The sequence below is a fragment of the Ahaetulla prasina genome, chromosome 3 (genome assembly GCF_028640845.1).
Source record: "Ahaetulla prasina isolate Xishuangbanna chromosome 3, ASM2864084v1, whole genome shotgun sequence".
NCBI lineage: Eukaryota > Metazoa > Chordata > Lepidosauria > Squamata > Colubridae > Ahaetulla > Ahaetulla prasina.
The window spans coordinates 84,444,043-84,515,278 of record NC_080541.1 but is presented as its reverse complement, the minus strand read 5'-3'; the positions used below and the strand labels follow the sequence as shown (position 1 = coordinate 84,515,278).

Here is a 71,236-nt window from a genome sequence, read left to right as displayed (position 1 = left end):
TTCGCTCCAGGTAAACCAAAGGGAGAATGAAGGGACTCTTCCGTTGCAGGGAGAGCCACAACTTTCGGGGTGGGGGGGTGCAATCCTAGATGCGGTGCCTCGCGGGTTCGGGACCGAAGTCCCGGCCATAAACGCCTCCTGCGCTGGTTTGCCTAAGTCTGGGAGAGATGGAGAAGCTGGGCGGATGGGGCAGCCATAGAACCAAAGAAGCGAGACGCCATCAAATCGGCCAGGAAAAAGAGCGAAATTGAACTGCAACCCCGCGTGTTTAACACTAAGGAAACCGGCGCCACCAAAAAAAAAAAAAAAAGGAGGGGGGAGCTCGCATTCAGGCTGAGGAGGCGACCGGCGCAAAAGGGATCCCCAGCCCGTCTTTGGAGACTGGACGGTTGGCCACAAAATTCGGTTCCATCGCTTTCTTTTTATTTATTTATTTATTTTTAAAATTTTAAGCGAGGTCTTCATTGCAACTGACCCTCTGCAGCGCTCTGGATCTGCCTATTCTTTTGGTTTGGTTTGGTTTTTTTCTCCCAACCGGTCTCCGGAAACATTGGGGTGTTTTGCTTTGCGGCCAACGGGCAGAGCCGCCCTTTGCTCTGAGTTAGAGCTTGGTGAAGGGCGAGAAGAGCTCACCGGGTCGAGGAGGGGGGGGGGCTCCCAATTGGGACCAGATGTTTCCGCAAGGCTGGCCCCATCTCGCTCTTCCCGCAGGTGTAAAGGAAGGAGAACCGGCAGAACCAGGACTCTACTTCGGCAGGCAAGAGCGAGTAGTTACCCATTACCACCACCACCACCTCTCTGGGCTTGGCAGGGGGATGGGGCTGCCCCTCTGCCAGACCCTTTTGGGGTTTGTCTTCGCCTGCAGACAGGCTCGATGGCTTAAGGATCGCGCGACAAAGGGATCCCTGCAAAATTGAAAGGAGGGTGAGAAGCCGGTCCGGATTTCCCCAAGCGGAGAAAAGAGTCCCCGACACCTTTGTCTTCCGCCCCATCCCCATCCCAGGAGGTCCAGGTCTCCCTTTCGACAGACTGGGCAGGCCCTGCTCTCCTTGCGTCCCGCTTCCTCCTCCTCCTCCTCTTCCTCGGCTCGCTTGCCTCTTGAGTTCCTTCGGCGCCTTCCCCTGGGTCGCCTGGAAGTCGATCCTGCTCGCCAGGGCATCTCAAAGCCCGCAGTTGCCCCAACCCGGAGCAGCTGGCAGGAGGCCGTCGGGGAAAGCCCCTTTGCAGCTTTTGGCCTCTTCCCCGCTTTCCGATCGCCGACAGCGGCCGAAGGGTTTGGGCTTAAAGCAGCGACGGCCCTTCTAAACTCTCCCTCTGGGGCATCTAAACGCCTTGAACTGCAGCCTCCTCTAGTCTTCGCCTCCTGCTGTAGCGGTACCGTAAGGGGCGAATTTCGCTCCAGGTAAACCAAAGGGAGAATGAAGGGACTCTTCGGTTGCGGGGAGAGCCACAACTTTCGGGGTGGGGGGGTGCAATCCTAGATGCGGTGCCTCGCGGGTTCGGGACCGAAGTCCCGGCCGTAAACGCCTCCTGCGCTGGTTTGCCTAAGTCTGGGAGAGATGGAGAAGCTGGGCGGATGGGGCAGCCATAGAACCAAAGAAGCGAGACGCCATCAAATCGGCCAGGAAAAAGAGCGAAATTGAACTGCAACCCCGCGTGTTTAACACTAAGGAAACCGGCGCCACCAAAAAAAAAAAAAGGAGGGGGGAGCTCGCATTCAGGCTGAGGAGGCGACCGGCGCAAAAGGGATCCCCCGCCCGTCTTTGGAGACTGGACGGTTGGCCACAAAATTCGGTTCCATCGCTTTCTTTTTATTTATTTATTTATTTTTAATTTTTCCTATTCGGAGGGCAAATTTTAAGCGAGGTCTTCATTGCAACTGACCCTCTGCAGCGCTCTGGATCTGCCTATTCTTTTGGTTTGGTTTGGTTTTTTTCTCCCAACCGGTCTCCGGAAACATTGGGGTGTTTTGCTTTGCGGCCAACGGGCAGAGCTGCCCTTTGCTCTGAGTTAGAGCTTGGTGAAGGGCGAGAAGGAGCCGCCACCTTCATCCCATCCAAACCGGTCGCTGTCCGAAATGCCCTCGACTTATTCCCTCCCACCCCCCGTTCCTTTCCAGCCTTGGTAAGGGAGCCTCCATAGGGCTGATGCGCCCGACCACCCACCCGGGATGTGTCGGAGGCTCTTGCGTCGCCCGCGGAGGCCACGGAGCTACCAGATGGAGGTTCATATCTGGGAAGGGCTCCAGCTTCGTTCACTCGGCCGCTGCCAGTGCCAAAACGATACACACCACCCCGCCAGACACGACAAAAAACCCCAAATGAACATGCGGGGGAAGAGAGGCTCTGGCCCGGGATTAGCTGGGTGGGGTGCTCCCAGCAGGGTGGGATGCTCCCCCCGCCGGCCCGCCGGCCGAAGGAACAGTTTGTTCCTCGGGTGCTTTTGTGGGCCCGCTCTTCCAAGGCGGAGGATGAGGAAGGCAGCCTTGCGCAATCCAGAAGTCCCATATATGCCCAAGTCTCCTTCCATCCCGCCCCTCTGAACTGCGGCCTTGTCTGGCACGAGGATTCCTCCAATCGCCTCGCCTTCCTTCTCCCCGAAGCGCCTCTCTTCCCTGGCCTAGATAGATCTCTCTCGCTTTCGGGGTTGGAACAATCCCCCGCCTCCCCCTCCGCCGCCCGGGCTTTTAATAAATTTAACAGGAGAAGGCGGAGACGGATGAAAAAGGAAAGGAAAAAAAAAACCCACAAGGACACGCTTCCTGTAGAAGAAAACTCCCCAAGCAGTATTCCTCAACCGGGTATCCTTTCCTTGGACTACAGTCTCCATCCATCGCAGCAAGCGTTGTTAAGGGCGAGTGACAGTTTCCCACATCTCTGGAGCGCCCGGGCGGAGAAGGGGCATAAGATTCCTGGAAACCAAAAGGGGGGGGGGTGGACTAAGTGGCTGCTACTATGACGCCTCCCCCCCCAAAAAAAAAAAACAACCAGAAAAAACAACCCTGGCGCTGTTCGCTTCAGTTAAGTCAAGGCTTCAAAATAACGGAGCAGCCTGGTTTTATCCTTGCTCAGGATGAAAAAGAGACGCGGTGTTGTGACAAATATTGAGTGGCACAAGTGGTGGTTTCCTTTCCACCCCTGCGTTTGCCCGATCTCTCTCTCTCTCACACACACACACACACAAAATACACACGCAATTCTCACACACAAACAAACACAGAGTACGAGCCCGCTCTACTCGTACTTCCCCGCCTTGTCTGCAGAAACTCTTGGTTTTAGCGCTGCCCGGGAGACTTACCGTATCATTTTTAAAGGGTGATATTCGACACCTGCCCGCTCGCCCTCAAACCTAAACTGAAACTAATAGGTGATTAGGAAGGAGTCTGGAGGCCCCCAGGACGGACGGGTGAGACGGATGGATTTTCGGAAGAATGAGATCAACCTTGCCGACCGCTTCCTTCTCCCGGTCGGAAAGGCAAACGAAAGGCAGTCCCGCAGACAAGCGCGGGGGGTTTACTTTTCAAGGCAATCTCTCGAAAATCTCTAAGGTCAGGACTGGAGAGTTTAAGATCCTGAAAAAAGAGAGAAATCGAGTTTCCTGGTGAACGCCTGCCTGCCTGCCTGCCTGCCTGCCTGCCTGCCTGCCTGCCTGCCTGCCTGCCTGCCTGCCTGCCTGCCTGCCTGCCTGCCTTTAGGAATCTGCCAAGGCTCTTTTCCAACAGTCTTGCCCAACAGGCAGTGCCAGAGTCTCCTCACCCCAAGCCGAACTCACACCCTCACTCCGGATTCCGCTCGGGGCCAAGTGTTGGCATCACTGACCGGATTCCGCTCAGCCCCGGGCGCTGCGGGAAAGGCCAGGTCCCTGCCCCTCTCTTAATCTCACCCGCGCTTGTGAGCTAAAACTAATCCGGTTAAAGGGGCAATTAATCCTTGTTACCTTCTCCACGGTCGTGAAAGGGTGAACAAGAGTGGAACCTTCGCGAGGTGGCAGAAATGCCGGCTTCCCAAAACGGGCGGGTCATCGGTTTCCAGACACAACAGAGCCCCAAACAGACCGACGTCGCCGCGTTTTGACTGGGGCGCGGAGAAAGCCAAACCAGAGCAAACTCGAGACCCCGGGGCAGCCATGTGGGAGGGGCAGGGCGCGGCCAGTGGCAAAGGGACGCTTCGCCCTCTGGAAGGGCGAAAAGGGATCAAGAGGTTGTCCTAGTTTGGGTCGGGGCTGTATCGTGACCGGGAAGGAGAAAGAAAGAAAGAAAGAAAGAAAGAAAGAAAGAAAGAAAGAAAGAAAGAAAGAAAGAAAGAAAGAAAGAAAGAAAGGAAGGAAGGAAGGAAGGAAGGAAGGAAGGAAGGAAGGAAGGAAGAAAAGACTTATGTACTTCTGCCGCTGTCTTCTAAGAAGGCGTTTTCAGGCATAGAGGTGTCATAAACGGAGAATTGGTTTATAGTTTAGCAATGGCTGAGAACTCAGCAGAAAGTTCATTTTGAATTCAATGCATTTTTCTCTCTTAAATCGTCCGTGTGTCTACAGCCCTCTTCAGCCTTATATTGCCGCTCACCTCTTCTAATTGGCTAAACAAATTAAACTACAGAAACGGAAAGCAGAATGTCTAAGAGAAGACCGAGATGAGTTTCAGCCAGTTTTGCAGAGTAGAAATTTTGTTTTTGTTTGTTTGTTTAAAAATTCAAACTTGAAACTCCGTGAGATTTATGATTTTCTCTGAAGTAACCTCCTTTTGTCCGTTGGTCCTTCCAGGGCAATTCTCCATGAAATTATCCAGATCAATAAATTTAAGCACAGATTTATTCCCCAATGGGTAAACTCAGGCAGTTTTTTTTTTAATTTAGAGAACTGTCCTCGATTAAACAATATATTTAATATTTCCGCATTGGACCTAATATATACCCCACCAACATTTAAAATAGTTAATATACCCAGGTTTATTTCAACCATGCCATTGACAGTAAATTGCATTGGAATCAGCAGGGAAGTGTGCACAGGACCACAGTCTTCAGGGCAAGAATTTAGAGATACCAGCAAAGTCACGACAGGGGTCTCTACCATGCCATCAAGATCATGCACGTGAGCATGGTAGCCCCCGTTTTAACTGTTTTGACCCTGCAGACACCTATGGACGAATTCATCGTTGCTAGGGGTCCTTCCTGCAACTCCTTTTCAACTGTGTATTTCGGTTAACTTCTTCAGACTGCCACTTACAGATCTATCAAATGAGACTTTATTGGGATTTATTCTCAGCTTCTTGACGAACGTATCTTTTCTTTTATGTACATGAGAGCATATGCACCAAGACAAATTCCTTGTGTGTCCAATCACACTCGGCCAATAAAGAATTCTATTCTGTTCTATGTTAGAAAGTAACAAAGGGCTGTCATTTCGATCCGCTTTGTGTCTGTCTTAAATCCCAGAGGATGCAGATCCAACCCTATGTTCCCAGGGGAGAAAATGTCACTTAGGATGCTTCTGAGTCTCTCCAAATGCCTCTCAAAACTCAGGGTGGTAGTGGGAAATTTAAAGAGGTCCTTGCTCTTTAGCCTCTGCTACCTTGGCAGCCCCTTTTTTTAAAAAAAAAAAATCCATCCAGATCCACATTTAGGCTTCCTTCAGCGCAGGCGCAAGTTCGCTGCCCATCGGAGACTGAATCGTTGCAAAAGGAGAGGGTTTTCCTGGCAGGAGGTGGAAACCGGAAAAGGCAGAATTCTGCCAATTAACAAAAAAACCACCAGTTGAGAGCAAATGGGGCTTTCTTCGGGGCAGTCGCCGCACACATCAAGCGCAGCTCTTGGCCCGCCCCAACTGCCTCCCGCGGAGCCAAAGGTGAAAGGCTCCAGCAGGTAAAGGCTGCTCTGGGCCTCACAAGCGACTCCTTTCTGCCCACCCAAGTTGAAACAAATCTGTTTGTTAAAAAGAGGTGGGGGCGGTGGATGGAGAAGGGGAAGAAATCCTCCATTCCCTAGGAAAGACGCTTGGCAGTCAAAGAAAGGCAGAAAAAACATTAGTTTGCTTGCATTTTTTGCTCGCTCTCTCGCCTCCCACGCAAGGGCTGCAGAGTCCTCCCTTGGCCACTTAACTTTGCAGGCGCAAGAACCCAAGGAAAAAAAGCCTCCCGTCGGCAGAGAATCAAGTTTTCGGAGGAGAGCTGCTTTCTCTCCCTCGCTCTCTGGATCAAGACCGGCTAGAGGCAGAAAGAGAGAGGGGGGGGGGAGGGCGGGAGCAGGAAGAAGCGCGCAGTTGCTTGGAGAGGTCTTCAGCTTCCCTGGAAGCCCAGGTCCAAGCAAGTAAGCTTGAAAGGGTATTCGGGACAGCTCTCGGGCCTTGTCCTGTCCTAAGCCAGTTTCTCGTGTAGCCACTAACTCAATTTGCTAGCAAACAGCTTTTGGGTCTTGGAAAAGACAAAAAGAAAAGAAGGGAGGAGAAGGGAGGAGAAGGGAAGGAAGGAAGAAGGAAAAGAAAGAACGAGAAAGAAGAAAGGAAGGAAAGAAAGAAAGAAAGAAAGAAAGAAAGAAAGAAAGAAAGAAAGAAAGAAAGAAAGAAAGAAAGAAAGAAAGAAAAAGAAACAAAGATTGGGTGGAGCGAGTGTGAAGGGCCTGCTTTGAAAGAAGCGGGGAAGCATTTGGGACAAAGACGTGGGATCAGCTTCGCGACCCACAGTGTAAGAGTGACTAGGGAGTGAGTCGCAGCCGCTAGGTTGGAAATCTAAGGACGTAGGTCCAAAGGAGCCCCCGAAGCAAGTTTTGGGCACTCTATAAGTGGCCAAACTCGTGGGCAGCGGATCGGTATCCTGGAATTGGCTCATGCTTCCAAGGAATTGCCCTGAAATGACTTTGGTGGTGCGCAGCTAATGGAACAATTGTGGGTTTTAGACTTCTGAACGTTCCCCCAACTTTCTTCATCTAGTTATTGAATCTGGATTCCGACTATAGGCTTAGCACACACTTAAGCAAGCTGCTTGGGTTCACACAACGTGGAAGGCTGTGCTGTTCACAGCAGCTGGGCATGTCAGTGACCTGGTTGAGCGCGTGTGATTTGGCCTGTGAAAGGCTTCAATTCCCCTGGCCAAGAAAGCGGCTCAAGGCCTTCAGAGAGGACAGGGCAACCTTCTAGGCTGGCCGGAGCTCTTTTGCCTGCTCTCCCTCTAATTGGGGCTAAAAGTGTAGTCCCGATCGGGAAGGGAACGAGGGAAAAATAACAAAACATTCTCGACAATGAAAACACTCTTTAATAGCAACGTGGTAACTCAAGTTGGCTGCTGTTCGCTTGTTAGCACGTCTGAAGCTGCTTTCGGTTTTCGAACCTCGCAATTAATTCCTGGCTGCGTTTTGCGCACCTTCGCCGGGCAGAAAGACTACCTGGCCCTGAACGCGGGGAGGGGAAGGTGGCGCTTCTTGGGACGCCGGGAGAAGGTTGTGCGGTTCTCCGTCATTAAGGGGCCCCACGATCTTCCTCCCCGCGGCCTTTCTCTCCCACAAGGGGCTCCGCGCCAACCTTCCTCCCGGGATTCTCGCTGGAATTGTGGCGTTTTTTCTCGGGAGGCGGCCGGTAGGTAGGTCTTTTCGCGCGCTTCGTGTGCCTAAGCGGGCGCGGAGCCCACCTCCCTCCCTGCACAGCAAACTACGGGGAACCAACAAGAATAACCGGTTTCGGTCGAAGCAGACCCATTTTTGGAATTTCTTTTCCACGACGCGTGAACCGGCGTACGTGCCTGGGTTCACCGCTCTTCAGAGGTTCTGGAGGAAGGATTGGAGTTTGGGGAGACTTTAAGGAATGCGTTGGCTAAGGGCGCCCCAAGGTCCCTTGTCGCCAGTCTTGCTGGCCAGGAGACTCTGGAGCTTCTGAAACTACCCTTCCAAAGTAGATCCAGCTCGCTCGCTCCCTCCTTTGGGTAGGGAGACTCGCACCTCCCGGGTGTTGGAACCTTCTCCGAGCAAACCCTTGGCAATGTCTGGTTCTGCGGTCTTTTAATGCGGTTGAACTTAGATTCTGCTTTTTATCTGCTGAGCTCTTCTCCCTTTCCTGCCTACCCGCCTAGGTCCTCCTTGCTGAGTTCCTGCGTCCCCGTGACTTCTGAATCTGACAAGCGTGTCAAAGCTGGTGGCTCCGGCCCTGCCGTGGAGGTTGTGGCCGAAGCATGCCTCCTAGCGCACCCTTTCCCCCTCGTAAGTTCCACGCCGCTCTTTCTCCCACCAGAGACCGATTAAGGAAAGAAAGCTATTCTTTTCTTAAATTGCGAGTGGTTGCAGTAAATTGCAAGAAAACCCTGTCTCGTACTCCCCGAGTCGCTCTCTGGTAGGCCGCAGATGGGAACCACCCTGGCCTGGCCTGCCTCTTCTTCTGAGCGGGAGGGTGTCCTTTCTGAGCTGCTTTTAGGGCACGGAAGAAGTCTTTTGTCTCCAGCCACCCCCCACCCCCCCACCCCAACCCTGGCCCAGAAGCCAAATGGAAAGAAAGGGCGGTCGGCCTAGCTCTTCATTCGGATCCCTGGTCCCATTTGGCGGCTAAAGGATCACTCAGAGTAAGCCTCTATATAAGATCTTGTTGCGAGCTTTCCACCAGGAACCAGGTAGGCCTCCAAGCTACAGAAGAACCGATTGGATCGTGACCAAATGCATTTTACAGCGAGATAATTCAAGCTCTCCCGGGGGTCAGCCGTCTTTCTTTCGCTTGACTTAACACCAAAGCCAAACAGGAAGGTGTCAGCTTCTCACACCTTTAAAATTTCCCCTGCCCGCTGGATCCCTCCAAACGTTTGTCCAATTTTGAACGTTTTTCAGAGTGCTTTGTAGAAGAATCACTGAGGTCTCGGAAACACAGAACTGCGCTCCCGCTCTCTGAGTGGAATGGATGGAAAAACAAAAGCGAGAGAAGGAAGGAAGGAGGGAGGGGGAGAAAGAAAGAAAGAAAGCCACAGAGAAGTGTTTGGGAATAGCATCTGTGCTCAAAATTATTAAATTTATCCCTTCAAAGTAAAACCAAGGAATCTGTGATGTTTCTCCAACCCCACTCCACAATGTTAAAAGGAATCAGCCGATTTAAGGACTTAATGTTGAGGAGGGAAGAGAAGAAAGCCTAAAACTTTCTGGCTTCTTTTTTCCTTCACACACACTAAATTTTCTAAACTTGATATTGTTCTCCATCTCCATGTAAGACATGCCTGTGTGTGAACATCTCTCAGGTGCACTTATTGTGAAGAAAAAAAAAATCTTGACAATTGGCCAGTTTGAATGATCCCCAAGTTCAGTCAGATGTGATCTTCTTAGCAATGTTTTTATTTGGGAATAGATTACATTAAACCCGAGGACTCAAATCTGAAGAGAGAAAACGTTGGCCAGAATTACAGTAAAATGATCTAAGAAGTAAATACTTCTGGAAAATACTTGACTTTTTACAGTGTAGGAAATGTGTGAATTCAGCCTTGGCGGCTGGGTGGTGCATACTGAGGGTGGGCTAGAGATGCTATCAGTTTCTCATGTGACAATCCAAAAATAGATTTCTTCCCCCGCAGAAAAGCTATTTATTTTCCATCAGCAACATATGTTTTAGGAAATATAATTAAATGGTATTCCACACGAAATTCTGACCATTCTAGTCTATAAAATCTTTTCTGAGCAACTCTATTTAACTAGGTTTTATCCATTCGATGACTAGTTCTGTTTTCAATGAGTCAAGCATTCCTTATAAAAAATTATTTTTACTCAAGGATGGCACTATTGACTTCCACCAGGCTTATTTTTCCTAAATTTGTTTACAAAAATAGCTTTCATTTACAAAATTACCTTTCCCCCCTTTTCAATTAACAAAAAATGTGAGGTTTGATAAACTGCAAAATTATAGCATTTGGATTTAGGGCATATCAATTCAACTGCTTTACACAGATGTCATTTAGTCTGAATGCACAGATTAAATGCTTGTTTATATAGAAATAGTTCTATATAATAGTTTGAGGTACTGCTTGCTCCCAGGTAAGAATTTTAACCTAAAAAGACTGCAAACTGAACAGGATTCATGATCTCTCTGAAACAGAGCTTCACTCCAAAAAATGGTATATTGATAAGAAAAACCTCCACTATTTTCCCCCCTCCAGAACGATGTCCCAACTCATTGTTTTAATTCATTCTCAACATATAGTTGTGGAGAGAGGAAATTCCTCCCACTTTTGTCATAAAAGGAGAAATAATACTTATTTTTGTGGTGGTGGTTATTACCTAAACTTGTATTTCACCTGACTCTCAACGATTCTGGAAAATGGACCATCACTAGCAGGTCAGAATATTTAGCATAATCTTAATCTTCTTTCCCCCCCCTCTTTTTTTTGGAAGTAACACAAAACCTGAACCAGGGAAGAAGTTCCAGGAGACGCCCTCCAAAGGCACTTCCCAGCTCTAGGGTTATAGGACATTCGGCTGTCAGATCGTCCAATGCAAACCATAGAGAGGTTTTTAAAATCACTACCATAGATTTACTGATTGCAGTGGCACTGCGCTCCCCCCCCCGCCCCCGCCATTGCTAAGGACAGTTCTGGGCACAAACAAAGCCATTTCAGATGCGCACACTTTTCTATACCTTTGCCCCCTATTAATTCTCAGTAAATGTCTTCAAACATTAAAAAAAAAAAAAACCTGGGAAATTTAAATATTTTTTGTCCTTTATCTAGAAGATGTATACATTCCGAAACTGGTTTCAGCCAACATCTGTTTTACATTCCGGTTTGCTATCTGGTCTACTGGGAGTCGCGAATTGCAAAGGAGGCTGACCGGGTGGCAGCCGTGGAAAGTCCATTCCCAGGGAACGTACCTTTTCGTTTCCTCCGCGCGCCGAAGAGCTCCTGTGACCATTAGAACTCACCCAAAAGCCCGATCCCCAAAAATCCAACGAAGCAGAAATATGCACGCGCAAAGTTATTTAAACCTTGCCGTTCGCGGTCAGCGAATCAGCGATCAGTATAGCCTTTCTCATCTGGTTAATTACCTCCCGCCAATAAGTCGATAACTCTAACTAAACCAATCTCAGGGGTGGAAGCGGCCTGGACACAGGCGCGGCGGCCTCAGCTCTCCCCATCAGGGCCGGCCGGAGCCGGTCCTCGCCTAGCGACTAGATAGCCTCTCGGGGTGGTTGGCCACGAGCCAAGTGGAGCGCTCGCCACCGGGCGACCTCGCTTTTCCTTTGGGGTCCCGCGAGGCCAGCTGATGGGAGAGGGGGACAGGTTTGCTCTGCGTCAAGGAGCCCGCCTGCACAAAGGCACTATTCAGCGGCAATCCCAAGCAAGCAAGAGGCGCCCAAGGCAGACTCGCTTGCTCCCCAAGCTCGCCGTTTCCGAGCTAAAGAGGAGAGCCCGCCTGCTCGTTTGGATCAGGGCGCCCGGCATTGGTCTTCCTGCCGCCAGCTGAAAGATACCCGAGCTTTCCCGCTTTCCCTTCTGCGTCCCTTCGCCTCCAGGTTTGCTCAGATCCGTTCCAGGGCCTCCTTCTTGGAGGGCCCAAACGTCACGGGCATAAGGCGGATTTCTGCACTCTCTCTTCCCGCTGCTACGCCCTGGCGAGTGGGGGCGCGTGAAGCGAGGAGGGCTGAGGGACAAGGCCCTGGGGCAGATCCACCTGTGGTTGACCTCCCTCCCTCCCCCCTCCTCTCCTCGCACGTGTGTCATCAAAACAAAAAGAGGGGGGCGGGGAGCAGCCGAGAAGTAAATACTGAGTGATAAACAGCAATCAAGAGGCGAAACTGAAAGAAGCGGCCTAGTTGCTGGACGACCTTGTCAGGGTCCCCCTCCCTCATCCCCCCCCCCCGCGCCAGCTTTTATTGAAAGCAGTCGGGCTGGGTGGGCTGCCGTCTGCAAGCGCACCGAAGTGGAAGGCTTGCTTGCCCGATCTTGTCAATGCCAGCGAAGCTGGAGACGCTGCCGAGAGTTAAACTCTCCGGCTCGACAACAGCCGCGATCTCAAGACGCTTCCCAGCTCCCTGACTGCCAACTTAGAGAGGGATGGTCTTTGCTGGGGCCTTTTCAGGCCAAGCGCATCTGGGAATCAATCCGGGCATGCTGTCCTTTGCTCCAGACCTCTTGAGCCATCTTTTCTCCCTCAGGGGATCCCATTCTACCCAGTGAAGTTTCACCCTGTAGTCTGGCCTCTGTGTGATTTACTTGCCATCCTAGAGGCCTTCCTTCTTCCTTCCTTCTCTAAGATCAAACATTTCAGGGACAGTTGAAACAGCTGGACTCCAGAACAGCCCCCCCCCCGAACTGCGCTGCTTTCCCACGAGAAGCAAGTTGGACTGATTTGGGGGACAGCCACTTCCAGAAAGCCTTGGCACAAAGAGCGAGATTTGCATCAGCCAAGCGGCCTGTGTGCCAGTTCTGTGCCTGCATTGAAGCCATTTTCTTAACCAGATTAGTTGGCCCAATACCGTTCCCTACTCAATGCATCGTTGTAGGTACTTTATGGGGGAAAGTTGGGATAAAACAGAACTCCTATTTCTCCCCCTCTCCCAGCTGTATCTCCCGCCTGTCCCCAAATCTACTGTTTTGTCAAGGAATCTAATCCTCAGAAGAATTGGCTGTGACTGCTTGAAAGACAGGAAGTTACTTGTGCCATTGGAAATCCACTAAATCAGCAAAGGAGCACTCACAGAAAGCCTTCCCCTTTGTCTCTCAGATTTTTCTCATGAAGAAAATATGGGGGGGGGACATTGGTCCAAAAGAATGAATGATCCAAGAGACAGAACTGCCTTAAGCATGGTGCTCTTTTCTGTTATCTTAATGTCAACTGAGGGAGGTCAACAATGCTTTCCATATTCCAGTGGAGTTTTCGTGGTACCTACCCAGAAGTCCAGAAGTATATTGTGAGTGGATTTGAGGAGTGGGCCTATAAGGTTGCCATAAGAATTGTCTCCTACTCCATTCCCTTCCCCCACTTGAACAAAACTGAAACTAAATGGAAAGGCAATAGCTATCCCCCACGCCTTCAGTCCAATTTCCTTCTCTTCTCCTTGATTTCTTATATGTACAACAACAAATACAAGGGATTCAAACTGGCTAAAAACCGAAGTATATAAAAACACTTATTATGGAGATGAACACAAACTTAATTCTCTCACCCCCACTGAACACAAAGGTTCTTTCCAAACCTTTTCTTTCCTAAAAATTATACTTTTATGACCTGCATAGGTTACGATATTTTGTTAACCTTATATTCTATATTCACTGGTTGTATAAAATGAGCAAAGCTGATGTTCGATTTAAAATAATTTTTAGAAGAACCCTAAAGATTCCTGCCTCCAACACCCAGTAATCCAACCATAACATATACTACTACCACCAGCTCTCTAAATCAGTCTAGGTAAGCATATTATTAGAGACCAGCTGAAATCAAAGCTATGTGCACCTAAGAAATCTGTTTCACTCAGTTCAAATAGATACAGGATCCAGTCTTAAAAAGAGACACCAATCAATATCAAGAACCTGTTAAAATCAAACTATTTTTCCATTTAAAGTCTTAAGTAGGTCTATTTTGTTCAAATTATTCCAATATCTTCAGATGAAGTGATTTGGAGAGCTGATTATAGATTAAAATGTTAGTCCATGTTCTTTGGATTGTTATTTAAGAAATTAAAAAGTAACCCATGTCATTTCAAAAGTAAATAAGAATTTATCCAAAATCAAGGATAAGTTCTATAAATTCTAAACTTAAATATCCATGTGGTTCCTTTCTTGAGATTAAATCCCACCTTACTTAATATAGCTCCCTTCAAAATACATACAAAATACATATAAAATACACATAGCCTCAGTGCATTGTCCTTCTGATAATTCAAAACATTTTTAAAAGAAACATTAAAAAAATATTACAATACTGCAATTGCTTGTGATAAATTCCTTAGTGGAAGTAAAAATAAAAATCCAAACAAACTAAACACAGATTTAACATGGTACTATCCTGTGTTTCTGAGCCCTCTTTTCTTATCTCCTTGGAGGCCCAGCTGAGGTGAGAAGGCGCCTGATCGATCAATTCTTAATTAAATTAGTTTGAATTTATTTACTATTTGTGCCCCTTAACAATCCAGGGACAATTACTGCTGAGTGTTGCCTTAGATTAGATCAGCGATAGAAGGTTGCTTTCTCTTGAAAATTTACACCAGGGGCTTACCAATAGAGCTTCTCTTCACTGCTTCTCTGAGGGTAGACCAGTCCCTCTCTGCTAAAAGCACTGGTTGATTGGTTAGTTATTGTGGGAAAGGACTTCCTTGTATCCCTCAAACTCCTCTATTCAGGGATTGACCTGAAGGTGAGCTTCTTCATTTGACAAGACTTAACCTTATGATCCTGCAGCCATCCCTAAAGGCAATTTATTCTATTTAAGAAAGAAAAAAAAGGTAGAGAAATTATGAAAGGAGGTGGGTGGGAGTCCAAATCATTGGTAGGCAAAGGAAGCAGGAGCCAAGGGGGTGAGCTAGTTGCCCTTAAAAATTTCTCCCGCTCACAATCAGCCACCTTAAGAATCAGGTAATGATTTTATGAAATCTTAGAGCTTAATCTGGCATTAGTTTTGGTGAACCAGAAAAGTAGACTAGACCACAACAATATTGGAAATCCTTATGATGGTTCTGACTTCTTCCACTCTTACATTTTGAAAATTAAAACAAACAAAAATAACACACACACAATACTAATAGCCCTTTTGCCTAGAAGGGGAAAAAAGGTAGGAGGGAATAAATGTTTAGGATCCAATCTGGTTGCATCCTGCAACATTATCCTGGAACAGGTAAATTTGCCTTCATTCGTGAAATAAATATTTAGTTCAGAGTGTTTCATATAAATGAATAATCAATAGAGTCCTAAGGCACAAATAATTATTAGAAAATCAAACAGGCTGTAAAATGCTTTACATACTAGGATGAGAGAGAAGGGGAGAGAAACATATATTAAAAATGATGTATATTCAGAAAAGTTCAATGCAATAATATACATGCTTGTTCAGAAGAAAAAGTCCTGCACAAATTAGTTGGGATTTACTTCTGTGTAAAAGTATTCAGACATGAAAGCAGAAAATGTTGCTAAAAATAGCAGGTTTACATACACCCATTATTTGTTTCTGGACCTTTTTATGACTTCTGTAATGCCGCCTTCCTTTATGCGTCATATAGCAATGCCTGTAAGTTCAATTAGCCAAATGTCTCCTGACCTTTAGTTCTAATGCTAGTCAATTGTGATGGCTTGGCTGCTCAGATGTTTGTGAATTTTTCTCCTAGATTCCAAAGATATAATAAACATAAATCTCAAAACTGTAACTATAATACTTCTATTAAGCAAGTGGTTGATTTCAGAGCATTTGTTTTATGTCAATTTTAACTTCATCCAAAAGTCCATCTGACAGTGCATTCCACTGAAATTAGGGTAAAATAAATGGAATAAATGGTGTTTACTTACTGATAAAATAGTTCAACATTGATGCTATTAAATTAAAATTGACTGCCAGCACTCAAAAATTTTGCAGATACAGTTACTCAATAGGGTTTTTTTAAAATACCAAACTATTGTTTTGATTTATCACTAAAATTATTCATGTTTTTGACTGATAGATTTTGAAAAAAATAATTTTAAAAGTGGGATGAATATATCCAGACGTAAATGCTCTTGGTCCAATGGAATGGTAATTTATTAATAAACAAAGTCAGTAACTTCAAGGTATCTTCAACGACAACAACAACAAAAGGAAAAATGATAAAATGATAAAATAAGATTAATACAATCCCCCTTTTTTTCTTATATAATGGAAGAAGAAAAAAATGAGCGTTTCGGGTCATTTTAAAGTCAGTTTTGTTTTTTGTTTTTTTCTGATAAAGGAGAGGGGCAAACATTTTTGGTGTTTGGTCCGAACGATCCAACAACAGATTTAAAAATAAATTACTATGTTCCATTTACACTTTAAAACAAGTCTTTGCGTATAAAACAGCCCTTTACGGGGTGGGGGGGTGGGGGTGGGGAAGGAGGAGAGGGAAGCGAGAGAAAAAGGGAAGAAAAAGGAGAGAAGAAACAACACGTGTACTGCGCAATCCAGGTTGCGTACGAGTCAACGGGCAAAAAAACTTCTTACAGCTTTTTGGAAAAGGCGCAGCGCCTTTTCCAAAGAGGGGCGAGAGGCCCTCACTGAAATCCAACGGCAAAACTCCCACCCGGGTGGGGAGCCACGGGGGTGGGGGGGTGGCTGGGGAGGTCTCGTTTCGCGGCCTGCCTTGCGCGCTCAAGTTGCGGGGATGCGCCTCCTCGGGTCGCCATCCAACCAGTCAAGCGCAAGGCAGGCAGCCACCCAAGCAGTCTGGCGCAGGAAGGGCGCGCAGATGGGAAACTTGAGGGCCGCTTGTTGGGGATGGACGGGAGAGGGAGGCAGTTTTCAAAGGCAAAAGGGAGTGTGGTGGTGGGGGGGGGGGAGAAAAGCATACAAACTTACGTGTTATTTGGTGTAACACTGTCCTTAAAACAAACCACGACTTAATAATTATCTACTGCGCAAATGTTGCCTTTGCACGGAATAAAGTTTTGGGGGTTTTTTTTCCCCCTCTTTGGTTCGGTGGGGGAAGGAAGGCCGGGGAGGGCCCGAATGGGAGTTCTTTATATAAGCCGCTCGGCTCGGCGCCTCCTTTCCCTTCCCCCGCTGCCGGCGGTCAAAACTTGCTGCAGTCGTAGACGAAGGCGCCTGAAGGGCGATAAAGGCTTTGGCTGGCGGGAAAGGCCATTTGGCAGCTGCTCGCCGCGCCGCTGCCATTGCCGCCGGGAGAGTTGTTCAAGCCCAGCCGCTGGGAGGACTCGAACATTTCCCTCACGGCGTGGAAGTTCTGCTGCTGGCCCGGGTAGCCCGCCGACGAGGAGGGGGAGGAGGCCGACGTAGCCGAAGCGGGGCCCAAATGCGTCAGCTCGCCCACCGCCGAGGCTTGGTTGAGGTACCAAGAGGCCAAGCGGCCGCCGCCTTGAGGGTGCCCCTCCTGAGGGCTCAGGCTGAGGGAAGAGGCGCTACTGCTACTGCTGGCCGCCAGGCTGTACTCGGGCAGCGGGTCCGGCTCGACGGGGCTGCTGCCCAAGTGGCCCCCGCCGCTTCGGTCCCCTCCGCTGTTGATCCCCGTCCCTCCCCCTGAGGCCGCGGCAGCGGCGGCGGCGGCGGCCGCGTAGAGACTCATGGCCTGCAAGTTGCAGTGGTAACTGCTGCTAGTATTGGCGGTGACGCCGCCCGCCGGCGAGGCCGCGCTGGTGGTGGTGTTGACGCCCTGACTGCAGGGGGCGCTGTAGAGCGAGCTCTGAGCCGCGGCCGCCGCCGGGGAATAGCAGCCGCCGCTCAAGGCCAGAGCGGCCGTCCTGGAAGTGGAAGCGGTGGACGAGGAGGAGGATGAGGCCGAGGAGGCCGCGGATGAGGCGGCGGACGGTGGCAAAGCCAGGAGCTCGGCGGAGGCGCCCTGAGGGGAGGTGCGCAGGGAAGTCATGATGATGTTGTCCACGCTGAAGCCGCCCCCGCCGCCTGGATGATGGTGCGCCGGGGGGTGATGGAGGGCAGCGTGGTGGTGGGGGTGCGGATGATGGTGGTGGGGGTGCGGGTGAGGATGATGGGGGTGGTGCTGATTCTGCGGCTGGGACTCGGCTGCCCCGCTGGATTCCAAGCCCAGCGCTCGGCCACCTCGCGGGCTGCCTCCTCCTCCTCCTCCTCCCCCGCTGGAGAGGCTGCTGGTGCTGGAGCTCTCCGGGCTTTCGATCTTGGGCACCGGCGCTCCTCCCAGCGGGGACAAGGCTTGCGGGGGAGACGCCGAGCCGTTCTCCGTCTTGATGTCCTGAAGTCTGACGGGGGGAGGCGGCGGTGGCGGCTGCTGCTGCTGCTGGCCTCCCTCTTGCGGCTGGTGCCGCGGCGGCGGCGGCGGCTCCTTCAGCTGGAGGCGCTCCTTCTCCTCCTTGTCCTTGACGGCGTCTTTTTTCTTGAAGCGGCGGCGGCGGCGGAGGAAAGAGCCGTTCTCGAACATGTTGTACGAATCCGGATCGAGGGTCCAATAGCTGCCCTTGCCGGGCTTCTTGTCATCGCGGGGCACCTTGACGAAGCACTCGTTGAGCGAGAGGTTGTGCCGGATGGAGTTCTGCCAGCCCTGCTTGTTGTCCCGGTAGAAGGGGAAGCGCTCCATGATGAACTGGTAGATGCCGTTCAGCGTGATCTTCTTCTCGGGCGCGTTCTGGATGGCCATGGTGATGAGCGCGATGTAGCTGTAGGGCGGCTTGACCAGGTCCTTGGGCTGCGGCTGCGGTGGGTATGGGCCGTACGGCCTGCCTATGCCGCCGGCCCCTCCGCCGCCGCCCCCGCCCGGGTACTGCTCATGAGCAGCCGGGTGAGTCGAGTACATGCTCATGGGGGCAGGCATGGCCGCGTAGCCCCCTCCGGCTGCCGCCCGGTAGTAGCTCTGCTCGCCGCCGAGGTAAGGTACCACTCCCAGCGAGTTGGGGCTGGACACCGAATAGCGAGCCTGCATGGCCTCCCTTCCAGCAGCCCAGCCGGACCAAGCAGCAGCAGACTGGCCGCCTCCTTCTCCTCCTCCGCCGCCTCCTCCTCCTCCTCCCCCGCCGCCGCCTCCTCTGCTTTCCCCCCTCCACCCCTCCGCAAATCCGGAGCCAAAAAAGTATAAACCAGGAGAGGCGACCAGGATTTTTCTTTTTTCCAAAAAGAAGAAGAAGAAGAAAAAAAAAGGGGGGGGGACGAACCGACCCCCCCTTTCTGGATCCTATTCGGTTTTCTCCCTTCCTCGGCTCAAGTGTGCGAAAAGGCAAATGCTCGCAAAACAATAATCAGTAAATAAAACAGCCAGCGAGAAAAGGGAGGAGGGGTGAGAGGGGGGACTCGATCTCTTTCCCTCCCCCCTCCTCCTCCTCCTGGGTTCTTCTTCTTAAACCGAGGCTCCGACACTCCACGGAAGCGGCCGCCGCCGAGAAGAAAAGTTAGTTACTTCCATCGAGCACAAAAATAGAAAGGCGCGCACTCACGGGAGCTCACTCCGTTTCCCGAGTTGTTTTTCCCGCGGAGCTCGCCAACAGGTTGACAAACGCGGTCCCAGCCAGGCGAAGTAAACAGCAGGCAAGAGACGAGAGGGGAAAAAATGTGGAGGGAGAGGCCCCGGTCCGGATATTTCTTCCCTTCTCTCTCCCTCCTTTTCCTCCTCCTTTCTGGTCTAAAGCTCAGCTTAGGACGGAAGATCCACCTTCTCTCCAACGCCTGGAGGGTTTGAAGGGCCGCCCAGGTCTCCGTCTCGGCTTCACTCGCCTTTGCTCAACCGCGAGCTCCTCGGGAAGGCACCGGGAAAAAAACTTCTGAACTTTTGAGCATCCGTCGCGGAGGCAAAGACTTTTTTACGCACTCGCTGGAGGTTTTTTTTTTTCCTCTCCCCCTTTTCTTTCCAGGCCATGAAGCTCCGCCCTACCGCAATGCGCAGCCAATGAAAAGGCGGAGGCGAGTTCTGAATGGGCGTCGGAGAGAAATGTTGGTGCTAGTACTCCAGAAGTCGCTGCCACCGCCGCTCGGAGAATTACAGTTCTGAGACCGGCCACACACACACACACACTTCATCCGTATCCCCCTCCCATCCATATACGGCTTTTCTAGCCTCCTTCCCCGCACAGGACGTTAGGTGGATCGAATAGCAATATCTACTCGTCCTGAATGAAAAACATGCACACCCCAGTCACTCACGAAGAGGCCAACATCGCTTTAACCACAGTAATATCTTTGTTAATACCACTAGATATTTTGGAAGGCTTTGGAGAAGATTAACCGAGCTTGGGATAGGCTCGATGTTAGATTCGGGGTGGGGGTGGGGAAGAGAAATTGAGGGGGGATTGAGGTGGTAGCAGATGAAGCAGGAAAAGGAAATATGTAGCTATGCTGAACATAAGAGAAATCGCCAAACCCGTTTTAATATCTCGATTTGACCCGGTTGCAAACGGTACTGTAACGGGTTTTCAAAGCTTTTCATCAGACTGTAACTATTCTCTCCGCCCTCCCCCCGAAACCCCAAGAAAGAGTTTGGCAAAATGGGGGTCTGATCCATCGTTTGGACATTTTAAGTGGCAATATAAATGGCAACTTCGAGGGGAAATCAATAAACGGGAACCTAAACTCTCCGCGTGTGTCAAACAACAAGCGGCGATTTTTCTATGAATCTTGCAAAAGAAACGCACGGCTGTGAGAATATAGCGCTTCGAATTGTCTCTAGCAACCTCTAAAATGTTTTTGCAAATGTGGATATTTATCGGATGCGAGCGACCTCTTCCCTCATTACGGTTTGTGCAAATCAGAAAGCTCTTACTCGCCTGACATTGCTCACATTTCTGTGATACCCTGATTCTCTCCCCCCACCCCACCCCCACCCCCCGCCTCTCTGCTTTAAACTTGCCGGACTCTGCTCACCACTTCGCCTTGCCTGAATGGCAGCGACTTAAAGCCACCCGGTTGTCCTCACACCTTCCTCTCAAGCGCATGCCTCCCTTGGCAAGGCCTTGAGTTGCCCCGACTCTGATCCAAGGGGCCCTGTCGACTGCCTATATGCACGCTTCCTTCTACAGCCGTCCAGAGTTTCCTTGGAGGTCACTGCTTCTCCTAGAGTCACCAGGGGCTGCGGGAGAAATGGCAAATGGCTTTCCAGTCGTCTCAGAGGGCTGGATCAAGGTGAAAAGGAGAGAGACCGCCGTGTTCCCAGATTCCCATAACCTCACCCTTCCCTGCTCCAGCCAACTGTCTGACCAAACTTCCAGGGACAGATTCCTTTCTTTCTCTAACACTTGACCAGCTTTTGACAAGTATTTAGGGAGGCAGGCAAGCAGGATTTAGGAAGATCTGTGTGTACAACCCCACCCCCCTCTCTTAGTTAACTTTATAAGTGATAAGGTATTAAGCTTGGGGGGGGGGTGGAAGAGAGGAGAATTTAACGGGTGTGGGGTCATTCCCACTCCCCGAACCCATTGACTACTAATTAATTAAATAAACCCAGAGTTGCCAGAGATTTTTCACAAGAACCTCTCTGGCTGGTCTTCTGTGAGGAGAACCAAGAAAGATGGCTGCTGATTTGGGGATGGGGGTGAAGGGAGGGAGATGGAGAAATCTGGTAGACTCCCAATTCTGATTGCCTGGCTCTAAAGCAGTCAGTTTCAGAACAATTTGAAAGAAGATGGGTCAAGGGAAACATCACTCTCGTGCTAGAAATATATCGCTCTAGTCTAGAGCAGTCTAGCACGGAAAGTTACAAGGTTGGGGGAATTGTGTTTAGACTTTACACTGACATTAAATCAGTTCTGTTATGTAGTTATTTTCCTAACCCTTTTCTTTCAGAAGAATTCTGAGAAATCGCCTTTGATAGACATGAGGAAACCCTTTAAGGATATAAGGGAAAATTAACAGGGGATGGACTTAAAGGCCCATGGAGGACACAGCCTGGCCAAAGTGAAGAACCCTAAAAGCCCATTCAGGCTTCCAGACGTCCTCCACCAGATCTGGATTGTCCCCGAAGGTGTTCTGTGCTATGGAGGCCGTTGTTCTGCACAAGGTCTTTCTGAAAGAGTAACAAAAGTAGCCCAAGGAGACACTTCGAAGTGTCCCTTTTGGTGTCCCCATTTGTCTTTCCAATCACAGCCCCAGGCCAGCGCTACTTTCCTGGCCTTTTAGCGAAGATTGGTTGTTCTTACAGCATCACACCTCAGCTGGATGTAACAACAGATGACGTTTTTTCCCTTTCCCTAGCCCCCTATCCATTTTTCTATGCCTCGATAATCAACCCTAATTGTGACTTGATTAATCATTAATAGGAACTATTTTTAAACTTGTCAAGTACTGGAAGGGGGATGGCGGGCATGCGTGAGAGATGATAGCAGCGGCTCACTTCATCCCGAGGGTTAATTTGTCCCTTTACATAAACAGCAAATTCTGTCGCCCATCACATCCCTTTCCAGGAGTCCCTTGGAGGCTGGGCATCCCATATCCTTGAATACTTTCCCTCTTTTGACAGCTGAAGCAATGGGCTGCCAGTTCCTCTGTTACTCCAGCCGCAGCTCCTCCATTACGAAAACCAACTTTGATTCCAAGCCTGCCCAACATCTTTGGCCGGTATTTTCCCCCCATTGATCTTGAGAGCCAATTGTGGGTTTTATCGAGGGAGGGGGTGTTGGGGTGGATAGCTGAAGTGAGCCGTTCCTGCAAACAGGACCCTTAGGCTGAGGTTTATTTGCCAGTGAACATTTGTTTATGTATTGCTATTATTTATTTGTTGGAAAGTAAAGACAGTTAAGTTCAATAGGATAGTCCCCCAATAATTATATTACATTCTCCCTTCTCTCCTCCCACTTTGCCAATATGTTATTTATTTTATTTATTTATATCCTACTTTTATTATTTTTATAAATAACTCAAGGCAGTCAACATACCTAATTAACTTCCCTCCTCCTATTTGCCCCACAACAACCACCCTGTGGGGCTGAGAGAGAGAGAGAGAGAGAGTGACTGGCCCAAGATCATCCAGGTAGCAAAGATGACAGCTATCCTCTCCAAATTTAGTTGGCAGTTAAGCCCTGCCAAGAACCGTGGGTATTGTTCTCCAGAGAGCTTGTAACTGACTAGACCACCAAAATGGCATTGTCCCTTTCAATTCAGCAACATTTCCTTTTGAATTGTCTGTCTAGAATTGGGCTACCACGATTATTGGACAGAGTTAAACTTGACTCCGAATTGGGGCTGTCAGATATTGTGACATCTCAGCTCCCTTGTTTCAAGCTAAAGTTGTTCAAAAGCAAGGCCTGACCGCACACTTTTTTACTGGAACAGGAGCACGTTCTCGCTGATCTAATTAGAATTCACCCTTCAGTAAATGAATCCAGAGTTTCAAGTATATCATTGCCAGTGCAGTTTACGTGGGTCTTGGGGGAAAGACAAACTGGACTCCAGCTTAGCCCCTTGGCTTGCTTCTGGGCAATCTGTGGCGATTTTGGAAGGAACCACTTGTGACTTGGGGGAATCAAAGTCTCTAGTGTGATTATGTCGATCCCTCAGGAAAAAAAGATTGTTTGAATTCTATATTCAGGGATCGAATCCCTGTTTTTCCCCACCTGGTGCTTTCCAGATGCATTGGACTACGTTTTTTTTTAAATGATTTTTTTTTTAAAAAAATCATCTGCATAATTAACAAGATTCTTGCCTAAGCATGATCGGAGTATCCAACACATTTCTAGGGCACCTGGGACGGTTGTCAAATCTGTATTCCATTCCATAGGCGATGCTGGAATCTGAAGATGGAAAGAATGATTTCGTCTTTCTCCCCTCTAGTGAAGCTGAATTCTCAGCGCAATTCTGTCTCCTGTTTTTGAGATTGCAGTTCTACAGATCCCCCTCCTTGATCTATTTGTTCCAAAGAAAGGCCGTTCGATTTGAATAGGTCCTAAACCGAACGTCTTTCGACTCAGAATGACTGCAGCGGACAGCGCATCTTCATTCCAAATATCTGAATTTAAGGATGGCCGGGTCGGGATTTATACTCCTTGGTTTTACGTGCTCCTCTGGGCTTGGGAGCAAGTTAATGGCCGATCCTGAAAGCATCGACTTTGACCGCAAAGAAGACTTGTTTCCAGTTCAATTCCATGAACGGGGCAGATCTGGCTACCGATTCAACCACGTTGAAGCCATAAATAAAATTGACCAAGTGAAGCAGATTGAAATGGTGGTGATTGCAGGAATTAAGGAAGGGAAGCAAATTAATCGAGACCTAAGATTTTACTTTTGCCAGTCAGACCCCCTCCCAAACATATTCCCAGATCAGTTTGGAGGAAGGAGGAGGAGCGGATAGCTGCTGAACGTTCTACTACCAGCCATTCCATATTTCCTTGTCTATAAGTTTTTGTTTGTTCATTTGTTTATTTTGAAGACGTGGGACTACTAAACCGAAGGAATTTGGAGAGGGGGCTTGGCTTACAAAACTACCCGGAATGAATATTCAACGACCTGTAGGAAAAACCTTCCTTTCTCCAAAATCAGTGTTTTTCTGTTTATTTGGAGCGACTTTACGAAGATCCGCTGCGAAGAGACCTTTTCCTCCCACTAATTTCAGCAGAATTTACTTCTGAGAAAGCGTAAGTGCTACGTTAGAAGATCCATTTTTGCGGTGTTTCCTCATACTGCGCAGTCCCAGCTCCGGTCCTTTCTGTTCCTTTAACCTTTAGGACAAATCTTTTCCTCTGGGCTCAAGAGGGATAAGCGATACGTAAAGAGAAGGGACGAACGGAGGAGTGGTGAGGGGGATAGGATTGTACTCTCGCTGGTGGAGCGGGGCGCCGTCCTTTAAGCCATGGGCTGCGAGGATCTAAAACTCAGAATCCTGACTCAGAGGATTAAAGGGCACTGGCGGGGCACAATCGCTTTCCAGAGGAGATCCTACCGGGGATCCGTCTGGCTAGTTTCCAACCCGAACACTGCAGATCTGGAGTATTGGAAGTACCAGAAGTATTTGAGCAGGTGTTCCCAAGGGAAAGTCGTTTTTTTAGATCCTGCGCGTTTTAAAAACCAGCGCATTTAATTCGAAGAACAAAATCCATTAACAACCCTCCCTCCCGGTCCTGATTTCTCTCCCTCCCTTGCCAAATGTTAAGGGGAATCAAAAGAAAACCAGTTTGCACCAGAAAGCTTTATCTCTCTTCAGGGCCTCTGGTTCGTGTTTCCTTTTTTTCCCCTTGGTTCCAGCTTCCTTCCTGTCTGTCTCGGCTTTTCGAAGGCCAGGAAGGGAGGGAGAAGACGCGTTGGAGTAAACCCGTTTGAGATTTCGTTAGCTTTCTCCAACCTAATGCCAGCCTGATATGACAGAACTACAACTTTCATCATCCTAAACTAGCCTCCTGATGGGAGCTATTGCCCTACACTTCTGGAAGGCATTGGGTAAGGGATGTTCATAATTTGTGGTTCTTAGCTTTCTATGATAACCTGTTTTGCTTGTTGGAGCGCTGGCGAGAAACTTAACTGACTTTAATAGAGGAATACAATCTACCCTGACTTAGTGACTTATCAGGAGTAAATCCACTGAGTTCCATTGTGTTTCCTAGGGGGTAAATAACGGACCCACGGGGCTCCTCTTAGCAGGCATTACGCGCTATCTCCTGCCCCCACCCCCATGCCTTTCCCGGAAAGCTCGCCCGTGCAAATCCAATTTTCCATATGTTAAGAACTGAAAAGCAACACCGAACCTCCGTAAGATTATGCAAAATGGACGAAAAGCGTTGGCAGCGGTGGGGGGAAAAACCCCACTGCAAGGGCTGAGGGCGAGTGGGACGGCGACGGGGCAATTCAGTCCCTCGCGCAGGGCTGGGTGTGAGACAGAAACTGGCTCCCTCGCTTCCGTGACTGCCCTAATAAACACAATCTCCAGACTAATCTGGTTCTTTTTCTTTCCTTGCGCATGGATGTAGGAACCGGCTGATGGCGCTGCAAGTCCCCCCTAGAGAATGCAAGAGGTACTAACGTTCGTCAAGTTACCGGAGGGATCCCGCATTCGTACGCCGCGCATATCTTGCAGAGCAGAAAGGAAGCTGGCCGAGCTGCAGCGGGAGAGTGGAAGGAAAACAATTCCTTCTTTCTGCATCCTGATCCCCAATTTGTCGGCTGGGAGAGCAAGCTTTCTCGGCATATAAGCCACAAAGAAGGCGAATCTATTCCCACTATTTACATTGCGCGTCCCGTTTACGGTTCGAGAAAGCTGCGTTGATAAAACGCTAGTTTAAGGTAACCCCGGTAAATGGGGGCGTGTGGCCGGCGGTCCTGCTTGTCTTTGTGCCTTGATCGGACAACTTTTTCTGATTTACAGGGTTCAGAGCGCCCCCTGATGGAGCAGGTTGCAATCATGTCATTTTTTGAGCCCCCGGTTGGGTGCTGTTTAGAGACAGAAAGAGAATGAGAGAGAGAGAGAGAAAGAAAGAGAGAGAAGGAGACAGAATGAAAGAGAGAGAGAAAGAGACAGAGAGGGAATCAGAGAGACAATGAGAGAAAATGAGTGGGAGGGGGGAGAGAGAGAGAATGAGAGAATGAGAGAGAAAGAGTGGGAGTGAGAGAAAGAGAGAGGGGAGAGAGAGAGAAAGAGAGAGGAGGGAGAATACCTGAAGGACCCCATCCCATCACTGGGAGACCAGACGCTTTAGCAAGCGGCACACTGGATTCATATTAGTGGTCCGTGGGATTTAAAATTGTGAACTTGGTGGTCCCTGAGGTCCAAAATGTTGGGGACTCCAGGTTTAGAGGAAAGCAGCCAACAAGACTTGCAAAACCAAATCCCTTTCTGTCCAAATGCCCCCAAAATATCAGAAAGATGAATAGTGAAGGTAAGGAACAGGGCTAGGGGTTTGTTTTCTGTTCAGTAGATGATGATGATGAGGTGCCTTGCACACTTTTGAGATTCAATGAGTCTGCTGGGGCACATCGATCTGTATGCTAGTACAGTTGGTGGCATCAGTGATGTCATATCCCATACATTAAGCTGTCATTGTACAGTGGATGCCCATTATGTCATCCGATGTCCACTGGATGCCTGTATCTGAAGGCCCAGGCTAGAGAAGTCATGTTCAGATTGACCAAATGAAACTTGAAAATGAGACATTTCTATAATTGGAGCAAGAAATTGAGACCCTTTATACGCTAGGAATTTATAACTATTCAGAAGCCCATTGCTGGTCCAGCATAAAGCCCATCTACCAGAAAGATGCAACTGCACAAAGGCAGTTGAATAATATTGTAGATCTGAAGTACGCAAAAGTCTTGTCTTTAACTTTACAAATTGTGCTAAGTCATGAGGGTGGGTGGTGGCTGGTTGCAACTCAGTATGTTATGTGAACATGGTCATCCTCAAGCAGGGACTAATCACTTAGCGCTAGTCTAAACCCAACAATTGTGGCTTAATGTGATCAGTGAGTTCAGCTGATAGGTTACAATCAGAAGACTCATTGGGATTAGAGCAGAGGGTCTCCAAAACAGGATATGGCAGCAACTGTGGTAGAAATCATGTCAGCGCACCAATGATGCAAATGTGCAAATGGCACCATTGTCCTCCTGCAGATGCTCATTAGCATCCCTCTGCTTTTATTCCTATAAACTGGTACTATGAGGCTACTACATCTGATTTCAGACATAAGTAGGTGAATAACTTCACTATCCATCGATTTCTGTGATTTTTCTGTTCAGTTCATCCCGATTGATTTCCCCCCCCCCCCGTGGTAAAAACATATAGGTAGTCCTTGACTTATAACAGTTCATTTAGTGACCATTAAAAATTACAATGGCACTGACTTAAGACTGTTTTTCACACTTATGACCATTGCGGCATCCCCATGGTCACATGGTCAAAATTCAGATGCTTGGCAACTGGTTCATATTAATGATAGCTGCAGCGTCCCACCTGGGGTCATGTAATTCCCCTTTTGCCACCTTCTGACAAGCAAATTCAACGAGGAAGCCAGATTTGACTAACAACTCCAATGATTGATTTAAAAATTATAGCAAGAGAGGTCATAAAACGGAGCAAAACTCACTTAGCAAATGTCTCATTCAGCAACATGAATTTTGGGCCCAATTGTGGTCATAAGTAGACAGCATTCAACCCCAGTGGCTGGTGGATAAATCTCCACAGATAAGGATTACCACTAGTCCACTGCCTTTGCTGAATCTTCATATACAATGCATTCTTTTGGAACATCAGAAGTTCAGGTGAGGCTTTTTCAATCCTTCATGCCCCAACAGGAAGATGTAGCAATGAAGAATACTTTGCTCTCTACACTACTTTCTGCCCTCATTCATTTGAAAGATTTGGGAGGAGCATGGTAGCAGTCCGAATGTGATTGCAATTGCCAGGCATTTCACCTTAATGAAAATTGTGCAAGCAATTTTGATAAGTTACAAATTGCCTCTTCTATCTCAACCTCAAGGCATGCCAAGCCAACACCCACAGAAGAGACACTGAGGTCATCTCCTCATTCATGTCCAGCTAATCTCCCAAGAAAAGATGACTGTGAGGCAGGATGGGGACAGACAGACCAAAGCTCAGCTGTGCAAAGAAAAAAGTAAAGACATACCTTCTAAATATGTAAAACCAAAGATGCAATCTCTAACTCATTTACTTTGGGAGTTAGTCCCACTGAATACAGTTGAACTTACTTCCTGTGGCACCAGCTTGGACAGAATGGCAAAGGATTATTTCGAAACTCTTGGGAGTCCAAGGTATAGTCTGTTGCAATTGCAGGGACAGCTTAAGCTAAGAAACCAGACCATTCAGAATAGATCTAATTGGTGAAAATTACTAGGGTGGTTAGTGATCTTTTCTTATCTGTAGTTTTTGGGTCACCAAAGGTATTATTTGCAATTCATGGCTTTTTAGGCCCACTGTTTACTCTTTTAAAAGCTGATTATGTAAAGAGTCCTTTGAAAAGAAAGAAAACCATAATTGTAAAAATAGTAATTGATCACTACACCTGGGGAAGCGGTTGTCCAGGCTACCATGTATATCAGGAAGAGGCAACCTTTGGGTGGCTCAGACCACTAAATATTTTTGAAGAGGCAAGGACTACCGTACATGCAGCACTGCAGTATATACATATATGATCAGCATTCTTCCCTCCCTTTTTGTTTCGCTAAGGGAATTTTTTAAAAATAATGTATGTTGCATGTATTCTTGGAATCACCAGTAGTAAAAATTCTTGACTCAAGGAAACCTTTTCTAAAACCTGTTTTTGACTCCACACTTTCATGAGCTTATTAGGCTCTGGGATCAGAGTTTGGCCACCGTTGATTTTAACTTAATGTTTTCAAAGTATATTTGGTAGAGAAGCATGCTCATTCACCTATTTTTTTTTAAAGGAATATTTGAAAACCACTTTTGCCTCCATCTGCCTGCTTAAATTAGCGTCTCTTATAAGATAGATGGCTAAGAATGGCAATAAGAGTTTGAAGGAGTCAATTTATCCCTATCAATAAAACTTCACATTGCTGGTAGATTATCATGTGATTGATGGTCTGTCTATGAAAAATGGGTTCCTCTCATCTACTAAAAATTACATTTCTGTTAAACAATTTCTTCCTAAAATCCTCATACAGCAATAATAATTTTTTAAATTCATTTTTGGCACAGAGAATCAAAACAGGCAACTACCCTTCTACAGTGAGAAAGTATTAAATGAGAAACATATGAATCATCATAATGGAATGAACTGAAGATGATGTACTGCAAAGTAAGTAGTATGAGGTTCATGAAACTTCGCCCTTGAAGGGTATTTATTAACAATCAAATTGCAAAGAAAATTAAGAAAAACAATATCACCTTATTTAAATATATTTGGATTAAGAAGCTGACCAGGTAGGCCATTGGACCATTAAATGATAGGTGTTGAAGATGTGCTAGAAGATGATACCCTTGAGAATATTGTCCATAGCCAAGAAAACATACAGAACATTGAATCAACTCAAGAATTCTCTCTGGAGGCACAAAGGGCCAGGCTCAAATAACCTTGCTTTGAAAACATTATGCAAAGTTCCACCTCTCTGGATAAAAGCTCTAATGCTGGGATAGGTGGAAGAAAAGAGAAGACAACAAAGTGGATGAACTCAGTTATTGGAGTGATGAAGGTTTACCATTGAAAAAGATGAAGGACCAGATTTAGGGAGAGATTGTCACAGGGAAAATCTATGTAGTTGCTAAGAGTTGATACCAGGGGTGAAATGCTCCCGGTTTGGACCAGATCGCCTGATCCTTTAGCAATCTTGGCTGGTGGTTCGGAGAACTGGTAGCAATCGCGGTGCGAGGCTCCGCCCATCAGGGCACCCAGCTGTAGTTACTTCCTGGTTTTAACCAGGAAGTAATGTGTTTTGTATCTTCTGTGAATACACAGAAACGTTTTGCGCATGCGAAGGGAGTGTGCGTGCACATGGTGCGTGCACTTCCAAACCTGTAAGGAAGGTAAGTAGATTTCACCCCTGGCTGATACTAATTTGATGGCACAATCAAAGAGGAAGATAAAGAAATGGCAGAGAAACTGTAGGAATTCTTTCACTGCTGGGATATAGGACAGGTGCACTTCCCTGTTTTGGAGGGGAATCAGTTGAACTGTTACAAGAGACAAGTTATAAGCTTCCGTGACATTTTAAAACAAATAAATCCTGGGTCCATCCACCATCCATTTGGGGAGGGGGTTCCTTAAAAACTCAAATGTGAAATTGCTTATCTTTTAATAAAAATATACAACTTCTCTTTAAGATCAACAGCAGCTCCTGAGGACTGGAAAATAGCCAAAGTAGTTCCAGTTTTTTAAAAAAGGAATTGAAGGAGGATATAATGAAGATATAGGCTAATTAGCTTAACATTTGTTCTAGGTAAATTGTGTAATATTATAGTATAAATATATTACTATAATTAAAAAAGAAAATAACCAAACTTCTAGAAGAATTTACTGAGAAATAACCAATACAGCATTTGCTCCAGTAAGTTTTGTCTTCCTAACTTCTAAGGTTTTTTTTTGAGAGAGTCAGTAAATATGTACATTATTTGATATTAACTATTTTTTTCTGTGGACTTTCAAAAATCCTTTTATGAAGCTACTGGCTGAAATGTTTTTTAGGTGCTTTAGTAAATAGTAATGGTGCAAACAAGTTCTAATTCATCTTCCAAATATACAGCCATTGATAAATCATACAGCAATGTTCGTAATTAACATAAACAGCCTGTATACTGTATAAAATAAACCTGAGGGTAATTGGAATAAGAGGACAGCACTAAGATAAAAGAACAGAAAACTGGTTACAAAACAGAAAACTGAAAAAGGGAATAAAATTACAGTTTTAGAGAGTGGTATCAAACCGGGTCCTTCATGGTTGGAATCAGAGTTTTTAAACTTGCTTATACATAATTTGATGTTATACAGGTGAATAGCGAAAGGCTGAAATTTGCAGATGATATAAAAATTTGGGGGTAGAAAAATCCAAAGGGGATGCACTGCTGTTGTTGAAGGCAGCAGGGTAGGATCTGTAAGAGAAATACAGCAGAGGGCTGTTGCGGGGTAACTGAAGTAACTTCACCCTATGGCACAATTCAGGAGGCATTTCAATAACAACAGCAGGAAAGAACCAAGCACATAACCAAAAGTGCTATTAAGAGCCACTAAATCACCTGAAGGTATCTCAATTAAGCAGATTGCAATCTTCATCCTGCTGCAGCAATTGCTATTAAGGATCGTGGGCACTTTGACTGAGCTGTTCTAATTAGACAGATTGCCAGATAAGGCACTTTTTAAATGAAGCAAGCAAGCTGGGCCCATCTCTTCTCTGGCTTCCATTCGCTGCCAGGCGTTGTCTCTGTTTTTGCACGTTTTGTATTTTACCCTTTGGGGTTGCAATGTGTTTATTTGGGTCTTTGTTTCTGCAGAGTGGTAGAAGGAAGGGGACTTGGGTTTTGGTGGACTTCCAGCTGCATAGAGGCAAGAATAGCACCATCTGATTCAAGAAACCATGTTGCATATACAATATCATCTCATAATACAGCTACTGGAGCTCTTTTGCATTTGAAGATTTCATGACTTGCATTAGCTGGTGACCTCATATTATTCCTCTGAATTAAAAACAATACTTTTTTTTAAAAAAAAAAGCCCTTTCCCCACTTTTAGTGAAAAAAGAAAAGAAATATCTGCTGAAAAGTTGTAGATCATAGATTTTCTATCTATAGTTTAAAGCAGGGGTCTCCAACCTTGGCAACTTTAAGCCTGACGGACTTCAACTCCCTCAACTGAGGATTTCTGGGAGTTGAAGTCCGCCAGGCTTAAAGTTGCCAAGGTTGGAGACCCCTGCTTTAAAGTGTTTGCAGACACTTTACAAAACTCTAGCATTGTATGACTACTCTACATTTCCAGTTAAATCCCACTGGACCCTCTCATATTCCTTCACCATTGACCATTCTGGTTAGGACTTGTGGGAATCATGATATTAAAAAATAGCTGCATCATCATCCCTGCTTTACACAAAGTCTTTCTCCGTTATGCACATTTTAAGATAAAACATTTCAAAAACGTAGCTTGGAAACCATATGTCTCCAAGAATTTGTTCTGGAATATATCCATTATTTTAAGTACCATTTTTAGAATAAGTAACCTGAGTGAGGATTGTAGATTTGCAGAACCGATACTGAAAACAGGGATAATATTTCCATTGGAATAATAAAGTCTGGATTTTTTTCCCTTGATCATATTCATAATTTTCATTTCATTTTTTAAAAATAGGACAGTATCTTGACAAAGTGTCATCAAAACCAATTTTGAAATAATTTTGCCCCAGATTTGGTCCTGAGCTTAAGAATATCAGTTGGATTCTCTTTGCTATTTCAACATTGATTCTAAATATCCATATTCAGTCTCTATGACCATCATTTGTGTTGTAAATGTTGTACCTTGATGAAGGTATTTTTTTTCTTTTTCTTTTATGTACACTGAGAGCATATGCACCAAAACAAATTCCTTGTGTGTCCAATCACACTTGGCCAATAAATTCTATTCTATTCTATTCTATTCTATTCTATTCTATTCTATTCTATTCTATTCTATTCTATTCTATTCTATTCTATTCTATTCTATTCTATTCTATTATTTTACTCATCTGCTCAATCTAGTTATAAACCTGATCCAGTCTAACACTGATTAAATCCAGCTACCTACTACTTTGAAGCCAATTCTGCGAGAAGATCTACATTGGAAAGTTGCACAACAACCGGGTTTACCTTGCATTTTCAAACTATGTGGGTTTATGTACAGATTACTCAAAAGTAAGTCCTCTGGATGTTGATGGTTCTTACTTCCAGACCAGATTTAAGGAAGGAAGGACATCCATATGGAGAGAGCCTATTTCTTAGGGGAATTACATTTGACCTCTAGGAAAAATTCTTGTTGCTCTCCATCTAAATTGTGAATGGATGTTGCAGAGTAGACAGTACTATGCAACCTCATGGGATTCCGTAATTTTTTGTAGTCCCTCCATCAGTTGTTGCTAATTTTAATTTTAATGTGACAGACGGAGAAAGTTCTGTCCAACATATGGAGAGTAATTATATTTAATTAACTGAATTTTATATCATAATTGTATGAGACTTATTCCAGTGGGAGTGAGGCCACGAAGCGTATTATGCAAATGCCACAGACAGTCCATAGCCTAAACATGGGTCCAATGTTCTGTGCCAGATGGATCTTGGAACAGGGGTGCTATTCAGCAGGTTCTGGAGAACTGGTAGCAGAAATTTTGTGTAGTTCGGAGAACTGGCAAATACCACCTCTGGCTGGCCCAAGAGTGGGGTGGGAATGGGGATTTTGCAGTATCCTTCCCCTGCCACACCCATCAAGCCACGCCCACACCACACCACACCCACCACACCACTCCCACAGAACCGGTAGTAAAAATTTTTGAATTCCACCACTGTCTTGGAGTCTCATTGATGTTCTTGGCCTTCAACTTCCATCAGCAAAGCTAGGTTGCCTAAAATCATCGGAGATATAGGAGCTAAAAACAAGATCCATTGCAAGTCACGATTATATTAATATTTGTGCATTCCTACATAATCATGCAGATCATGGAATCATGTATTTATGTCAAGACAGCTACCCCATGTACTTATGTAATTTGCATGATGAGAAGATGATGCCTATGTTGTCACTTGTCGTCCCCCCCCAATTGAGCATTCACAGTTGCCACAAATCTTAAAGTTACCCATGCTGGGTTAAAAGAACAGATTAGAGTTAACCTGTTGGGGTTAACTGTAGTAAACCTCTTGTAAAAGACTCCTTACTGACTCTCATGGAAGTTGAATCGTCCATCAGACACAACTACCTTTCACTCCCTTTTTATTTTTATCAGGCATATTTAGCAAAGTCTTGTAAATACTGTTGAGTAGTGACTATCTTGGCCCAGAGAAGCATGTAGCTGTATAAATTGAAACATGATGCTGATAATCAAGACTTGGAGAATGTGTTTAGTCTACTCTTGGATGGATAACGAGAATGTGTATCAGTGAATACTTTTACAGGCAATGATTGTTAATATATTAGGAAAAGTTTTCAACCCCAACTCTTTGATAGCTACTATTTGAATTACATAAAGAAAAGAGGAATGAAGAGCATCCTGCAACTGCTAATAGATTTTTTTCCCCAAAACCCAGTCATTCCACAATGACATAGATCACATAGGCAAATGGGTTTTTGAGAAATAGCTTACAGAAAGGCCTTTTCCTCCTATGCCATAGAAGGCAAAACAAACCTGGGAAGTTTTAGTATTAGAAAATTGTCAGATAAAGGAGTGGACAAATTCTTGGTGAATTTCCATTGGCCATTCAAGGAAGTTATAACATGGAAACAAGCCACAAGGAACAAATTGAAACTTGGTAGCTTTTTGCATATACATTTTTTTCACAGAGGTATCTTTGTTTATCAGACATGAGTAATAAATATTAAATGTAAAAATAACAAAATGAGTTTTGATATCTGCTTTGTTTAAGATGAAAAGAAGGCTATAACAAGCGTCATCAGTCTCCCTAGATCCTGGAAATCCTACGTCAAAGAGGCAAAATGATAGTAGTGGTCAACATTATTAGAGAGGTCCCACAAAGGTATCAGCTAAAGTCCCACTTCCTGCAGTGACTGGGTGATTTGGCAAGATAGTCTCTCTCAACTCAGCCTACTTCAGAAGGTTGTTGCTGTGGGAAAAAATGGGAAGAGGTAGTGCTATTTATGGAACTTCATATTCCTAAACAAAAAGTGGAATATAAATCTAACTAGATAAAGGTAAAGATTTCCCCTGTCCAATCATGTCAGACTCTAGGGGCAATGCTCATCTCCGTTTCTTAGAGGGAGCCATTGTTGTCCAAAGATACTTCCGTGGTCATGTGGCCAGCATGACTATATGCCGAGACACATGGAACGCTGTTATCTTCCCACCAAAGTGGTACCTATTTATCTATTTGCATGCTTTCGAACTGCTAGATGTTTAGGAGCTGGGGCAAGTAACGGGAGCTCACCAGTGGTGGGTTGCCCCTGGTTCAGTCCGGTTCTATAGAACTGGTAGTAAAACCGGCGGGAGGCTCTGCCACCTGCCACGATGTCATCACGGGTGATCTGCGCATGCACAAAAGCACATGTGTGTGCACATGTGAGCGAAGCAAGCGCACACATGTGCTCCTGTTGCGAACCAGTAGTAAAGGTAAGTAGAACCCACCCCTGGAGCTCACCTTGTCACACAATACTTGGGTCTTGAACTGCCAACTTTTTCTAACTACACAGTAAAAAAACAACAACCCTAAATATCAGCCAAGAAATTAATGCTGAGCTGCAGGCCATTTTCCCACCATTAATCATTTGCCCTTCTATCCCATCTATATCACTCTGTATTTTGATCCTGAATTTATGCTGCAGGTGATTTAGTGAAAGGTTGCTTCCACATTTTACTTACCTTCCCCCTCCTTCCAATCCTACAAGTGCTAATTACAAGTATGGATAAATTCATGCATAAATCCAGTAGCCCAAATCTAAAGAACCACATTTGACATGATCGATAACTTGAAACTACTCAGTGGAATTTTTTGCTTTGAACTATAAATTTCCTAGCTGGGTCTCAAAAGGTCGTAGTCTTTTTTTAAAAAAAATTGACATTATATTGTGTTTTTTTTTAAATGAAAAACTTATGATACAAAGGCGAATTGTCTTTAGAATAAAACCAAACCTCCCCCTGCACAAATGAATGTATTTGGATCTTCTTGCCTTCAGAGTTGGGAGGATACCATTTCACATTATCTACTCATCTTTCAGAAAGGGAATATCTAATTCTGAAGCTTTTATCTGCAAATCTCAATGAACATAGTTTAAGAGTTCTGCACCTTTTGTGGGGTTTGCTAATATAAATGTTAAATAGAGAAGCTCCAATTGAGGTTGCAAGAGCAGAGACACACTGTATGTCAGATGTCTTTCTGTGCAGGATGTAATCTTAGATGGCTATGATGCAAACTAATAGTAACTATGATGTTGGTCCAGAAACCACTTATTACTTTAATAAAAGGAGACATGTTGAAGATGACCTAAGAGCGTAAGAAAAATGATGAACACTAATTGTATTGGGGCAAATGTTAATGGCTCTGTAGGTGTTTTGCTTCTAGACAAAGTCTACCATCGATATTAAAAACTTAATGAGTTTGTCTGCAAACTTCTCCGTGCTTCCTCCTACATCACTTCTCTTTGTTTGCAATAGTCTTGGCTCTTGGGTTATGTGGCTTCTCATTTCCTCTTGCTCACTCATTTCAGATTGCCTCATTTGCCAGTTTATTAACAAGCAGAAATTACTTTGTGGATATTCTCCAAAAAGGCTGCAGCCAGCCATCTTCCTTCACCCTATCTAAGCAGGGCTTCAGAGAGATGAGAAGAAACCTCTTATCAAGAAGCATATCTAACCCTCTCCCTAATGCATACCAACTGCTAACGTCAGAAGAAGAAGAAAAATGAATTGTTTGAGGAAAATCTTTCAAGATTTGACAATGAACCAGTTTCCTAAAAGAGTGAAGGAGCTTCTTGATGTTTTTAAAAAAATCAAATACTAAATAACATGAGAATCCTCTGGCTCTTAGTTCTCCAAAGAGGATTGAATCAAAAGGCATACATGTCCCTTATCTGGATTTAAAATCATGTGGATTTTTTTTTAAAAAAGTGTACCTAATGTCTAACAAACATGTTCTTAATAAGTAACACAATTATTCTGTGTCCTCCTAGAACAGAGGTCTTCAAACTTGACAGCTTTAAGACTTGTGGACTTCAACTCCCAGAATTCTCCAGCCAACTATGAATTCTGGGAGTTGAAGTCCACAAATCTTAAAGCTGCCAAGTTTGAAGGACAATTCAGCAGCATCTGAATTAAGGATTCTTCACCTCTAGGCCTGCTGGGAGCTGCTGAGGTACATCTGTGGGGAAATGGGTTCCTTACATTTTTTAAAAAAAGTAAATCTACAGTAAAACATAAACCCTTAAATTTATTTTATTTAGCGAAATAAGGAAATCCATTGGAACCCAAAACAGTTGCAGATGCAAAGAGCAGCTTCAATAAAATGTTTAATGGAGCAGAGTAGGAGGACCTGGGAGGACAAGTTGGTTGTTTATTTGCACTTTTTATACAGTACCAATGGCCCTTATGATTGGCATTCTCATTATTTGTGATTTTCTGCATCTGCCAGTGATAAGAGGAGTTTCAACCTTTCGATATACTTCAGCTTTTTATTTTATTTTATGCATGTGCAAAGCAGATCAAAAACACAGTATGTTTTTGAAGTAAAAGGTTAGGTCACCTGTGCAATATGTTCCTGTATTTTTACCTCCTTTCCTTGTTTGGTTATGACATACCTATCTTGCTGGCTCAGCCCAGTTTCAAGGCTTCTTTGTATGACCTGCCATCGCATTTGGATTTCACAGCATGCGAGTGCTCACAACAGGCCTCTGACTGTTGTGAACAATCTGCAGGTAGCAAAGTTAGCCTCCACTGAAACAATTGAGACCCCCCCACACACATCTGTAAATCAGCTTCATGCAGCAGACAAGTATAAGCTGTGGACCATGAGGTGCAGTTGGGAGTGACTCTTGTGGAACAGGCCATTCCAAAGAAGAAGGGCAACTGCTTGCAAGGAATCCACACGGAGCCTAGTGGTTGGATTGCTTCACTGAGATCTCCCATGACCAAGTCAAAGGAAGGAGAAACAGAGGAGGGCATATTGTGTAGAAGATTGCAATGAGAAGTCAAGTATTGTGGAAGAAAAGAACCAAATTGTGCAATTTCTATAGATGCAACATTCCAAAGTCACATGTTGACATTGGTGGTTATCGATATCCAATAAATAAACAAACACAAATCTTGTTTATAATTTCATTACCTGTGGTTTTACACTGGAGCAGGGCCCCCACAGATACTGTAGCAAGGATCACCGGTGATCGTCCTAAAGTCAACTCTACTTTGCTCTAACACTTAATGTTCTCTTCCCAAGCACATCAAGTCAAAGATCAGGGTTTGCCCAAGATATTTTGCTATCCTAGATTCAGTGCTAACAAAATAGCAGTAGGGGAACTGGACAAGGCATCTCCTCCATACCATATTCAGCAAGTTTTGACAGGTTCTGGAGAACCGGTAGCGGAAATTTTGAGTAGTTCAGAGAACTGGCAAATACCATCTCTGGCTGGCCCCAGAGTGGAGTGGGAATGGAGATTTTGCAATATCCTTCCCCCAGGAGTGAGGAGGGAATAGGGATTTTGCAGTATCCTTCCCCTGCAATGGAGTGGGAATGGAGATTTTGCAGTATCCTTCCCCTGCCACGCCCACTAAGCCACAGAACACCCACCAAGCCACGCCCACAGAACCAGTAGTAAAAAAAATGAATTCCATCACTGCTCCATACTATGAGTTTACTTCTGTAATCTGTTTTCTTCTCGGTTATGGTAACAAACAAGAACCAAAGAGCTAACATCTGTATGTACGTAGTCTAGGCCCCAATATGCATTTTATTAAAATAAAAACAAGTACATGCACATAGTGCTTAATCTGGGAGCCTTCAAGAGTGTTGCCTTTTTGATCTGCATATGAGAATCTTGTCCTTGTGGCATCATTGAACACATTTTATCTCTCCATCCATCACCGAGTTCACAGCATATAATTAGCTATATTTACTTGCCCCATGAGATTGAAAATCTGAAGATTTCCCCCCATTGTTACAAGCAAACTATATTAGCAACTAATTAAGGAAATGACTCTTCGTTGCCATTTGGTCACACTTCCAATGTGCTGCTTGAAGTGGGTGGCTCACTCTGACTTCTATTAGGGCTGGTTCTGACCCCCCCTGTTCAATTTATTAAAATTGGTCAGTGTAACTTTAGTTTTATGATGTCATAGACCCCCAAAAAAGCCCTCTGCGTGCTATTTTTGAATTTTGTTAAATCATTTTTTAAGCATTCTCATCAATCATTATGAAGTATGGGAATGATAAACAAGCTACCAGACATGTTTAACCTTAGTTTTTGTGATCCAAGTCTGTATTTATAGGAAGCTTAGGGACTTTCTCTCTTCTTCTTGTTTTAATTTACCATCATCGGTCATTGAAAGTTTTGATTTTGTTGTAACATTATATACGTATATACTTCCTATTTGGTTTAAAAGCTTTTTATGTGAATTTGTGGTATAACATTTCCAAAACTTTTGTTCTCCCCTCTTCTTAACTACTATATTTTATTTGATACTATTAATAAGGAATTGTATCCCCTCTTTTCTTTGCATTGGGGTTCCTTGGTCCGTAGGTGGCGGCCTATGGGAATTATTGTATGGATTCTAAAATGAGAACTAGTCAAGAGATTGAAAGGCTGCTGATCCCACCTCCTGTCCACTAATAGATTGAGAGATATAGGACTGAAGAAGAAGCAGGTGAAATCCTCCAGATGTTCAACTTGTTATAAAGATTCCACAGGTTTTTCTTATCAGGGCTAATGGGGTTAATATACAAAAGATTCAGAGCAGGGGTGTCAAACTCAAGGCCCGCAGGCCAGATCCGGCCTGCATGGTATTTAGATCTGGCCCGCGGGGCTGCCCTGGGAACAGTGAAGGGCCAACCCATGGTGCTTCTGCCAGTGAAAAGGGATCTCAGGATTCAGCTGCAATGGCTTCCTGCAATCCTCTGCCAGCAAAAACGGAGGTCAGGAGAGCCGTGCATGGCCCTCCCAAGCTCCGTTTTCGCTGGCAGAGCACTCAGGCCTCCACAGGCCTCCCCCTGACATGAGTAAGGTTGAGCTGGCCACACCCACCTGGCCCTGGCCATCCCGGCCCCCCAAAGTCAAACACAACCCTGATGCGGCCCTCAATGAAATCCAGTTTGACTCCTCTGATTTAGAGGATCCCAACTTGTGTAATCTTGTTCTACTCTATCTATCTGTTCTGTTCCCTGTGGTGATGTTGATGGTAGTAGGGATAAGGGTATCTACATCTAGTTACCCTTATACATATAAGGTAAAAGGTAAAGCTTCCCCTCGCACATACGTGCTAGTCATTGCCGATTCTAGGGGGCGGTGCTCATCTTTGTTTCAAAGCCGAAGAGCCAGAGCTGTCCAAAGACGTCTCCGTGGTCATGTGGCCGGCATGACTCAACGCCAAAGGCGCACAGAACGCTGTCACCTTCCCACTAAAGGTGGTCCCTATTTTTTCTACTTGCATTTTTACGTGCTTTCGAAACTGTTAGGTTGGCAGAAGCTGGGACAAGTAACGGGAACTCACCCCGTTACACGGCAGCACTAGGGATTCAAACCTCTGAGCTGCTGAACTTTCGATCAACAAGCTCAACGTCCTAGCCCCTGAGCCACCACGTCCCTTTTTATACATATAAATCAGTCATAAAAATAAGATTCTTTGCAGACCTCTTTCCACCCAGCAAGCAGAGAACAGCCATGAGGGATTGCTAATTTGGAGGGTATGGGAGAAAAAGTGAGTGAAATCCTATTGCTCACGTCCTAAAAACATGCAAAACCATTGCTGGGAAAAAACGTTTTTGGTGTACCAAAAAGGAACACGAGCCAAACTGCAGGACGAAACACCCAAAACTATGAGTTGATAATTACTTGGCGATTGAGTTGGCTATACATTTATTTGTATTGTTATGTTAATGACCATCAGACAAAGAAAGATTGAATTTTAAATGAAATGGAAAGGAAGTCCCTTGATGTTTGCAACTTGGTAATATTAAACACTCTTACATTCCCATATGTTCAGATTCAAATTGTCGGTCTATACAAAATCAGGAGGAATCTGGTAATGTTCTGATGTTTTATGAAAAGGCTGTAGCAGACTTTATCAGTGATATGTCTGATTTTTACCACTATAGATTAAGATGGTTCTCCAATCGTTGCTGCCTTGTTTGGGTCTGGATAATATATGACCCATAATATATAAGGGATATATATTATCCCATATATATATGTATATGTATATGTGTGTGTGTGTGTGTATATATATATATATATATGCAGGTCTTTGGTTGTTCAGGTTTTCTCCCGTGTAAAATTGGAAGTGTCTTGGCGACGTTTCAATGAAATTTCATTCGTCATCTTCAGGCTGGTGTTTACTGCTTCATGCTTCTAGGAGCAATATGCAATCACTTATTCGGCTAAATAGGTTGTAAAAAAATGCTTTTAAAAGTAAAAAAAAGACTCTGATGATCAGGCAGCTCAGCTGGGATTGTCAGAGTCTTTTTTTAACCTTTTAAAAGCATTTTTTAAAAGAAGTGGCAAGTGGGGAAGCAGGTGACTGGGCATTGGGTGAGCATGGGTGGGGGTGGGGGGTCAGGGATTTTTGCTACCAGTTCTACGAACCATCCGCCACCATCGCTACCAGATCGGGAGATCCGGTTCGAACCGGGAGCATTTAACCCCTGATATAAGGGATAATATATAAAGGATGCAGCGGCTCAGTGGCTAAGACGCTGAGCTTGTTGATCAAAAGGTCGGCAGTTCAGTGGTTCAAATCCCTAGTGCCGTGTAATGAGGTGAGTTCTCATTACTTGTCCCAGCTTCTGCCAACCTAGCAGTTCAAAAGCATGTAAAAAATGCATGTAGAAAAATAGGGACTACCTTTGGTGGGAAGGTAACAGTGTTCAGTGCACTTTTGGTGTTTAGTCATGCTGGCCGAGATGTCTTTGGACAACACTGGCTCTTCGGCTTTGAAACAGAGATGAACACCGCCCCCTAGAGTTAGGAATGAGGGGAACCTTTACCTTTTTAATATAGAATAGAATAGAATAGAATTTTATTGGCCAAGTGTGATTGGACACACAAGGAATTTGTCTTGGTGCATATGCTCTCAGTGTACATAAAAGAAAAGATACGTTCATCAAGGTACAACATTTACAACACAATTGATGGTCAATATATCAATATAAATCATAAGGATTGCCAGCAACAAGTTATAGTCATACAGTCATAAGTGGAAAGAGATTGGTGATGGGAACTATGAAACGATTAATAGTAGTGCAGATTCAGTAAATAGTCTGACAGTGTTGAGGGAATTATTTGTTTAGCAGAGTGATGGCCTTCAGGAAAAAACTGTTCTTGTGTCTAGTTGTTCTGGTGTGCAGTGCTCTATAGCGTCGTTTTGAGGGTAGGAGTTGAAACAGTTTATGTCCAGGATGCGAGGGGTCTGTAAATATTTTCACGGCCCTCTTTTTGACTCGTGCAGTATACAGGTCCTCAATGGAAGGCAGGTTGGTCGCAATTGTTTTTTCTGCAGTTCTAATTATCCTCTGAAGTCTGTGTTTTTCTTGTTGGGTTGCAGAACCGAACCAGACAGTTATAGAGGTGCAAATGACAGACTCAATAATTCCTCTGTAGAATTGGATCAGCAGCTCCTTGGGCAGTTTGAGCTTACTGAGTTGGCGCAGAAAGAACATTCTTTGTTGTCCTTTTTTAATGATGTTTTTAATATTAGCTGTCCATTTGAGATCTTGCGATATGATAGAAACTAGAAATTTGAATATATGACCCATGTGATCTTGATCTTGCCTGCCTGGGTAAGTTGCTAAGACTTACCCAGTCTTAGCAACTTACCCAGTACATAAGGAGTGATGTGTGGAGTATTTCTGCATTTTTCCCAACTCTTCTGTCCTCAGTCTAAGAGGATTTAAAAACAAAAAACCTTAAAGAAAAAGAAACGTTCAGGGAAATGTCCATAGTTTTGAAGAAATCTTTGCACTTCCCTTAGTTACAAGGTTATTTTAGAGTGTGTGAACGTCCTGCCTTCCACCAAACAATCATCGCTCCAACAGTGTTTAACCTGTCTGGCCTCCTCTCAACCCCAAGGGAAAACATCAGGAAACAGAGCGATGACGAGATCTATAAGAGGAAAAAAAAACCCTCAACAAAAGAGCTCCATGCAACGATACAACAAGCTGAAACAAATCACCCCAAAGAAATTCTGAACTAATTTTAAAGCTCCCTGAGAATGAGGCTGAGAATCAGAAAGCTCTTTTTCCCCTCTCTTGCTGGATTTCCATCTCTTCTGTAGGTTAAATTGGGAAGTACATGAGGAAGCTGAAAGAAGCTGGGGGTTTACCAGGGGTGAAATGCTACCGGTTCGGTCTGGTTCGTCTGAACCGGTAGTAAAAAAGGCTACTGGTTCGCTGAACCGATGATCAGCTGAGTGACGCGCGATCTTCGGAGCCGGTTTTTTTTTACTTTTTTAAAGCATATTTTTAGTACTTATTTGCCCCAATAGATAATAAAAAAATGCTTTAAAAAAAGTTTAAAAAATGGCTCCGATGATCGCGCGCAATAGCTGATCACACCCTCTCCCCATGCTGTTCTACTTACCTTCCTTCCCATGCCTCCTTTTGGGGTGCACTGCGCGTGCATACGCACACCTCATATTTGGTGCGTGGTGTGCACTGTGCATGCGCAGCCACCAAACCGGTAGTAAACCGGGTCAGATTTCACCACTGGTGTTTATCCCAAAAAGGCTGTGGATGTGTCCCCAATGTCATCAAGATTCAACATTAAGACATTACGTTGATGCCAGGATCATATAAATACGATCAGTGACCAAAAAAGACCCTTGTAATTTGAAGAGCCATCTGCATTTCACAATTTCCATGTATGATTCGTATGGGATGAATACATAATTTCAATTGAATCGATATTGATTGCTTTAGGGCAGGGGTGTCAAACTCAAGGCCCAGAAGCCAGATCCGGCCTGCAGGGTGCTTAGATCTGGCCCACAGGGCCACCCTGGAAATAACGAAGGACCTGCCTGCAGGGGCTCTGCTAGTGAAAATGGAGCTCATGAGCCCCCCCGGCTCCGTTTTCACTGGCAGAGGGTTGCAGGAGGCTGTCGCAGCTGAAAACGGAACTCAGGAATCTATTTTTGTTGGCAGAGCGCTGGCTACCATGTCACCCCGACACAAGTGACATCATGCTGACCACGCCCGCCCTGGCCACACCACACCATATACCCCTGCCCCTCCCGAGGTCAAACACCACCCTGATGTGGCCCTCAGTGAAACAGAGTTTGACACCCCTGCTTTAGAGAATTTGGGGCACAGAGAAGGCTATAATTGGGAGCTTTGTAGTTGGAAAACAGAACAGGGGTGGTGAGAATTTGATCAATTTTTAAAATTATGGATGGAGAAGAAGGAAACAGTTTTATCTTCCATAGCTCTTGGATGTTTCAGGGTTTGTCTTCTCTCTAATCTGGGGAGCAATTGCTGCCAAACATTTTTGAGTCTCTTTTGCTGGTATTTTTTTTTTTAACAAATGATGACTGCCAATAAATTGACATTGTATCTGATAAAACAAACAGAATAGCTAAGGCTATTCTCAGCATTCTACCCTACCCCTTCCCAACTTTATTTAGTAATTTTTAAAGGCATAGAAGTAGGGTCAGTGGGAGAAAAAACCAGCAACCAGATTAATACATAGTCCTGCAGTGCTAACGAGAAAAGATGTGCATGAAATGTATATTTTTAGATGTATTTTGGCTCCAGTCCTATGCATGTATAACTCAATTGCATATATTTCCAAGAAAATACACGAATGCTTGGGTTATTAATTGCTTTCTTCTTGTTTTGTGCCTCTTTGCTCTAGGCTCCAGCCTGTTAGCTGGGAAAGACCACACACAAGTCAATGCTGATTCTTGGCTACTAAGTGGACACATAATCCATGCAGTTTTCTTGGCAACGAACTGAGAATAGTGTGTCACAACCTTCTCCCAAGACGTTTCTTCACAACTACCAACACAAACCTAAAACTTGGATTCCTTGATATCCGCTCCACTCCGCTTGGCTTTCAGAACCAGACAAAGTCTTGACAGCATGGTTTTATACAATTAACTAGAAGTAAGACCAATTTAAGACAGAGATACTCACTTCTCTGATGAGTATTAGAATGTATTATGAAATCGTCCAGCTATATGCACATTTTCCTGTAAGTTTCACTATTTGAATGGGCTTTGTTAATAAGTAGCTGTGAATGTAGGCTGCTTTATTTTCATTTGTATGGTACATTAGAACAAATGGAATTATTAAAAATAAGAGTAAAGAAAAGTGTCGCAGGCTACAATCCTCCTGAGAAGAAACTCATTCTTGAGCAATGTCAGGAAGAACACTGGGTGGAGGAAGCATCTTTTCAGATGTTAACCTGGATTAGAGTGGCCAGATAATGTTGATTTTGAGGGTGGTCATGTTTAATTTTCAAGGGGTTGTGAAATGGACAGGCTGACCAATATGTTATTGCATACCTAAATCTGTTGTGGAAGTTTCAAAGATATTGTCCTGGAAGATTTACATTGCTTGCGTTAACAACTTCCTGTCCTACTTCTAGTGTTAATTAGTTGAGCTAATCAAGGATGATTATCTTATCTCACCAATTACTGCTGTTTTAAGTGAATGGTCACAGTGTTGTTTTACAAGCTTCAATTGGATTCACAGGCTGGGCGTACTTTATTTTGAATTCTTTTATGGTTACTGAGCCTCATCTTTCCATATAAGCGAATATACCTCATCCCGTTGTCCAAAACAACATTGGGCCAACAATCTCAGCCTCACCAATTACTTTATTAAATGTGAATGCTTACTTCCTAAAGACTTTAGCTACCAGAAATTAAAGATACATGTATAATGGTTGTAATTGTTATTATTTTTAATTTGTATCTAAAATATTTGAAAAGAGATTTATTCTACTCAAGGGGACTTTTCAGAGCTTTCCATCCCTTCTGAAAGCATTTTTGGAATGCATTTATGGTTTCTTCCTGGCCTTCTCTGAATTATATTCTATAGCTTTAGATTCTGATTTACTTATAAGATTGCCTGAATACCATCTGCACATTGTATGACATAATTGGACTTCTGTTGAATTGTTTTGCAGTGATTAAAAATGGAGATAGGAACTGCTTCTGAGGAGCCCATGCTCAGAATAAATTAATATCCCAACTTTTGAGCATGTGCTTTGTGTGTGTGATTATATTCAGAAATGCTGAGTGTCCACAACTTCAGAATAATGATTTAAATTCCAAAGGAAGCGTTGGAATTTAGATCCATGCTGCTTCAAGTGTTTCGCTAACTCAAATGGATGGTGTGGTCTCCAAAGAAAGTCAAAATATTGGCAGGCAGTTCAAATAATAACCACTTTCAAGAATAAAGAAACACTATGCCCAATTTAAGTCAAACATTATTGCTAATGAGTATCATTTTCTTGCCCACATGCCCAATTCTTTTGTCATTCTGGCAAATCTAACGACCTCATGTATCGGGAACATTTCTTCCTTACCTAGTGTCAGGTTTCACATCTGGGCTTAACAGTAAATCACAGATTTACAGACACTTAAATCAATTATTGGATACACACAGCAGCAGATTTCCAGACATGATCTGGTAAGATTAGAAACTTTACCGGAGACAAGAATATATCCTTGAATAAACTATAGATTGCTAGCTGCAGTTATTTTTATGTATTTGTGTTATCTGACGCTTGAAATGTTCTTCCTCCTGTCCTTCTGAATTAATGCATATTTGGCAAGTCACTTGAGATAGTTCTGGGCTTCCAACCAGGGGTGAAATCCAGCAGGTTCTGACAGGTTCTGGAGAACCGGTAGTGAAAATTTTGAGTAGTTCAGGAGAACTGGTAGCGGAAATTTTGAGTAATTCGGAGAACCGGCAAATACTACCTTTGGCTGGCCCCAGAGTGGGGTGGAAATGGAAATTTTGCTGTATCCTTCCCCTGAAGTGGGGAGGGAGTGGGGATTTTGCAGTATCCTTCCCCTGAAGTGGGGAGGGAGTGGGGATTTTGCAGTATCCTTCCCTTGAAGAGGGGAGGGAATGGAGATTTTGCAGTATCCTTCTCCTGCCATGCCCACCAAGCCACGGCCACAGAACCAGTAGTAAAAAAAATTGAATTTCACCACTGCTTTCAACTGTGAGTAAGTAACCAACCAACCAACCAACCAACCAACCAACCAAGGGTTTGTGAGCAAATTTAAGAAGGTGTTCCAATTGTTGGCGTGGGGGCGTGGGGGAGGAATTTCAACAGGCAAAGCTGGAGCCCTGTCCGATCACATCCCTGTTCTAATTGGATATGTGTGCCATCTGGGGAAATCATTTAATGATTACAGTAACCACCTCTGTCCAGATAGTGTCCTAACATTTCTGTGGTAATTTAAGTCTACTATTGCCCTTTCTGTTTGCTCATTCACCAGGGACATTATATTTTCTACCTCATGGATTTTCTTTTCCTCCCTACCAATAAAGGGTGTAGAACTCAGGCAGCAATCAAAGCAGCCAAAATGGAAAGGAGCTGAGTAAGAATTTGAGTTTTTCAGATTTTAGTCGATATCTGTGTTCATAAGGCTAAGAGTACTCTGGATCAGAGGTAGCCTAGATAGTCTGCTGTTCCATTGGTGAGGTCAAGAAAGAGAAAGTATGGGTGCAAAGCAGGGGTGAAATGTAAAATTTCAGGACCCAGATTGTTGGGGGGGCAATAAGTTGACTTTGTAAATATACAAATAGAATGAGACTATTGCCTTACAAACTGTAAGCCGCCCTGAGTCTTCGGAGAAGGGCGGGATATAAATGTAAACAAAAAAAAATAAAAAATTTGTTACTACCGGTTTTGTGGGCGTGGCTTGGTGGGGGGGAGTAATATGATTGGGTCAGCCAAAGGGGTGGTAAAAAAATGCTTTTAAAAGCCTGTGATGAGCAGGCAACTCAGCTGGGATCGCCAGAGGAAAAATAGCTTTTAAAGGGTTCTGATGATCCCAGCTGAGCTGCGTGATCATCAGAGGCTTTTTTTTTTAACTTTTACAATCATTTTTTCGGCCGAAGAAAAAATGCTTTTAAAAGTAAAAAAAAAAAATCTCTAATGATTGCGCGGCTCAGCTAGGGTGGGGTTGGGGGGCAGGGATTTTTGCTAGCAGTTCTCCAAACCACCCGGCACCATCGCTACCGGATCAGGTGATCCAGTCTGAACCGGGAGCATTTTACCCCTGGTGCAAAGAAAAAAAAAAGGTGGAGATTGACAGGATGGGTGGTTACTTTTAGAATTTGTATCTTTTAATTGCTTTTTGCCACGGAGGCCTGAAGAGAAAGCAGGAGGAGAAGAAAGGAGAGGGTGGTGAACTGCGTGGGATGTATTAATAGAATGGATAACCAGTCTGCTCAAAGATAGCCTGCAGGAAATTTATGGATTGCAACAAAACTGCTCAATGTAAAAATCTTCACATAATTAGAGAATGTTTAATCTTTCCAAAGTTATTGAAAATGGTGTTGTCGATGATGTTTCATAGAGGCCGCACAAATTCATTTATTATTTTGGATGTCAAGGCACCATCATATCTGAGAACCCCCAGGTTCTCTACCCCAGAAACTGCTGGTTCTTGCCATATTAGTTTTGGGCCCTACATCCGGGCCAAATGTCATCTGAAATCTCCTTGCCACAGTTCCAGAAGATCTCTTAAAATCCAGAACCCACCTTTCCAGAAGATCCCTGAAGGTTGGTTACAGCAAGTCATGTTCTGAAATGAAGAAAAAGTTCTTTATTTAATTGAGCTCAGAATCCACAAGACACAATGTTCATAACTCATTGTTTGATTCAAACTTGGAGACGGCCTAAGAAGCCAAGACTACTGCTTTATATATCTACTTGGATTGTTATTTCATTAATGTTTAAAATGTTTTGGCAGCAACTTCCCTGACAGATCTGGCAGACTGGAATAACTTGTATTTTGCCGCAACCAAGATTTTTTTTTTTAAATACAGCTCATGTTTCTGAGCTTGCTTCATCAGAGCTTTTCAAAGCTACAATTCATTCCTGCAGCATTTTTATCAAGATTTTCAAATTCTTATATAGCTTTATTTGTTAGTGTTATGCTAGTATGCTTGAGGCAACTAAGAAAACCATAAATCACCGTATAGCCTAAAAATAATTAAAAGACACACACAAAAATTACTAGCAACCTTTCTTGAATAGCAGTAAAACTGTGGACAGAGATAAAAATAGCAGCACCTGATGCCCCCAAACTTATTTTTAAAGCAATGTGCTGCGCATATTTCTCCTGAACATTAATAATGAAGAGTGCTGACATAATATATATTCATGTAGCTGCTCCCTTGGAAATTGCTTTCAGTCTGTTTGACTTAATATGTACACATTAATTACATGCTAATTCCACTGTTTTTAATTGGCGTTGGTAGGAAAGAGCCTTCCAGCCATAGATCTAACCTGACAGGTGTGGGAAATAAACGCCAAAGGCCACCATCCAGAAAGAAAGAGGAGCAAGTTAAATCCTATTAAAAACTAGTGCAATTTTAGTATCTGGATAATAGCTTCTCAAGACTTTGTCTTTAACGAAGTGCTTAGTCTGGCTCCAAATTTTATGACATAACAATTAGCAGCAAATAGGGGGTGGAAGAACAGCTTTTTCCGTTTAATTTTCCATCCTTTATTTAATCGCAGGCGAATTAACAAAATTATTGCATATTAGTTATATAATATCAGAAGAATAGAGTAGATGTAACTTGGGCATAGGGATGGTGAGTTACTCCAGAATAACACTTAGCTTGCTTGCTTCCTGTTTATGAACATGGATTCTCCACCTGCTACTCCTGGCTGGGTGTCACTTGTTTTGATGGGGGAGAAATCATTGGTCAGCGATGTAGAATTGAAAAGTTGGAAGGTCCCATTTACCTATCAAGCCCAACAGCTCAGCTTGGTAAACTATTTTCTGTTCAGCCTCTATTTTTAACCATAACCAGCAAATGGGAACTCCCCACCAATTTCAGTAATCGCTTTAATATTAATTTCTTTATACCATTAGAAAACTTTTATTATTGTTATTATTTATTTAAATGTATTATAGCCACCCACTCCCTTAAAACCTGGATGTATTCAGGGGTGGGCTGCTGGGGGTTCACAGGGGTTTGGGAGAACCTCTAGCTCAGATTCTGTGCAGTTTGGAGAACCCCCAAATCCCACTCCTGGCTGGCCCTGCCCACTCCATCCTGCTTCTCCCAGGAGTCCCCACGCTGCCCGTTTTGGATGCAAGGCGCACGCAGAGGCTCAGGAAGGGCAAAAAACGGGCCTACACGCCTGTTTCCAGCCTCCAGAGGGCCTCCAGAGCCTGAGGAGGCCATATTCGCCCTCCCAGAGGCTCAAGAAAAGCCCCTCATGGTGCAGGAGGCTGACTAGGCTACGTCCACCATGATCACACCCAAACAGCAACCATGGGAGAGGACGCCTTGCTAAAATTTTTGAAGCCCACCTCTGGATGTATTCCTATCACTGCATTGAAATCTCTCTTCTTATAGCTTGTGATAACACCCAAACGTTCCAGCCTCTATCCCTGCCTCTTTCAGTTACAAAGCTTTTTAGACATTAAGATTGGGAGTGATCCGGAACAGTGTTTCCCAACCTTTTGGGCACCAGGGACCAGTTTCGTGGAGAGAAGTTTTTCAGTGGAACAGAGGGGGCATGGTTTTGCATGCCGCCTGCATTCTACGGATGACAATTTGCTTATTTGCGTTGCCCGTTTTCTGGCATGCTGTGACCTGGTGCCAGTCCATGGACAAGGGATTGGGCACCCTTGATCTGTAAAACCTGCTTCCACCCAGAAGAGGGCTTGGTTATAAATTAACTTTGCTCAGGACAAATTTCTAATTTTCTAATTTCTAATTCAGACAGAGGCCAATCAGTAGAAGTGACCCATCTTTGTCTTCTTGAATCTGATGCTGTCCCTAAGAGTGAAGACAGTTGCAAAATATTTGGAGTTCGCATCTTAAGAGAAGCTAATCTAGCTCTGCAATCACATCTGGTGGTAGTGGTGGTTTAAATGTAAGAGTAGTACTTTTGTTCTGACAGCATTCCCCTCATGTATACTCATATGTTTCCTTATTATTTGTAATATTCTCTAGAGGAGATCACAGAAGGATCGTTTTTGGAATATCCTGTTAGGATTGGCATGGAATCGCAGCTATTCTGTTTGATCATCTTTGTTATAAATAATTAGTTGCAATGTAACTCTTCCCTCCCTGCCCTCGTAAGCCAAAAATACAATTTCCCAAACAGCACACATTCTGTAACTTTTCATATTTTAATCTCTCTGACTTTTTAATTTGGTTTAATGACTTCTCTGCATTGATAAGAAGCAGAAGTCCAAACCGTCTCTATGGTTTTAGTTATTTTGTTTCACCCAAATTTTGTAAGAATGGGATGAATATGATCTGGGAATAAAATGACTGGTATCCCTCCTGAATTTCTTTTAGGCTGCTTATTTGGATTTCTCTTTTCCCTCCTAACATACTGGAGTTATATTTGTATTTTTGTGTCTCTTAAAGACGACAACATCAAGGTAATTAAGTAAGCTAAAATAGGATTGCTGTCTTTCTCAACCTTTGCAACCATAATACCTAATAAACGTGGATGGACTGAAATCTGAAATCAACTGTTACTGTGATTCTTAATACAGTTTGTCCGTAATATAAGTTGCTCTCATGATGAAATAGTACATTTCCATCAACTTTGGGAAAGAAAATTGTAATTCTACTCATGGGGAGTTCTTGAAGTAAGGCTTCTTTTGGTTCTGATATTTAATTACTGATCTGATAACATCGTATCTCTTTTCCACAGCACTTTCCCTTTTCTTTTGTATATGTACTGTCAATAGAAATTTCACTTAGACTTATATACCACTTTGCAGTGCTTTATAGCCCTCAGCGGGTTGCAGAATAGCCAGCATATTGCCCCCAACAATCTGGGTTCTCATTTTACCAAATTTTGGAAGGATGGAAGTCTGAGTCTACTTTGAGTTGGTCAGGATCGAACTTCTGGTTATGGGCAGAGAGTCTACCTGCAATAGTGCATTCTAACCACTGCACCACCATGGCCCTTTATTAAGCATGCTCTGGCCTTCTCCACTGATGTTTCATGCTTCAGCTCTGTCTCACAGTTGCATGCAATTCCCAATCTGTAGACCCAGAACCATACGCGATCCCACCAAACCTTGAGGGGTGGCCCATGGACCTCCTCCAAAAATTATTGCTAAATTGTCATTTTTAATATGATAGAACATTCCCCCCTTCATGTATGGAGTGACTTCCCCAGTTATACAAATGGTATTTATTAATTGCCTTTTGCCCTGGCCCTAATTTATTCCCTTGTCTTGATCTTGCTCACTTTTTGAGAGCAGCCCTCTGCATCCCACTGACTGATCAAGGGCCGCCCTTGGCTTGAGAAGGGGATCTCTCTAATCAATCGGTTACTTCTAGAAACCTGGTTGGTGGATAGTCCGAAAAAAAGATTTGTTCAGTCAACATGAGTCTAACCATCCCTTTTGGTCATGTATTACAGATGTTTTCCATTCCTGAGCAGGGAGGGCAACACCCTTTCTCTTTGTGCAATAGACATAATTGAAATAATCAGCTACGCCTATCTTCCTCCATCCATCTCCACAATGCGTAATGAGCAATGGGTGCAGGCTTTCATGCAGTAGACTGATATGGCACCATGTAAAACAGGGAGGAAAAGACAGACAGAGCCTCTGGTTGCACACGCTTGACAGACCCAAGGCATGCGATGATTATAACCAGCCTGACTCGGTTTCTTCTCTGTAATTGAACATCCAGATTTCCATAAAATCATTGCCCATTCCATACGGCAATATGCTTGAAGGCACAGGTTGACGTCTACTGTATATAATGAAATAGATTATTAGTTTTGGGCAGTTGAATTGGTTAACTCCACCGGCAGTTCTTATCCTTCTTGATACCAAGCGACATGGAGAAAGTGTGCCTTTGGTATGGTATATATGAATTTACCTGAAATATATACCATACCAAAGGCACATTTCTTAGATAGGAAAAACTAGAAGTGCCTAGACTCCCACTGGATGGTGAAATGTAGAAAGGCATTTAAGTTTTACTACACAACCCAGGTTTTTTCTTTCTTGTGAAGAAATGAATGTGGGAGGGTGCTGGCAAACAAATCTCTAGTCTTTGATGGCAAGTGGGTTGGATATGGATGTCAGGTTAGAGGGTTCTAGGGTCCTGCTTAAGTGGCCGAATTCTACAAATGGTACCAATATAATTTAATCCTCTCGCAAGGCCAAAGCAATTCCAAAAAGCTTTATAACCGTATCTATTGATGTTCTGAAATTACTTATCATTTTATACAAATATAGCCAGATGAGAGTCACTGTGATGCTGTTTGATTTTGGTAAGAATTCTAGACAGGCAGATAAGGGGAACCAATTTTCAATTGTTCTTGTAATGTGTGTGTGTGTGTGGGGGGGGTGTTTTTGTGTGTGTGAGAGAGACGGGGTGGGGTGGGGAGATATTTTGGTAAAGGTCTCTATTTCTGATAAGTAGGAAGGCCGAGTTATTTGACCCTGCACATAGAAAAAGTCCTAATTTTCCTGGAGATGCCTGTACATAGTTGTATGTGCCTCTTTTAGCAGAATTTAACTTCCACCACAAATGTAAGTATATGTTTGTTTTTGTATCTATGCATCTGTATCTAGGTTCCAGATACCGCACTGACCTCACAGTTAGAAGCTACATTCCAGCATTTATTTTATATTATTATAGTTGGATACCCAGTTCTTTTTTCATGAGTGTGTATATAACTTGCAGCTTGTGCCAAATGACTGCTCATCACAAGGCTCCAAAACAGATTAAAATTTAATTTAGTTTAGCTAAAATTTCTCCTGAAGCTTAGAGTTTAGATTTGGAGCGTTTTCATCAACCTGGGTAGGCCCTGTTTAACCTTCCTGGGGCATATGATCTGCTCAAACTGATGTCTATGAGAGGTGATCTTTTCTCATGGATTGTCCAGATCACCTGACATATGAACAGCAGATCTGGGATTTATTGCAAGAGTAATGCCAATACTCAGGAAGGTACATATTTTGCTAGTAAACATACTCACTTCCTTTCAATAACCTTGGCATATTACCATGGCATAATCTGTAAACTGATACAGGTATTACTTTTGTATTAGACCAAATTATGCAAATGCCTCAGACATCAGATGCTGGATTAGTGTAGATGAGCAGTGAGGGGATCAGAGTTGTAAAATAGGAGAGAAATTTACTCAGTTCACATTTGACAGATGTAGAACACAGGAGAAAAATCAAACCTGACAAATTCATAAAAATGAGAAATGTAGAAAACCCAGAATGGACATATTAGTTTATTACCAGCACAAGATCTCCAGCTTACTCTATTTATTTGTTTGTTTATTTTTCTGCCTTTATTATTTTTATAAATAACTCAAGATTGCAAAAACACTCCTAATACTTTCTCCTCCTCCCATTTTGCCAACAACAACCTTGTGAGGTGAATTGGGCTGAGAGAGAGTAACTGGCCCAAAGTTACCCAGCTGGCTTTCATGCCTAAAGTCAGATTAGAACTCACAGTCTCTGGTTTCTAGCCTGATGTATTAACCACTAGACCAAACTAGCTATTGCCTCTACTAAGGCATTGCTCAACACTACTGTGAAAATAATTTTAATCTGCTTTTTCCATTATAAATTCTTCACATGTTGCAGGACTGTCACCTTTTCCTTTGCTCCAGTAGCAAACTGGCCATGGACCAAATCTAACCCTTTAATTGTATTTTCAATCAAACCAGTGGCTTGGCTCTCAAGAGGGATAATTCAGCTAACATGCACAAGATAGTGCCTTTTCAATAACCCTTTGTGGGAAAGTCCTAGCACAACATCAACTGAAGGATTTAATCTATATAATGAAGAAGCGTGTTTTCAAGTTGGAGGATCAGGGAGAACTGGAATCCACCCTTCCCCCCCTTCAATTAAAAGAATTAAATCCTCCCTCCTGTTAAACACAACAAATTCACCTTTGGCTTTTGTTTATCTTTTCTTCCTTCTTTTCTGCCTCCAGGCTCTCGAAGAGTTGTTCAGCCAGACACAACAACCAACTTTCCTCAAAGAGCGTAGGTGTTTCCTTCAACTGAAGCCATTTCAGTGGAAGGACTGAAATTTATACCTATTCCATTTCTGTTCCTTCAGCTTCCAGTATCCTAAACCTTGGTGTATTTCTTTTCTTTGTTAAAATTTCTGTAACTGCAGAGATCTGGGGGAATATATTTTGTCACACCATCTTGCCAAATGAAATAACTTCAATTCACATATAAATTAAATAGAGATTAAAGCCAAACTTTGCAGCACTGGCCTAAGACTCACTTAATATCTAAGCCCTCTGAAATGGTTTTGGATTCTGGTTAAGTGTTTGCTCGGTATGATCAAGCCACAAATAAATTGAGGACGCTTATGAAATAATTGAATGCAGATTTACGCAAAAGAAAGTCCTAATTAAGGAGATCTAATTAAGCATACAGTTTGCGGATTTGTAACCTAAATCTAATTTATTTCTGAGAGAAATTATTATATACACTAAACAAAAATGCTGGAGCCAAATTGGGTAAGTTTATTGAATCATTTGAGCTCCTTTTCTGCTCAAAAATTGTCCTCCATCCTCCACGGTCTCATAAAAGCAAACATTTCTAGCTTATATAGTATCATTTAAACACAGACACAAACACATATGCCCACACATACTAGGCAAGCTTGCTTCCCTTCCTGCCATTTTCTCACTCCCTAAACCCACTGTGGTCCCTGTTTTTAGGTCAGTGTGGTTGGGCTTCTTTCATTGCAGTAGTTGTCTTCTGACACTGATTGTTGCCTTCTGCAGTTAAAATATTTTTTAATATCCTGTAATATAACCTTTTACACGTATTCTGAAAAATCTCTGTGTCAGAAAGTGTGCTGTTCTTTGAAGCAAACTTTGTTATTCTAGTTGAGTTAATATAATCAAGTGTGAACTCAGAGGAATTTGTGGCAAAAGGAAGAAGTGGGGATGATTCAAAGGTGAAGATGCATTTCCAGTGCTGGAGTAGATAAGATTCCCTACCCCTATCCTCGAATAACCATAGAGTTGCATTTATGAGTTATTTTGACAAGTGGTAGTTTTATGAAGTGCCATTTCAAGGTCATAAAATAGGAGGGCTAGAAAGAACCTTGGAGGTCCTCTATTCTAACTCCTGCTTGAGTAGGAGACCCAATATCATTCTGAATAACTGGTTGTCCAATCTCTTCTTGAGAATGTCCAGTGAACACCCACAACTTCTGGAGGCAAATTGTTCCACTAATTGAGCTTGCTGTCAGGAAATTTGTCCCTAGTTCTAGGTTGGATCTCTCTTTAATGAACTTCCACGTTTTCCTGCCCTCAGGTGCTTTGGAGACTAGGTCAACCCCTTCTTCTCTGTGACAGCTCCTCAAATATTGGAAGACAATATTTGACAACCCCTCAAATATCATGTCACCCCCTAGTGCTTCTCTTTGCAAGACACTGCTCTCTTGTATTTGAAAAATTGGGCTGTACTCCCAATGGAGAAAATTCTCCCAGATTTTGAAATCTTGTCATTGTAACGTTCATTCATTCATTCATTCATTCATTCAGCGACCCACCTCAGCCACAAGGCGACTCCTGTAATTTATTGTGTGGTTGAGAAAAGAAATTCAGATGCAAAATTGCCAATACTTCAACACTGGAATCTTAGGAGCAGTGGTGAAATCCAATTTTTTTTACTACCAGTTTGGTGGGCGTGGCTTGGTGGGTGTGGCTTGGTGGGCGTGGCAGAGGAAGGATACTGCAAAATCTCCATTCCCACCCCACTCCAGGGGAAAGATACTGTAAAATCCCCATTCCCTCCCCACTCCCGGGGGAAGGATATTGCAAAATCCCTATTCCTATCAGCCGGAGGTGGTATTTGCCAGTTCTCTGAACTACTCAAAATTTCCACTACCGGTTCTCCGAACTGTTCAAAATTTCCACTATCGGTTCTCCAAAACCTGTCAGAACCTGCTGGATTTCACCCCTGCTTAGGACGCAATTTTAGCTTTGCATCGCTCCCATTTTTATTGGGACTTATTGCAAAGAAAGGGACAAATGATCGGAAAGACACATATACAGAGAAAGGAAGTGGGACATAGAAGAAAATTAGCAATATATTTTCTTCCCTTACGTAAGAGGGCAGGAAGAGGTGTTCATTTAATGTTTTACTGTATGTAATGTGATAGCAAGTGAACACTGATGATGTCTGAAAGTTCTTTGTGTTCATCTATTGATGGAAAGGACAAGCATTAATTGATAACTGTCTACTGGGAACATATGGTTGTCAATATGGGGGCTGGGAGAATTCTGGGTTTTGAAGTCCACACATCTTAACGTTTCCAAAGTTGAGAAACACTGCAATATAAGCTTGTATTACATAGATGTCCTCATAGATCATCAAATATTACCCAGCTCAGTCTTGGGTGCATTTTAAACTGGGTTTCAAAAGTTGAGAAATCGAAAGGCAATTTCTTTGGAAAAGTCTTGAGTAAACACCATTTCCCAAGGACTTTCGGAATTATTACTGTCATATAATACTATACTGTTACATATATATTACCACAGATGTACAGGCATTTCAAGAAGTGCCACAGGTAAAACAGTTTAACTTGCTTCCCTCATCCACAAAAAAAAATCCGAGCCTTTTGGAATTTCAGATGCTGTTCTAACTTTGATGGAGATTCTGGACCTTGCAGTCCAAGACATTTGAAAGGCACCAAGCTGGAAAGATTGGTGTAAACCAGCGTTTCTCAGTCTTGGCAAATTTAAATTGTATGGACTTCAACTCCCAGAATTCCTCAGCCACCATAATGCCTGGGGAATTCTGGGAATTGAAGTCCACACATCTTAAAGTTGCTGATGTTAAGAAACATTGCTTTAAACATTGCCATGTTGGGCTGCCTGTTGCTTTATTTATTTATTTATTTTATTAAATTAGACTGGATTCCAAAAAACTACTGTGGAAACATTCAAGGCAGTGAACATCACCATTGTCAGTGAACTCTGTAAAGTAACCATGTATTTTCCTGGGAAACTAAAGGAACAAAAGACAGCTGCCTGATTCTGAGAAATGATCTGGCTGCTTTAAATGTAAATTAAAAGCACAGGTAGTCCTTGACTTACAACAGTTCATTTAATGATCATTCAACAGCACTGAAAAAAGTGACTTATGACCGTTTTTCACACTTATAACCATTGCAGCATGTGCCCATGGTCACATGATCAAAATTCAGATGCTTGGCAACTGGTTCATATTTATGACGGTTGCAGTGTCCTGGGGTCAAGTGATCACCTTTTACAACCTTCTGACAAACAAGGTCAATGGGGAAGCCAGATTCACTTAACCTTGTTACTAACTTGACAACTGCTTATCAACTGTGGCACAAAAGGTCATAAAATGGGGCAAAAACTCACTGAACAAATGTTTCACTTAGCAACATAAATGTTGGACTCAGTTGTGGCCATAACTCGAGGACTGCCTGCAACTAAAACACCGGATGCTTTTCCCAACTCTTGAGCATTTTGCTGAAAGCTTTTTATATTTTGCCGGCTGCCGATAGAAGAGAATTGAAACTCATGATTTATCACCCATGACTAAATAACTCTCAGGACAGAAATTGCATCCAACAGTAGTTAGTGAGTGTACATCTACAGACAACACTGCAAGGAGTTCTTCAATTGAAAAGACTGTAAGATTTAATAGTACAGGCCTTATTTTCCTGATATAATCTATGCTGTTAATATGAACATCATGCCACATATGAAGGTTCTGCTGAATTGGAAAATGTTTTGCAATAGAGCAGCAGTTCCACCTGGTGGCCTCAAAAAAAGACAGTTCTCTTTCCCATCGGTGGAGTTCGTTGATAAGGTAAGAAAGCACCTGTAGGAGCAAATCTGGCCCTGCCCTTAGACTAAGTGAATCAGTCACCTCAGGCAACAGATTTGGGATGTCGTGATAGAAAAGGCAGCATAGTGTTACTAATTTAATTTGTGGCAATTAGACTTTTACTGCAAGGAATGGAGAGCAGTTCTTAGGAATTGGCTGCCCAAACGATTTAGCTGTTTTGAGGTAAAAGACATATGGATTCGAATTAAGGTCGAATGCTGTCATCCTTCTTCCTTGGGTGGCAAAATATCTTAGGTCAACCTTATCTCAGTCTTTGGGAGAGAATCTATATTAAATAATAAACTCTAACCGCCCCTTTCCCCTCCAAAAAAAGCTCGCTGTGGAGTTGGCAACTTTGAGACATATGGACTTCAGCTCCCAGAATTCTCCAACCAGGTTGGGATTTCTGGGAGATGAAGTCCACGTGTCTTAAAGTTGCCAAGTTTTAGAAACACTGCTGTGAAGAAGATGTTGGAGAGGACTGTGAACCTGGTGGTGATGATATCATCTTCATACATAAGCATGCCTTTCTGTTCAGCCATTTATAGCTGTAAATCTTTTTAAAAATAAAAATGTGACTGGAATCTAAAAATCTATTTGGAAGTACATCTGTGGCCTAGAAGGTAAGCTGTGGTGATATAGAGCATGCAAAGGATCCAGGGATTGAGGGCAATATTGTGGTCCGCCAGCAGCCTGCGGACCTGGCAATGGATCAGACAGTGAGGAGGCTGGGGAGGACAATGAGCCAGTCCTGGAGTCAGGAGAAGGCCCGGACGAGGGCTCTGCATCGGAGGCAGAGATGCGGATTCCAGAGCCTCCAGAGGCAGACAGCAGAGAGGCAGAGGAACAGGAGGACTGTTCCTAGTGCAAGAGCTGCCAGAAGGCAAGAGCAGCTGAAGAAAAAAGGACAACTCGGGAGTAAGGGCAGAAGATGATTGGCCACTCCCATAAGGCTTAAAAGAGCAGCAACGAGAGCCGTTGGGTTCTTTGTAGAAAAACAACGTTGATTTCCGTGCTTCTTGTCAGTTGAACTTTGTGGGGGTTTTGCCAAGAAAAGCCTTTGGCAAGTTGCCAAAAACATCAAAGGTTGGTGATAAGGCCGATGGACTGGTTATTAAGAATTTTGTTTTGGACTAAGCTGAGAATGAATTAATTCTCAGCTGTTTTAATAAAGTAAGTTTGTTGAGGACTGAATTGTGTTTAGTAATCACTACTTGGGCCTTGGTCACAACAGGCAACCACAACAGGCAACCACATCAGCAGTTTGCCTTTTGGGATACTGACACGGCACCCATGTTGTGAGTAGATACCCCTTCCACCAGCCCTCCTTCCCTTTGCAGCCTTTTCTCAAAATTCTAGATGCACTCCTCAGACAAATGGGCTGTCTACCCTTTGTTGTGTTTCTCTGACAAAACACATTCTTGCACATGGTTAGTTTCAACTCATGGTTTCAAGCTACACTTCTTTCAAGAGAAGGGAGTAACACCTTTATAAGATAATAGTAGAGCTGATTCATACTTGGTTGGCTTTCCAGGATAACATTCTGAATTCGGGATGAGAACTGAGTCACTACAATGAATGGGCTTAGTGAGTTGACATTGCTAGGCTGGTATGACATGAGTTGTGTCTTAAGTTATTTTAAGATGCTCCAGCTCATCTGAAAGGATTATGGAGCTTTGACATAAACTCACTCGGCTTACCTTTCCTCAAGGTGAGATTAGCTGATGATAACCACACTCCCTGGAAGGATTGCCTGAATGCATTTATATAAAAAAGCCTTTATGAACAAGGGGAGAGTGCAGAAATGTCAGCCGGAGAACACAAAGTTCATTGTTTTCTTCCTCTTGCTGTGTGACTCATTTACACCGAATGGGAACATGTAGGATCTCCGATATTGAACCAGCTATGAATATGCTTGGGGATTTTAAGACGAGGATACTAACAAATTAGTTATAATTACTTTACTATAAACTTTAAGTCAAACTTTTGAGACTGGAAGTCTGTAATTAAATTGTTGCAAAATAATGGGTCGCATGTATTAAATGGGGTAAGTGGGGACCTGCAACTAACAAGTGTGTTGTGGGATGCTCACACTCAGCATATGATTTTCCATTTCACCATCTTGAATTTTTCACTCTATTTTTCCTCTCAAAGAAAATTGGGGTTGTGTGGTGTCTGGGTGATATTTAGTACCTCTTGGCCTGGGGTTTGTTCACCCCACTATGACTTAGGGTTACTTTCTTAAGGTTTTTTTTTAATGTTGGTAAACTCTGAATATATTCTGCCCTCTATAATAACACTTTCATGTGTCTTGTTTTAACTACATATTGACTGTTTTTATTAATTTGTTTGATTAATTTGCATTTATTTGTACCCCACCTTTATTTGCAATTAACTCAAGGTGGTGAACATAGCCAACACACCTTCCTCTTCCTATTTCCACCACCACAACAACAACCCTGTGAGGTGAGTTGGGCTGAGGGAGAATGACTGGCCCAAGGTCATCCAGTTGGCTTTTATGGCTCAGGTAGAACTAGAACTCATGGTCTCTCATTTTCTAGCCTGGAACCTTAACAATTACATGTGGTCATCAACTTACAACCATTCATTTACTGACAACGGCACTGAAAAAAGTGACTTATGGCCATTTTTCACACAACTGTTGCAGCATCTGCATGGCCAAGTGATCAAAATTCACATGCTTGCCAACCAATTCATAGTCATGATGGTTGCAGTATCCCGGGGTCATGTGATCCCCATTTGCAACCTTCTGACAACCAAAATCAATGGGGAAGCCAGATTCACTTAACAACCATGTTGCTAACTTAATAACTGCAGTGATTCATTTAACAGCTGCAGCAGGAAAGGTTGTAAAATGGGGTAAAACGAACGTCTCACTTAGCAACAGAATTGTTGGGCTCAATTGTGGTTATAGGTTGAGGACTACCTGTATGTATGTGATAGGCAAATAATTTTTTAGATGTTCAGATGGGAAGTAGCTTTTTTTAAATCATTGTTTAGCTGCTACTCTATTCTGTTCCAAGGTACTCCGTTTTATTTTCCTTCAAATAACCAGTCCTCTTCCTTGCCTGCTCTTGATTGGGATTTGAGGGGAGAATGGACTTCCCCTCATCATTATTTCTTTAAAATATTGCCGAAGTGCCTTTCTTGGTTATGGACAGAGCTATTTTATCAAGAGGGAACTATAAAAGATATGTCGAGCATTTATCCAGGGCCTCACACTTTCAAAAAGTGCTCAACATCTCTGCGAGACAGAAAAAAGTATGTACAAAGGTTCAGTCCATCATACATAGCTAATTTTATGTAGTGATATAATACAAGTGGAATGGTTACTGACAGATCTTGATATCACCATTTTCTGAAAAATTAGATTGTGCAATGGTTGTCACCCAATGGAGACAATGACACTGAGTCAAATTTGAACCCTCTTGATTAAGTTAACACATTCCAAAAGTCAAGTATGTAAAAGGTGGGGGGGAAAGCTTTAGGCTACAATCCTACATAATTCATTTTCCCAGAAGTATGTTACTAAAGTATTAACACTGCATTTAATACACTGCATAGCTGTATTATTAATACACATGGGCAAAGTTTAATACATTTTACTTAAGTACAAACAGCTATATCAATGGAGTAAACCTTGCAGCTGAAATATAAACTCCATACTTCTGGGAATATAATTCCACAGAATTATGGAGTTGATTTTTATCAATTGAACTTGTCAGCAGGAAAGCTGAAAGCCTGGGTTTGAGACCTGAGCTCTGCTCAAAAGGGTGAGCTCCCATTACTTGCCCCAGCTCCTGCCCACCAAAGAGTTGGAAAGCATGCAAGTGCGAGTAGATAAATAGGTACCTCTCTGGAGGGAAGGTAACAGTGTTGTGTGTGCCTTGGGTTATAGTTATGCTGGCCACATGATCCCAGAAGTGTCTTCGGACAACACTGGTTTCGTCAGCTAAGAAATAGAGATGAGCACCCCCCCCCCTAGAGTTTGACATGACTGGATCGGGGAAAACTTTACCCTTGCCTTTTGCATATTCTTGCATGGTTAGCTAATATTAGGAATAGAATAAATGCTGTAGATCAATGTTCTTCAACCTCAGCAGATTTAAGATATGTAGACTTCAACCCCCAGCCAGATTCTTTGTTACTTGATTGTCCCAAAGGTGCTTTTTCAAGAAGCAACTGGAGTTTCTGGTTTTTCTCTGAAGACATTTCGCTTCTCATCCAAGAAGCTTCTTCAATTCTGGCAAGGAACAGAAGGATTTATACTCCTTGCAGACAGTTGATCATTTGCATTCTTTTACAGAGTCATTGAGACCACTTGGAGGATTGTCTCTGTCCTCAGGGTCACCTGAGTAGTGCAGATGGGTGCGGAGCCTTCTTGGAACTGCTGGAAGTAATGTGTTGTGGAGCTGTGCTTTCTGCAGGATGTTTTCTGCCTATATCCCTTCATTGTTGAAGACAGATGCAGGCTGTTGGGGATGAGTTTGAGATGCAGTTTTTGCCTGCATCTCAAACTGAAGTGCAAATGATTCTTGTGGTCTGCAATTTTTCTGGAAATCCATGTATACTCCTGCACCATTCGAAGGGCGTTCATCCCAAAGCGCATAGCAAAATGTCTATCGAGATCCTCAGTTTTCCAGTTTTTCATGGTTGTCCCAAAGGTTACTTATTCACTTGAAATTATAGTTGTACAGTACAATCATTAGAAAGCTAGCAGTGGGAAAAGCAAGGGGGGGGAGGGTTGGGGAAGCTAGCAACACTTTGGAGGGTGTGAAAAAGAACAGAAACATTTCACACACACACACGCACACGCACGCACACACACACATTTTGTTTTTGTTTCCATTACAATGAAGTTTATTGTGACCCCTTAAAGATATACCATATTAGATTGATATAAATCACCCAAATATATCATGTAGTCATTTAATAGCAATGTATAAAATCATGCATATAAGACTTAAAATATTATGACATTTATGCCAAAAGGAAATATATTGTGTCACTTTGATTAGTAGGGGGGAAAAAAATAAGTCTTTTTAAAACTGATAATTTCTCAAATTCAGTCTTTTAACATCCGGAGTAATAGTACTTTCCAAGTCTCTCAACACAGGATAATTATATTGAATTACATCTCACCTACCGCCCCCTTGGACACACCTGCCTCTGGCCATAGTTCAGTTGCCCATCCCTGCTCCACATTGTCACAGAAGGAGCATTCAGAGGCAATCTTGTCAAAGGGCTAATTCATGATCTGTTCCTTGGGCAACACTTTTGTGAGACAGACCCGTTGTACACACAGGAAGAAGTGTCAGCATTTCTCCAAGTGAGAAATGTAACCCTACTGGCTTAGGGGCTCATGAGTAAGGATAATTAAACAAGATTTAATTTCCTTTTCTTTCCGGCTTGAATTTAAACTTACTATCTGATGACAGCCCCACCTTTTTTCTTATCTTGAGCTATAATTAATTTTATATCACTTCTGAAAGAAGCTAGAAATATCAGGCTTTAGATGGCTGTCTAAAAATGTATTGAGTCAGTGCCTTAAAAATACAATCACAGTAGTGTGCGTAACTCATCTGCACATACTATATAAAAAGGCAGGTAATCCTCGACTTATGACATAATTGAGCCCAACATTTCTGTGGCTACATGAGACAATTGGTTAGTGAATTTTGCCCCAATTTACGACCCTTCTCGCCACCGTTGTTAAGCGAATTATTGCAGTTGTTAAGTTAGTAAACTCCCTTACAATACCCTGTATTCTGTTCTGGGAAGTCTCGGGGGGGGGGAGAGGGGGGAAATGGCGGGGGGGGGGGGGAAGGGGAAGATTATAAATTGATTGATTGCCATTGTACAGGAATAATGGTAGAATTAAACAAGTTGGAATGGTGTAAAGTCGGGACTGCTCGGTAACCACTCCTGAAGGGAAAGGGTAAGGAAAGAGGAGTAAAGAAGGAAGAAAGTAGGTAGGGAGGTAGGGAGGTAGGAAAGAAGGGTGGGAGAAGAAAGGATAGGAGGAGAAGAAGAAGGAGAAGATAGTGGGTTAGAAAGGATGGTAGTGAGAAGTGGGAAAGAGGCGGGGAAGTAGGAAAGCGAGGAGAAGGATGGTGGGGAAAGTCGAAGAAGGATGAGAAGGGTAGAAAGGATTAAGGGAAGGAGTGGCGGTCGAGCAGCCCTGATGGAGTATAATTTGAGTATAGGATCGATTGTTGGATAAGTGATTGTATTGTACACTGGTCAAACTGTGGGAATTATTATGGAAAATAAAAAATTTTGCTCTGGAAAAAAAGTTAGTAAACTCCCCATTGATTTGGCTGGTCAGAAGGTTGCAAAAAGTAATCACATGACCCCGGGACACTGCAACCGTCATAAATACGAGTCAGTTGCCAAGCCTCTGAATTTTGATTATGTGACCATGGAGATGCTGCAATGGTCGTAAGTGTGAAAACCGGACGCTTTTTTCAGTGCTGTTGTAACTTTCTATCATTAAAAGAAAGGTTGTAACTTGAGGACTACCTATAGAGGACTGTTTATGCAAATGCCATGGGCAAAAATACACAAAGCTGTTCCAATGAAATTACTTGTGACCAGCTGCATTTAAATGCACACAGACTGCTAGAGTGAGAAAAAGACTCAAGCTGCCTTGGGATTAAAACCACATAAATGGTATTTTAGCTATAGGCCTAAAGATTTTATCAGAATATTTGAATTCACAGTGCACTAAAAGGGGCCTCTGGTGGCGCAACAGGCTAATGCAGCCTGTTATTAACAGCAACTGCTTGCAATATTGCAGGTTCAAGTCCCACCAGGCCCAAGGTTGACTCAGCCTTCCATCCTTTATACGGTAGGTAAAATGAGGACCCAGATTGTTGGGGGGCAATAAGTTGGCTTTGTATATAGTATACAAATGGATGAAGACTATTGCTTGACATAGTATAAGCCGCCCTGAGTCTTCGGAGAAAGGTGGGATATAAATGGAAAAAAAAAACGGCTTTATTTGATTTTGTTTTAGCTTAATATAATATGTGAATCCATCTACTCTGGGTTGTAAACCAGGGTTTTTGACTTGGAGTTATATCTGAACCACATGATGATAACATGCTCAATCGTGTCTTAGTGTGATGTGGAAACTCAAGCATGCAAGGCTTAATTGAATATGTTGCTGGGCAGGTTATAAGCTGCATCTTAGTCTCTTGGGACAGAGAAGGAAGTTACTGAAATATTAACAATACACTACATAGCAATATGTATAATAATACCTATGGGCAAAGTTTAATACATTCTACTCAACTATGAACAGTTATATCAATGGAGTAAATCTTGCAGGCTAAATATAAATCAGATAAAGGCCAAAAAGAATAGTTATCCATGAAAATAAAATTTCTGAACCAAAAAACAAGTGCAAAGAGTAAACATATCTGGACTATCTTCTGAATGATAGATGGGATCATAGTATGGAAATAAGGAACTGGATTGAACAGGGAAGTGCAGCTTTTTAAACAAAAGGTAAAGAGTTTACTGTTGGGATTTAAGATTAGAATTCTATTCTGGATTGTATTACCCCTTCTCCTGTATAGAGTTAAAACATTACAGAACAATTTTGTCTTTGAAATGTGTAGATTTTGCAGAAGATTGCTTAGAATATCATGAGTTCAACTTACATGAAATAATAAAATCCTCCGAAGAATGAATGAAGATAGAGAAACTGTGAATATATAGACTGCAGCCATATTTAAGCAATTGGAAATGACAACAGCCTAATATACTACAGCAATATCCTTGTTTCAGGGAAAAAACAACACAACTCTAACAAGTGCCAACGTTCAGTAGGAAACAGTGCTACAAGAAATATCGCTAATTCAGCAGGTGGCAGCATCTAGCTGAACTTGAAGAGAAGCAAAGTGGTCCTGGTTAGTACATCCATGGGAGAGACAACCTAGGGAATCCCAGAATGGTGGGGAGAAACTGAGAAACTGGAAACAGAGAAGGAGCCGTATTTCAGTTCCATGTTGGTACCAAGGAAATTTCAGGAAAGTGTTCATGAAGTCACTAAGAGTCGAGAAACTCAAAGAAGACCTTATGTTTATTAACTTAAGTTGCGGTTACATGAAATGAATGAGATTTTTTAATTCACAATTTAGTTCCTTGGACTGTAATCTTACTTACAAATAACTAAGTGGAAGTCTCAGTGAACTGTGTGGAGGCCCCATATACAGTGGTGGGATTCAAGTAATTTAACAACCGGTTCTCTGCCCTAATGATTTCTTCCAACAAACAGTTTACCAAACTGCTCAGAAAGTTAACAACCGGTTCTCCCAAAGTGGTGCGAACTGGCTGAATCCCACCACTGCCCATATATAGAATTGTATTACTCTTGTCTTTTTCATTATCCTCATGTTGCTATGTTCAGTTGCAATACCACACGAGAAAATTGGCTAGTAATTGGGCATTTTAAAATGGCGTCCACTGAGTACTCAATGTTCTAATTTGTACTTGTGTCAGAAGCACCGAGACGCTTCTGGGTTGAAAAGATTAGCTGATGACATCACTGGAGGTGTCCAGTTTGGGGCTCCTTTCACGTCCCTGGCAGGAGCTGGAGTGATGGAAGAGAGCTCTCAGGTCTCGAAAAACGAACTTGTGAATTTCCTGCCCAGCATTCCAACCACTTGAGCTGCCATACTCCTAATATTCTGATGAAAGCATAAATTTGTGGCTGCCTCGGCCATCGAGCTTTGAGGGAATTTTTATTTTGTTTTGATTTTTGTACCTTCAAATCATTTTCATTCTTTAAAGAACTACCTAAGTCCTAGCAGTTTTTCAGGTTTTTCAGAAGTGATTTGCCATTGCTTTCTTCTTCTTCTTAGGGCCAAGAGAGCATGACTGACCTAAGATTGCCCAGATAGCTTTGTGCTTAAGGTGGAACTGCAACTCATCGTCCCTCCATTTATAGACTGGTGCATTACCAACTGCACCAATCTAGATCTCAAACTTCAGATTATGGGAGGCTATACAAGTAGCCTTCAACTTTTGACCAAAATTGACCCCAGAATTACTGTCGTAAATCATGCCTGTTGATAAGCAGGTCACTACATAATCATGTGTAACTTAATTACTTTTATGCGATGGTCAGTAAATCCATTGTCCGCAATAGGCCTTTTAATACTGGAAGAAGTAAATGCTGGCTTCCACCAAAAAGTCATAAACTGTGGTCATATGACTGCAGAATGCTGCAAATGGTTGTAAATGCAGGCTGCTTACTGAGTGCCCAAAAATTCAATCCTGTGACCCTGTGGGGCAGGAGGGCAGCCATCAGTATTTCAAATCTGGGTCATAAGTAGCCCTGGATAGATCTGTCATCACTGAATGGTCACTAAGGGAACGGTTGTGACAATTACCTCACAACAGACATTTCACAAAGACTTATGGGATTTGGTTTACACATCACACTAAACCATGATCGTTGAAGTATGGTTTATTAAAAAATGGCCATGTTCAAACAATATTGTATTACTAGAGGTCAGGCGTCTCCAACCTTGGCAACTTTAAGACTTGTGGACTTCAACTCCCAGAATTCCTCAGCCAGCAAAGCTGAAGTTGAAGTCCACAAGTCTTAAAGTTGCCAAGGTTGGAGACCCCTGCTGTAGGTTATGATATACATACGTCCATGCCTGTGTTCAGATACCATGCCATGCCTAAACCAGTTATGCTCAGTCATACAATATGTTTGCATTCATACAAATCCGCATGTAGTGATGACACACATACTCCCATTCATTTCTTTCTCTCACACACAACATTTATACACAAATGCAGACACAATTACAATTCCAGGCCTGAGAATCAGTGGAAAAAGGAAGACAAAGGCACAGTAATGCTTTTCAGTGGCATCAGCTGACTTAGGGAACTGTGCCTGCCCCTGAATTTCTTCACACATGGGCTGCTGCCTGCCTGCCTGCCTGCCTGCCTGTCGCTTGATGACTGCCATCGTTTCTCACCAAGGGATGGAATGTATTTGTTTGTTTTTAGAAGGCTTCAGTTCTGCCTGACTGGTAATCTCAGGGTGGCCCGAAGTCGTGAACAGAATGAAATCCAACCCCCAGAGGCTAAAAGCGGCAAGCCAGAACCAGGCGTGAACCTTTTTCAGCCGCTGCGTTTCATCTCTTGAGTGGCGTGCTGAGAGCACACTCCCCCAGATGGGCAGGGCGGGATAAAACTTGCATTAAAATTTGGTTTTACCATCCAGACTGCAGTAAAATTAATTGCAATGAACTCTGTATAATTAACCCAATTACTTCCCAAAGATTTAATTTTTTCCCTCTTTGTGTTACATGAGGAAGTTCTATTCCGCTGTAGCTCTGAATACGTTAGGGTTTGTTTGCCTTTGAGCAAGAGATAGAGATAGAGAGAGAGAGAGAGAGAGAGAGAGAGAGAGAGAGAGAGAGAAGAAGAAGAAGAAGACAACTTAAAATACTTAAAAGGATTCAGGTTTATTTTACTTTATTTTATTTACTGACTTATTTATTTATTAGATTTATATGGCTGCCCAATTCATTCATGGCAACTCCAGATAGCTAACGAAGTTTTAATTGTGAATATGGTATCTTCCTTGTTTTGGCCATCAATAGGTGTGTGTGTGTGTGTGTGTGTGTGTGTGTGTGTGTGTGTGTGTGTATGGATGAAAGGCCCTGCCCCTGAACTCTTAAGGATTTTTGAAGGTTAAAGCAAACCCTCTCCACTGAGCCAGGAAACCTGAAAAACTGACCCAAGTGGGAGATACAAGTTAAGGGCCGCGGTGTGGCTCAGGCTATAAGAAGCCTGTTATTAAACACAGCTGCCTGCAATTACTGCAGGTTCTAGTCCCACCAGGCCCAAGGTTGACTCAGCCTTCCATCCTTTATAAGATAGGTAAAATGAGGACCCAGATTGTTGGGGGGGCAATAAGTTGACTTTGTATATAAATATACAAATAGAATGAGACTATTGCCTTACACAATGTAAGCTGCCCTGAGTCTTCCGAGAAGGGCGGGATATAAATGTAAATAAATTAAAAAAAAAAAAGGTTCTCTGGCTCATGCCCATGTCTAGGTAGCTCATTTTGTTCCTTGCTTTTAGAGGCAACATGGATTGGTACATGGATGACTGTGGGAGTGAGAAGCAGGGCAAATGATAAACTATATGTGATGACATTGTCATACAATTGTTGAAACCTACATACAGTAAAGGAATCAGACATTATATACATACAGTAAACACAGTATACAGTTATCAGACATTACCTACCTACAGTAAATGAAACACTATCATATAAAATCACAGCTTTTATATGAAAGCGTTACTAGGCAGGGGATACTCTTTGAGTATCACTATGCTTTGCTGAAAACGTAACTGCCTCAGTATTTATTTATTTAGAAAATTTATATTGCTACCTATTCGCACACGGCGACTCAAGGTAGCTTACAGGAATATAAAATATAAAAACATCATCAGAAAGAGGGAGCCACCATGGAGAAGGCCCTTCTTCTGGGTCCCACCAGGTGTATCTCCCTGGGGGATGGGACCCACAATATTCCTTGTATTCAGACAGGAGAAGGGTTCATTTGGGATACCTCAGCTTTTATAAGCTATTTATTCTTTTCAGGGTTGGAACTTGGAACCAGAGAACCTCTATAACCCAACCTTGGCAACTTTAAGCCTGGAGGACTTCAACTCCCAGAATTCCCCAGCCAACAAAGCTGAAGATTGGAGACCTCTGCTCTATATTATTTTGGACACAATCACTTCATGGTTTCCAGTCTTCACGGTATGCTCATTAGAAAAATGTATGAGTGAAAGATACAATAAAAAGGAAGAAGGAAAGAGAATAGCAAACCCCAGTCTTTAAATGAAGACAGTGAGCACATTGTAGTAAAGGTAAAATGTACTTCGTTTACAAGTGAGCAGGCTGTCAGAAAGCATTAGAATGAAATCTTGCATGATTTTTTTTAAAAAAATAGAATAAAATTCTGTAGTACAAAGGTCTACTTGAGTCTACTTTGTGGATGTTGCTTGCTGTCTTAAACTCAGCACCTGGAGTAAATGAGCAGAAAAGTTTTTCTTTTCTTAACAGTTTTCTTAAAGGAAGAGTTTAATTAAAAATTAACTAGAAATCCCCCATGCCTGCTATAGGCCTATGAAAGAATAGAATAGAATAGAATAGAATTTTATTGGCCAAGTGTGATTGGACACACAAGGAATTTGTCTTGGTGCATATGCTCTCAGTGTACATAAAAGAAAAGATACGTTCATCAAGGTACAACAAAAGCTAAATGATCATGACTAGGATAGGAT

General features: G+C 43.5%; 1 protein-coding gene and 1 long non-coding RNA gene across 4 annotated transcripts; one reads left to right on the top strand and one right to left on the bottom strand.

Annotated features, from left to right (window-relative positions):
• Positions 1 to 15,638: 15,638 nt before the first annotated feature.
• Positions 15,639 to 18,601, bottom strand: FOXC1 (forkhead box C1). The gene has a single exon (XM_058175107.1). The coding sequence runs from the start codon at positions 18,502 to 18,504 to the stop codon at positions 16,669 to 16,671; it is 1,836 nt and encodes a 611-aa protein (XP_058031090.1). The 5' UTR covers positions 18,505 to 18,601; the 3' UTR covers positions 15,639 to 16,668.
• A 6,098-nt stretch (positions 18,602 to 24,699) lies between these two features.
• On the top strand, positions 24,700 to 45,995 carry LOC131196074 (uncharacterized). Of its 3 annotated transcripts, none has more exons than XR_009154621.1 (5): positions 24,700 to 24,932; positions 25,460 to 25,504; positions 27,962 to 28,253; positions 29,161 to 29,260; positions 44,687 to 45,995. It is a non-coding gene; the product is annotated as an uncharacterized LOC131196074 (long non-coding RNA). The 3 variants fall into 3 exon arrangements; XR_009154619.1 differs by lacking the exon at positions 44,687 to 45,995 and adding an exon at positions 31,447 to 34,456; XR_009154620.1 differs by lacking the exon at positions 44,687 to 45,995 and adding an exon at positions 31,447 to 34,456 and having other exon boundaries at positions 25,460 to 25,772.
• Positions 45,996 to 71,236: the final 25,241 nt, after the last annotated feature.

What these genes read in the sequence shown, in the direction of transcription:
- FOXC1 (XM_058175107.1), bottom strand. Translation starts at nt 18,504, where the DNA reads ATGCAGGCTCGCTATTCGGTGTCCAGCCCCAACTCGCTGGGAGTGGTA.